Source organism: Papaver somniferum, chromosome 2 (genome assembly GCF_003573695.1).
Source record: "Papaver somniferum cultivar HN1 chromosome 2, ASM357369v1, whole genome shotgun sequence".
Lineage (NCBI taxonomy): Eukaryota > Viridiplantae > Streptophyta > Magnoliopsida > Ranunculales > Papaveraceae > Papaver > Papaver somniferum.
Window position 1 is genome coordinate 40,528,012 of NC_039359.1, and position 72,089 is coordinate 40,600,100.

Sequence of the window (72,089 nt, forward strand, 5' to 3'; positions counted from 1 at the left end):
AATTAATCCAATCGGAATACACAACCAAATTAATCACAAAAAGTGATGATTTTGATTGGTTATGCTCCACATAAGAGAACTTACGGAGCAACAACTAAATTGACCACACAAGTATGATCGATTCAATTGGTCATGCTTAATCTTTAAGGAAAAAACTAAGTTAATCATAAAAATATAAACAACTCAGTCGATAGTGCTCAACATAAGAAAACTTACAGAGCCTCACAGTAATACATAAAATATTATGAATCAGGGAAGATCAATACTGCGGAATACACAAGGATTCATTCTATTTTCCATCACTATTCGCACAATGACATACTATTGACATAATCCTTGTAAACAAAAGATTTTAACCTATCTTCCATCAATAATTGACATAATAGGCTTAACTTTTGTATTTGTCAAAAGTCCATTCATTTTTTTATCAATATGTGAGTATCGACTTACGAAAGACTTTACTTTTGACAAAGTATGGGACAATCATAGTTCACAGACGCAAACACACATATCCCATAACACATTGGAATATATAAAACCATAAAGATTAATACTGCAAAAATCATCTTCCAAATAATTTTTTTAGAATTTAAACAAATAAACATAAAAATAGGAAGATGAAAACGTTGGACATAGCTATGTGTAATCACAATAATGGCTATTCCAGACTCTAGTTATTCTTCTAAATAAAACAAGAATGATAGAAGATTTACTAGGAAATAAGACCTTTGAAGAATTCTTTATCATACCCGAACTCCTTGTCGTCAACAACCATTGAGACATAAGGTTCATTAAGGTAGGAGTTGATATCAATAAACCTTCTTGACTGATGTCGAACCAGGGCCTTCTGAATCTCATGAGTCTTATACACAAAAGCCTTTATTTGCTGAATCTCCTTTCGCATCTCCTTCATCACTTCAAGAACGTCAGAAAACTTCTGAGAATTTGAAGGAATGGCTCTTGGCTTCCTCACATTCCTTCTCTTTATTTTCAAGGTAGGAGATAATGGAGATTTCTCTGTTTCCTTCATGATTGATGGCTTAACAATCATATTTACATCCTTTCCATCAGAAGACATCATGCTTGGAGTATCCATAGTAGTATGGGTTTGTGAGAGGAAATCACAATTTAAACTCAACAAGTAGTCTTGAGATAAAAGGAGGTTACAGAGAAGGAAAAAGGAATGTAGGGTTACGCAACATTTTAACAGATTCGTGCACGCACATCTCTGAACCCTAGAGAGAGTAGAATTATCGAAAATAACCCTTTCTTTTTATTGATAGACAGGGAAGAAAAAAACTAGGAAAAAAAAACTTTTCCTAAAGCCTGAGAGGTACACAACCTTGTCTCTTTTGATCAGGCACATGAGACAAGATTTACAAACAGCACAATCAAGTTGTGTTGCAGTGAACAACAATTTGTCCACCATGTTCCTTTTGAGAGGAATCCCCAGACTTCTGATGTGATTTGTAGATAGTGGTAAAAGTGGTTCGATTCTTAGACTTGTGAAGGATATTAATTAGACTTAAATTCTAATATTAAAATAGAAAACTCACTAAAAATTATAGCAAACTCAATCAAAGATGATATCAATACTAAAAGAAACACTGAGGCTAAGATTCCACTATTTTCCAAGTTCAAAGTGATTAAACCAATACTTATATTTATGCAATTTTCTCGTTTAATTTGATTCTAAAATATTGCAACAAGTAGATTTTCAAAAGTAGTAATTGTAAATACCAAGTATGAAGCATCAAAAGTCTTAAAACTAAGCATACTCCATCAAAATAGATCACAATCACTCAAATAAAAATCATATTCAATAATAGTTCAAGGCAAATAATCATATAATTATTGCAAATAAAAAGATAAAATAGAATATACCACTTTTTGTTGGAAAAATAGCTTCCTCTATCGCCTCAGCAATGGGGTTTAGCTCCTCATATTAATCATGATCTCAAAATATGTGTTTGTTGCTCAAAATATGATTAAAAGAGTGAAAAGTAATAACACAGACTGTTTGCAACAGTTTATTGGTGTTGCAAAACAGCTGTTACAATGGAACTGTTACAGAAAACTGTTATAAGTACTGTTGCTTTGTCGCTGATTTTAAGACCCTAGAATACGACTTCCTTGCACAACTTAATGTTCTTCAGCTGTTAAACAACGACACTGTTAAGCGACTGTTTCCCGTGCGTCAATGTTCTTCGCGTTCTTCCTCTTCAGCAGCAGCAGCAGAAACAAAGTTTGGTAAAGCTCTGATTTCTTCTTCTCTGGCTCTCCTTATGTTCCCAAACTCTCGACACCTCTTCTATATGACCCAATACATCTATTTATATCAAAAATACCGATTAAATCTCTCCCAAATCTTCCAAAATCTCTTTCCTTCTCTTCACGTCCAAGTTGCGGCAATTTCTTGTTTTAGGATTTCTACGCGTTTCTGAGCTTTCCTTTTTATTCTAAACTCTTCCTTAGATAGATACTAATCTTTGGGAAGGTTTACAGCGCTTTAATCTCTCTAAAATTCCCTAAAACAGGTCACACACGTGACTTTTCATATTTTCTGTTGTGAGAAAAATTCGTCGATTGAGCCCAATCTAATCGATTTAAACACCCATATCAGATTCCTAGACCCACAAGGAGTCTATCCTATGAAAATCATAGGTTTAATCGACCTCAAACTCCTCCAAATCACAATTGCCAAAATTGTTCTTCACTGCACTATTTTCCCGTCATAAACCTGGTTTTTGAAATGTTGAAGATGGTTGCCCCTTATCCAGAGTAGGGGTGTGATTAGCAACTGCTTGGAAATGGGATGCCCCTTAGTAATTAGGTTACCCCTTATCCAAAGTGAGAGTTCGAATAACAAATGTCCTCCGGGTGCTTTCCGACAACTTTTCGAGCCAATTTTTGCCAAAAATGTTTATTAGCCAAAAATACCTACAAATAAATAAAACACCATAATAAGTACAAAAATGAGCCCTAACAATATATAGAATCGCGTCAAATCGGACATAAAAATGTGTCTATCAAATACCCCCAAACCTATTATTTGCTAGTCCTCGAGCAAAAATAAAGTAGAAATAAAATACTAACTCACTGTCGCAGGCATCGTCGATTGCATTTAGCGTATGCAATAAGCCTTTAAACCCCTAGGTGTCCCTAGTGGCGGAGTGTTGTCTCCGGAGGGCTTACAAGAGGTATACCCACAAAACCTTTATACTCCAGACCCTAGCTCTCTACACAGAACCTTGGAAGGCACTAAAGAATCTCCTTGGTTGGTATACTTATTGACTACAGGAGGAAGTACCCTGATGCGAAATTCCAATTGTTGTACACGAGTTTGCACTCAAGCATACAAAAGTTCATATGAAGTGACTCTACTCAGATAGTCGCACTATGGACATCAATATCCGGAGTCAAAACTAATCACATGGATAGATCAAGAAGATGGATATAGAAAAACATAGATGGTTTTGATGTTTACTAGGTGAACGGTGTTTCTCATATCTGTCTGAAGGCCTCCGCCAAAATGAACCTATCCTAATGGACTGAGATACCGGTCTGACTAATATCAACACATGGCATATACAAGGGAAAGTGGTTGATAATCCTAACTCTAGGTCAACACAACTGGCATATACAAGGGTTCCAGTGGTCGACTTTATTGAATTTATTCCAGTTGGTCTGATGGTCTGGTCTTTTTTTTTTCTTTTTTTTTTTTTTTGTATCTCAATCACTCTAATTCACCCTAGCATTGGTAACAACTTGAATCGTGAGCCCCACCTAATCACTTAGAGAAACATAGTTTAAAAACAAAATAAAAACAGAAGTGAAAAGGACTCAACAAGATATGGTGAAACTATCATGTTATTTCTAACACCTGAGCTCTGTGCTTTTATGAATAGACTTTTAGATGTTTCCATCTAGTCAGATTGGTTCCTCAACTCCTACAACCAAAATGCTTCCATCTACTTAGATTGGTTAGTGCAATCCTTAATAGGGATAAATTTCTAGGATCTGGAGTTTATTTATTGCAACGAAAAGGTAACAAAAAGTTCTACCCCACCCCCAGACTTAAATCTAACATTGTCCTCAATGTTTCTAATCAAAGAACAGTACCAAAAATATAAGTAACATGAGGAAATAGTAAAAAGAGAAGTCGGAAAGTTAGTACCTGGGTGAAGTGTAACCAAAAACCTACAAAAATATTATACAACATACAAAATCGCCTCGATGGTCAATCAAGGTAAACAGGGTCCTCCAGAGGGACCTCCTCAACATCACCTATAGGAAAAGGCTCTAAAAAAGGCTTCAATCGCTGACCGTTAACCTTCGAAGAACTACTACCGTCTGGTGTCTCAATCTCAACAGCGCCATGAGGAAAAATAGTACGGACCAAAAAAGGACCGGTCCACCGAGAGCGCAACTTCCCGGGGAATAGATGCAAACAAGTGTCATACAGAAGAACTTTTTGACCTGGAGAAAATGAATTTCGTAAAATATTCCTATCATGCACAAGTTTCATTTTGCTCTTATACTCCTTAGCACTATCGTATGCATCTCTACGAATCTCTTCCAACTCATTGAGCTGGAGCTTTCTTTGAGCTCCTGCCTTGTCAAGTGAAAAGTTTAAGTTCTTAATAGCCCAATAGGCTCGATGCTCTAACTCAACAGGCAGGTGACATGCCTTTCCAAACACTAGACGATAAGGTGACATTCCAATGGGTGTCTTAAACGCAGTACGGTAAGCCCATAAGGCATCAGTAAGCCTCGACGACCAGTCTTTCCTATTTGGATTAATTGTTTTCTCTAGAATACGTTTAATTTCCCTATTGGAAACCTCTACCTGACCACTAGTCTGAGGGTGATATGGGGTTGCTACTTTATGGGCAATACCGTATTGTTTTATTAAAAGAGAAACGGTCTATTACAAAAGTGTGAACCTCCATCACTAATTATAGCTCGCGGCGTACCAAAACGTGTAAGTATATTCTCTTTCAAAAACTGGACTACGACCCTGTGGTCATTCGTTCTACACGAAACCGCCTCAACCCACTTAGACACATAGTCTACAACGACAAGTATGTAAAGATAACCAAAATAAATAGGAAATGGACCCATAATATCAATGCCCCACACATCAAAGACCTCAATCACTAAAATAGGGTTCAAAGGCATCATATTTCTACGGGAAATGGTTCCTAACTTCTGGCAACGCTCACAAGAAACACAATGACTATGGGAATCTTTAAACAATGAAGGCCAGTAAAATCCACACTGCAAAATCTTAGCAGCAGTCTTCTTAGCACTAAAATGACCCCCACATGCATGTTCATGACAAAAGGAGATAATACTAGACTGGTCACTCTCAGATACACATCTCCTAATAATCTGGTCCGGACAATACTTAAACAGATAAGGATCGTCCCAAAAGAAATGCTTAACCTAGGCTAAAAACCTAGAACGATCTTGCTTACCCCAATGTTGAGGGGTTCGACCAGTAAAAAGATAATTCACTATATTTGAATACCAAGGTGATTGGGAAACAGAGAACAATTGTTCATCAGGAAAGCTATCCCTTATAGGAAGGGAATCACTAGGGTAACTAACAACTATCCTAGACAAGTGATCTGATACTACATTTTCTGCACCCTTTTTGTCTCTAATGTCTGGGGAAAATTCCTGTAACAATAGGATCTATCTAATCAATCTAGGTTTGGTATCCTTCTTAGATAAAAGGTATTTCAAAGCGGCATGATCTGTATAGATTATGATCTTAGTTACTAATAGGTAGGACCTAAACTTATCCAAGGCAAACACTATGGATAAAAGTTCCTTCTCGGTAGTTGTGTAGTTCATTTGGGCATCATTCAGAGTTTTGCTAGAATAATAAATCACATGAAGTAATTTGTTTTCTCGTTGTCCTAAAACGACGCCTATAGCATAATCTGAAGAATCACACATAATCTCAAAGGGTAGGTTCCAGTTAGGTGCCTGGACTATCGGGGCAGTAGTGAGTAAAGTTTTAATCTTCTCAAAAGCCTCTAAACAAGCATCATCAAAGACAAACTTAACATCTTTTGCAAGAAAAATGCAAAGAGGTCTAGAAATCAAGCTAAATTCCTTAATGAATTGACGGTAAAAACCTGCATGCCCTAGGAATGACCTAATATCTTTTACGGTTTTTGGGACCTGTAAAGTCTTAATAAGTTCAACTTTGGCTTTGTCTGCCTCTATACCCTTTGAAGAGACAATGTTACTTAATACAATTCCTGATTTAACCATGAAATAGCATTTTTCCCAATTAAGCACTAAATTTTTTTCCTTACACCTAGTCAACACTAATGTCAAATGATGCAAGCACTCATCGAAAGATGAACCAAACACTGAAAAATCATCCATAAAGACCTCTAAGAACCGTTCTACCATATCAGAAAATATGCTCATCATACAACGCTGAAAAGTTGCAGGGGCATTACATAGCCCGAAAGGCATGCGTCTATACGCAAAGGTACCAAAGGGGCAGGTAAAAGTGGTTTTCTCTTGGTCTTCTGGGGCAATAACGATCTGATTATAACCGGAGTAGCCATCTAAGACGCAATAGTGACTATGTCCAGCTAATCGCTCTAGCATTTGGTCGATAAAAGGAAGGGGAAAGTGATCCTTCCTTGTGACCTTGTTCAATTTCCTATAGTCAATACACACACGCCATCCCGTGGTCACTCGGGTTGGGATTAATTCATTATTATCATTCTGGACTACAGTGATACCTGATTTCTTGGGGACAACCTGAACAGGGTTGACCCACTTACTGTCTGAAATTGGGTAAATAATACCCTCATCTAACAACTTAAGCACCTCTTTTTGAACTACCTCTTTCATGTTAGGGTTCATGTTATAGTGTTGAAAGTGGTAGTAAAAGTTCGTTGCTCGGACTTGAATAGATTTTTAAAACATAAATATATACAAAATTGTCACAGGATCAAGAGTTACTAGGATTCAGGATTCCACCATAATTATTCATATAATTATTATATTTTTTTCCAAACAGTTATAGTTCAAATAAAAGGACTCTCATTCTTGCCAAGGTAGATTTTTAGAAGATTAACTGTAAATCGAAAGCATGGCATATCAAAAGTACTAAGACCAAGCATAAACCATCAAAAGAAATGACAATCAATTAAGAAAAATCATAAAACATTTAATAAAAGTGCAAGAAGTCATAAAAGAATTAAATATAATTTTTATATGCATAAAGTACGGCTTCCTCCATCATCCCAGTGTTGGGGTTTAGCCTCTCATATTAATCATGTTCTCAAAATACAATTTTATAGCCCAACAAGTTGATAAAATGATGAGAAAATGCTAAACAGAGATTTCGCAACAGTTATAAGCGTTACAATTGCGCTGTTAACTGTTGTGCTGCATAAACTTAAGTGTAGGAAAGAACGATACATACACAGTGCTGTAAACAGCGACACAATAGAACTGCTGCGGGAACTGTTGAAGAACGACGCTTCTGTAGCGTCAATTCTTCATCTTCTTCCTCTCGCCAGCATCAGCAGAAACTTGCACTGTGTGATTTTCTTTCGCTTCTCTTTGCTTCCTAGCCTTCCCCGAACTCTCGACCCCCCTTCCCAATGAACGATACTTGTATTTATAGTGTTTTGGAGCAAGAAATCCTACCATTGATTGCGTATATTTTCTCTTTAATTCGATTATTCTTTGCTGCCCAAAAATGAGAATATTTACCATTTATAGAATTTCCACACGTTAACTCGCTCCCAAAACGCTCCAAATTAGTTTCTTCATGCCTCAGAAGCTTTCCCGCACCTCCACATCACTCCATGCACAGCACAAACACACTTGAGCTCGTGTTCAGTGTGTGTTGCTCTGTTTTGAGTTTGGTGAATCGAACCGAGAATTCCAGCCTAAATTTATCGATTCTGACACCCGTATTGTGTTCCTTAAGCTATATCACATCTTCCTACCAAGTTTGAGCCATTGAATCGCACCACAACACCTTCATTTTGTCAATTGAAATTCTGCCAGTTGATGAACCAATTTTCCCGCCAATTTTATTTTTTCAAATCGTGAAGAAGGTGTCCCCTTAGCAAACTGTGGTGTCCCCTTAGTAATTAGGTTACCCCTTATCCAAAAGCGAGAGTCCGAATAACACTTGTCCTCCGGATGCCAAAATCAACTTTTCGAGCCGAATTTTCCAAAAATGTTTATTTCCTAAAAATACATAAAAACACAATATTAGTACAAAAATAGAGTTCCAACAATACGGACATTGAGGACAAATTAGACACAAAAATGTGTCTATCAGTTCAGTCGACGTTGCATCTCCCTAGAAGGTTTGGAGTCTTCCTCTAAATGAATCTGATGCATACACACAGTAGGACTTATACCCTTAATGTCTGCTATAGTCCACCCTAAAGCTTCCTTATTGTCTTTAAGTACATTTTCTAGCCCACTTTCCTGATCACTATCCAAATTGGAAGCTACAATCACAGGTAAAGTCTCAGATGAGCCTAAAAACACATACTTTAGAGTATCGGGTAGTGGTTTAAGGTCCAACTTTGGGGGCTCTTCTAATGAAGGAATTAGGGTAGTCTCAGAAACTGGTAACGGTTCGAACCTAGCTTTCCATCTATCAGTGTCTAACACAGGGGTAGAATCTAATAGAGCATTCACCTGTTCAATAGTGCTATCGTCGTCAAAATTTAAACCAAAATGGGATAGAAAACTTTCTAATGGGTCTTCAGACAAGATATTTGGTAATGACTCCTGAACTAAGGCTTCTATCATGTTCACCTCCTCAACACATGTGTCATCTAGCTCATGAGGTTGCTTACTGACATTAAAAATGTTCATATCCATAGTCATATTACCAAAAGATAAACTCATCACACCATTTCGACAGTTAATGATCGCATTAGACGTAGCTAAAAATGGGCGACCTAAAATCACAGGTATCTGGTTCTCTGGGTCAGGGACAGGTTGGGTATCTAGGACCACGAAATCCACTGGATAAATAAACTTGTCGACCTCAATAAGAACATCCTCGATAACACCTCGAGGGATTTTAACAGACCTATCAGCTAACTGCAGTGTCATCTGAGTAGGTTTCATTTCACCAAGTCCTAGCTGTAAGTATACATGGAATGGCAGTAAGTTCACACTGGCTCCTAAGTCAAGTAAAGCTTTTTCTACCCGGAAGTTACCTATTGTGCAAGCAATGGTAGGAGAACCTGGGTCTTTGTACTTTGGAGTTGTGGTGTTCTGAATGATTGAACTTACATGACTAGCTAAAAAGGCTTTCTTATGGACGCTAAGTTTTCGCTTTCGCGTACACATATCCTTAAGGAACTTGGCATAAGCATGAATTTGCCTAATTGCATCTAATAAGGGGAGGTTTATGGTAACTTGCTTAAAAACCTCCACTATGCCATTAAAGTTCGATTCCTTCTTTGTTGGTACTAATAGCTGAGGAAATGGGGCTCTATGCCTAAAATCAGACCTTTCAGAAACCGAATTCACATCATCAGAAACTTTATCAGTCTCTTCAGCTACTGGTCCTGAGAGGTGAGATCCTGAGGGGTGAACTACAGTATGTTCACTATCGGGCATGGTTACCTTATTGTATACAACTCTACCACTTCTAAGGGTTCTAACAACATTCAATTGATTCTATGGTTTTGCACCTAATTCATGAACTCCTCTAGGGTTGGGTTGTGTTTGACTAGGAAACTTACATTTTTCTCTCAAAGAATCACTTATCAGACCAACCTGGGGTTTTAACTCGGAAATAACCTGACTAATTTATTGTCCTATCCTGTTACTAGCTTGTAGACTCTGTTCTACGGATAACTGGAATTTTGCAGTTTCTTGAGTTAACAAGGCGAGAGATTCCTCTAAACTTAGGATTTTCTTATCTGACTGATTCTGAAACTGAGCTAGTCCTGAAGGATTCTTAGTATAGCCAAAACCCGGGGGAGCATTAGAATTACTAAACTGACCTTGACTTTGGCCCTTAGACCGCGAAAGGTTCGGATGGTTTCTCCAATCAGGATTATAGGTTTCTGAATATGGGTCAATCTTTTGACGGTTATCAAATCTAGTGTTATTATAAAGAGCATTGGCCTTCTCTTCAATATTCTGGCCTTCCCAAAAAGGCTCCACTCTACCACTAGTCTGGCCCACTTCTAAGGCTTCTAACCTTTTTGCTATAGCAGCAATTTTGGCATCTGATTCATAGCCTCCTTCTACCCTATTAACGTTTCCTCTACTTAAAAGAATTGTTTTCTGGGGTGCCCTACTATTTTCCCATTGCTGGGTTTTTTCGGCGATTTCATTAAAAAATTCCATCGCCGCATCAACAGTTTGGTTTTCAAATCCACCAGTGCATAGAGACTCAACCATGGTCGTTGTGGAATAATCTAAACCCTCATAAAGGATCTGAACTAGCCTAACCTTTTCTAACCCATGATGAGGACACTGGGATAATAAATCATTGAACCTTTCCAAATACCTATATAAAGATTCTCCCTCTTGTTGTGAAAATGTGCATATTTGCTTCCTAATAGACGATGTTTTGTGCCTAGGGAAAAACTTATTGAAAAAGGAAGATGTAAGTTGTTCATATGTCTCAATTGACTCGGAGTCCAAACTATACAGCCACGACTTGGCCTTATCTTTCAGGGAAAATGGGAATAACCTAAGTTTCAAAGCATCATCATCTAAGCCTCTAATTCTTAGAGTACTACAAATTTCCTCAAAATCCATAACATGGTAATAAGGGTTTTCATTTTCTTTCCCTAAAAAGATTGGGAGCATCTGTAGGTCCCAGGTTTCAGTTCATAGGGTGCCTCCGTTTCAGCTAACTTAATACAAGAAGGACGGGTAGTCCTAGTTGGATTCAACAAAGCTTTCAAAGTTGCCATTTCTGGCGCTATCGGAGAAACAGGGATTCTCTCCTCAGTCAAAGAACGTTCAAAAACAGACTCTTCAAAAGACTGACTTTCTAGATTAAGGTAATCGAGACGCTTCAAACTACTAGGTTTCTCTTTAACAAATCTACCTAGTGAGTCTCTTTTACGTTCAGGCATACAATAGAATTTTCTAAATTGGAAGGGTAAGCAAACACAGATCAAGGCCGACTCAACCAAATCAAACCTATTTATTTCTAGCAAACAAAAAGCATGATGGCTCCACTTAGATTGTTTCTAGACCAGCTTCTAATCCTTCGAACGGGAATTCGTTACAATTTAAGCAAACCCCTCTGGAGTCAATCCGAGTTAACGTAAGTTGAATAGAGGCGAGGGAATCTCGGTGGAGCTTTGATACCCAAGGCCTCACCGGTATTACAAGGCGGCACAGTCACGCATTCAACTTACAGAAACCGTCAAGAACTTCGAAGTATGCTTAAAGAGTAACCAATATTTTTCGAATGACTTTCCTGTTAAGCTAGTTACCCAATCGGTCTCGTTCTAGTCAAAATTTTAGGCTTAGGTTCGCGTAGGTTTCGTGTTCCTAAAGCGGGCAAGAAGAGAACAGTGATGAAATCCGAACCCTTATCTTGTATGGCCAGGCCTTGCCCTTTACTAGAAAAATAAATGTTCGTATTCAGTCCTCAACATATATGCATACGAAGGAGTCCAGTAACTCGCTGACAGGGGATTCGCGAGTGTTTGGAATCTTACCTCCCGTTCCAGACAGGGGATGAATCGGTTGTAGTCGACTCGGGCCACTGACTCCGATGTCTAGTGTATGAACCCAAGGTGCAGAGACAATATCATAATTGTCCTCCTTCTCTATAAACAGTTTATATTTAAAGTACCCTTACGTAGGGTAATAAAAATAATAATGTCCCAAAGTCCAATAGTCCAAAAGTGCCCAGAGCAAGGTGAATATCATGGGCCTTTGTTTCACCCAAGAGGATATGTAATGTACAACCCGTCGAGAGTCGTAAGACAATGCGGTTACATACAAAAAATCCCAAAGGCACAAAAGGATTTCAACTTCAATGAGACAAAAACCAAAGCACATGACAGTGATATTGTCATTGTTCACTGGCCTTTACCATCATGTGATTATTGGGATAACAGATCGTTTCACAAATATCCTTTGGTTGGTCCATCTCGAACAGATGACGAGGCAATTCCGCGTTACATGCCATGGTACCTCAATGTTTCGCATACTCGAGTGAGAAGAGTATATGAGAGGCCCATTATAGATGACAAAGATACGGCTCTCGAATACTTGATGCGTATTGTTACTCAATTAAGATTTTGTTAATGGTTTTAGCATTATATATTGAATGTTTGTTATTTGAAATTGAAACAGAGAAGATGAGTCGGACACTTGATAACCCGGGCAAATCTAAAAATCAGGGAAGGGAAAAATATGAAGGCCGATGAAAAGCTAATTGATGAATTAAACGGTCTTGAAGATGTAGAAGCTGGTGCAAAGTTTGGGGAGCAGGATGAGGATGATTCTGAGGAGGAGGAGGAGGAGGAGGAGGAGGAGGAGGAGGAGGAGGAGGATGAGCCAAAGAAGAAGAGAAAGAGAGCCCCTACCAAAAAGATGTATAAAGGTGCATCGAGCAGCGCCTAACCTAGTAAACGAGGACGCGGTGGACGTGGTCGTGGCGGTGGATGTGGTCGTGGTGGGGATGTTCTTGAATGAATAGTTGTATTCATGTTTATGTCTTTAAGTATGGATAATTATGGAGTCAAAACTTATGTCTTGTCTTAAACTTATTGTCGAATCATGTTTGGTTACACTCCTAGTCTATGAATGATTTAATCTGGTTTCTATTTTATGAATGACTTAATGTGTGTGGAAAAAATGGAGGATTCTATCATTTTTTCTGTCAGAATCGGTTTACATATAACTATATGTAATCCGATTCTGACAGTTTCCCAAATGTTCAGCTTTAGAATCGGGTTTCATGTACAAATATGTAATCCGATTGTTATGAAGAAAAGTTCTGTAACTTTTAGAATCGGTTTACATCTATTAATATGTAATCCGATTTTTATGAAGAAAAGTTCTGTAACTTTGAGAATCGGTTTACATGTATAAATATGTAATCCGATTTTCTTGAAGAAAAGTTATGTAACTTTGACAATCGGTTTACATGTGCTTTACAAAAGCCCGATTTGTTAGAGGCAAATTTATATGATTTTGTTAGGAAAAAATCGGTCTATCTGATAATATATAAAATCTGATTGTTTGAATTGAATTAAAAAAAATAGCCGTTGAGACTTCATCTATGTAAGGAAAACCTCTTTGAGCCACTCCCACATCGCACACTTAGCCTAGAAAATAGAATGGGAACCGTTTGAAGATTTTTGTATGGTGAACTCCTTTGCTAATACGTTCCGCGGATGTTCGAATAAAATCTATTCAATGTTTTGGAAGAGAGTTAAAGAGTTCTTTTACTGGCGTACCGCGAACCCTAATAAAACTACATAAAAGGCGCAATGCGAGAGTACGTAATTGTTAGAAATATGGTTTACCACTATTATCCACGAGCTCCTCTTAGGGAAAAAGTGAGTAATGCTATCATTTTTATACACATGTCAACTACACTAGTTCACATACTAACATATAAGAATTCATTGAATTTCAGCTGAAACGTTTCAACGGGTTATGGAGAATTCGTAATGGGGAAAGAAAGTTCATTCACCACAAAGAATATACGACGTTGTACCGACGTGCTCGGAGGTTCATTGATGAGCATTTGATGTGTCAAATTCTAAAATTCCCATACTGAGTCTTATATATATGTAGTGGGCTAATTTCCTAAACTATGTAATGAATATTTTGTTTCTGAAAGTAAGGAATAATCGGTTTACATGTGCATTACAAAAGCCCGATTTTTGGAATCGGTTTATGTGGGTATTGATCAAACTCCGATTCTGGGTTTACATCTTCCTAAGCATAAAACTCAACCCAGAATCGGTTTACAAATGCACTAACATGAACCGATTCTGGATCGAGTAAAAATTAATTTTTTTTACAAATTTTGATTATCGATTAATGAAAGTTAATTTCAGGATTAATTTGATTAAACATTATTTAATAATCCGAATTAGCACTAATTTAATAAGGGTATATTGGGCATCAATATAAATATTGGATAAGGTTTTCTATGAATTTTCTCCCAATGATCCTATTTTATCATGTAGTTATATAGGCCCCAATTAAGTGACATAGACCCCAATTTAGCCAGGCTAATTTCCTTTTTTAAAAAGTGTGCACAAAATTTAATTTCATGACTACATCTATGAATGATGCGCCCAAAGCACGTTGGTCGTAGTTTCTTCGTACTAGTAATATACCATACCAAGTCTCGGTCACTTGTTTGCCGTTTGAAATAGTGACCATTCTATTTGGTCCACCGTACAAAAAGGTTTACACGAAAGGGGACATAAATGACACGGACAAGGTATATGGACTTGCTTACTTGTTCGATTCCTACTAAGAAACTGAAAAAAGGCACATCGAATCGAAGTATCGCTTCGGTTCAGTTTTAAGTTCTTCCTATAAATATACACTCTCTCCCCACAAAAATCCCAAAAAAAACTAAAAAAAGAAGAAAAAAAATCATAGAGAAAACCCTAGGAGAAGAAAACCCTAATTTCTCCTAGTGTCTGCATTGCTCGCTTTTTATTTCGTGGGAGTTTGAGATTCTTGTCTGTCTTTGCCTTGCTCTTCTTTTTTCTCTCAATGGCAAACGTTGTTGCTGCTAATCAAACTCCCCCTGTTGACCAACAACAGCAACAACAAGTAGTGCAGAATCAAGGATTTGGTAATTCGTCATTGTATGTTGGAGATCTTGACCATTCTATTACAGAAGCACAATTGTATGATCTGTTTAACAGTGTTGCTCAAGTTGAATCCATTAGGATTTGTAGGGATCAGGTCAGAAGGTTTTCTCTTGGTTATGCTTATGTTAATTACAGGAATCATCAAGATGGTAAGCCATAACCAAAACTCACTCTCTTTTTCTTTTCTTTTTCGTGTGTTCATTAGTTCGATTCATCATTTGTTTTGCATGTTTGAGTTTTTTATATTGAATATTTTTTTATTCTGATTAATACTTTTTACCATCATTATAATAATATTATAATATATATTGCTCCGTTTTTTTCCTAGCGCGTATCACCCTGATACCATAGAGGCATATATTGTGCTTCCTGTTATTTGTTATTTGATCTGTTCCCTGGTTCTGTTTTACATTGTATCTTTTCGTGTAATTAGAATATGTATTGGTCGTTAGATTCTTATGTGCTATTATATACGTAGATTCATCAAGTAGTGTCACTGTCTCTACTGAGTTTGAGAGCAAGGAGTATTTCAGAAAACATGGTGTCTAGTATTATTTTGGTAACCATCAATAGAATGCATAGTCTGGCTGTCTTTAAAAGAGTATAATTTATTAATTCGGGCAAATATTTATGCCGCCATCTACTTTTTGCATTCATAACATGAGAATCTTTGTGGTAGAGTAATATTACTGCAGCAGTTTTGCGTCACGCTATCGTAGTTGTACTGATAAATCCTCCGCCGACATATATTGTTGCATTTAAAATGGGAACTAGCTAGTACTATCTAATCCATCTTTATGTTACAAAAATCTCGGTGTAAATAGATTCTCTCTGTAGTAAGTAGTACTGGGAATTCGGCATCAGTGTCCTAGGATGAGTCTTTTTCTTTTGGATACGCTAAATTATGGTGCTTAAAATTGAATAGAGTTTCTTAGTTAATGTTTTTGCTGTTCTCAACTGTAATTTTTTTTAATCTCATAACTTTAATTGTAAACTTACAGCTGTGAATGCAATGGAGACCTTGAATTTTACGCCGGTGAATGGAAAACCTATCAGAATTATGTACTCCCACCGAGATCCTAGTATTCGGAAAAGTGGTTTTGCGAACATATATATTAAGAATTTGGATACATCGCTAGACAATAAGGCGTTGCATGATACTTTTGCTACTTTTGGTACCGTACTTTCCTGCAAGGTGGCCACTGATAACAATGGTCAGTCAAAAGGGTACGGTTTTGTGCAGTTCGAAAAGGAGGAAGCTGCTCAGAGAGCTATTGAAAGTCTTAATGGGATGCTTATAAACGACAAAAAAGTTTATGTTGGTCTTTTTGTTCGCAAACATGAAAGAGATCAAGCAAACGGGTCACCAAAATATACTAATGTATTTGTGAAAAATTTATCTGAAACAACTACTGATGAGGACCTTAAGAAGTTTTTTGGAAATTATGGACCCATCACTAGTGCTGTTGTGATGATGGACGCTGATGGGAATTCTAAAGAATTCGGTTTTGTTAACTTTGAGAATCCAGACAATGCAGCTACTGCAGTTGAAAAATTGAATGGAACCACTAAAGATGATAAAGTGTGGTATGTAGGTAGGGCTCAAAGAAAATCTGAAAGAGAGGCTGAGTTGAAAGCCAAATTCGCGCAGGAGCGAAATATCCGGTTGGAAAAACTACAAGTAGCTAATTTATATCTTAAAAATCTTGATGAAACCATTAATGATGAAAAACTCAAGGAGTTGTTCTCCGAATTCGGTTCTATAACATCAAGCAAGGTATGGTTTTCTGAAGCAATTAGGAATTTGACAAGCTAAGTATTTCGCCATTTTTTGTTTCACTTAATTTTGTGTTATTAATAATAGGTGATGCTTGATCCTCGAGGAGTGAGTAAGGGCTCTGGTTTTGTTGCATTCTCCACCCCTGAGGAAGCTGCTAGAGCTGTAAGTTGTTATGGCTCTTTTCTTTCCCTTTTTTTTTCACAATTAAAACAATCCTGGTGAATGATTTAAACCTGTACCTTTTTCTTTTGCGCCTTTGAGATTTCTGTCTGAATGATTAAAACCTGTACACGTGGTGAAACAATCCTATAGGTGACTGAAATGAATGGGAAGATGATAGGTCGGAAACCTCTTTATGTTGCCGTGGCTCAGCGCAAAGAAGAAAGGAGAGCTAGGCTGCAGGTAATCTACTGTTACCTCGAATTATTAATGTGTTAACTAACTGGAGGAGGTATTTTATTTTTAAGAGTTGAGTTTATCTAGATCTGACCCTGATACATGACTCTATTTATATTTCGCAGGCTCATTTTGCTCAAATGCAAGCACCTGGTGCTATGGCACCTCTTCCATCAGGTATGACCGGTTTCCATCCTGGAGGACCTAGGCTTGCCCCCCAGCCGTTGTATGTTGGTCAAGGTGCCCCGGGTCTGATTCCATCCCAGCCTGCTGGATATGGATTTCAGCAGCAACTACTGCCAGGAGTTCGGCCAGGTGTCGGACCAAACTTTATGGTGCCCTACCACCTTCAGAGACAGGGCCAGCCTGGGCAGAGAATGGGTTTAAGAAGAGGAGGAAATCCACATCAGATACAGCAACAGGTCGGTCAATTTATCAACATTTGATAACTTGAAATTAGTTTTACCCTTAGTCTATGATGACATGGAGCTGATCCTGATTAAGAACTCATGTTTGTTTCTCCTCTTTCATGTCAATATCAAATATAGTTAGTGAATGATCTGTAACAATGACATTTGGTCTCTTCAGGTGATGCCAAGGAATTCTAATCAAGGATTCAGATACATACCAAACTCAAGGAATGGGCTTGTAGACCCGTCTGTGGTGCCTCTGACTCCAATTATGACGTTGCCGCTTGATGCTTCTGGTGTACCTATGGCTACAGTAGAAGCACAGCGAAATGGACCAGTACATATTAAAACACTTGCCTCTACTTTGGCCTCAGCAGAGCCTGAGCTTCAACGTCAGGTACGTGAATCTTTTCCCCTAAGGTGACAAGGAAACAACTATGTTTCTTATATACTAATAAAATTCTTTGATGTCCCTTGATTTCAGATGCTAGGAGAACAGCTATTTCCGCTCGTCAAGAGCATCGAGCATGATTATGCAGGCAAGGTTACTGGAATGCTTTTAGAGATGGATAAAACAGAAGTGCTCCATCTGATAGAGTCTCCAGATGCTTTGAAGAAAAGAGTTTCAGAAGCCATGGCCGTTTTGGAGCGAGCTGGTTCTGGATCTGATGCTGCAGACCAACTCGGTTCATTATCACTCAACTGAGTGTTATACGTTTGGTTAGATATTTTATTTTTAGCTTTGGGTGCGTGCAGCCAAATTTTTATGGCTTGATGATTTTGGACGGAAAAGAAGTGCCCGTATGTGCGGAGAGTGTGGGAATTGGAGGGTGTGGATTTTTTTTTTTTTTTTTTAGTTTTACCTTTACTGGCGACTCTTTAGGTTTAAATTTTGTTTTGGATCGCAAGGTTTTGTTGGATAATTTCTAGCTTTGTTATGGAGTATTTCTTTGAATGCGTTAACTTTATAAATTCTTTTCAAACTTGATCTCATCTAGCTGCTAGATATAATAAAGTAAATTTGTGATTTTGGCACTACTTTGATCCAAGGAGAAGAATATAGGCTAAATTTGTGATTTTGGCACTACTTTGATCCAACCAGAAGACGTCATAGTGGGCAATGACGGAAGTAATGCAAAGAAAAGAATTTTTACAGTTTTCTACTCGCTTTTGTATCTTTTTTTTCACATATCTCAACTTTGAACGTTGAGTTGTCTAGTACAAGATCATTACAAAGAAAAGGAAAACTGAGTGTGGTATCTGAAGTTTGATTTACATGAAGGAAAACATAATGAAATATAAAACATGAATGATGACTGGTAGATTATTAGCAATAAGGAGATCTTCACTGTGTCTACACAGTACATAGAATTATTGATGAAGTCATTTAAGCCCCTTTTCTTCTGTGACAACAAACATGAGGAAGAAAATTTACATGGTAATCAAGGACCGACTGATGAAGATAAAGAACTGGCTAACGTCTTAAAACCCTCCCTGAAATGTAAAAGGAAATAATAAAAAACAAAAACAGAAAGAACATCTCAACATTATAAGAAGTTCATGAAAAGACTAGCAGGTAGCAGCTGTTTCTACATTTTGCAGCATACGCCCTTGTCCAGTAACCTAAAGCATCCTCACAGTATAGCGAAGTTCTCATTTAGACAGTTAATTCAATAAAGGAATTTTGAGTCTACAAGCTTTCGGGATCATACATCCTGATAAAATAAAACACTTCCATGGGCTTAAAAGTTCAAACTATGAGAATGGACTATAGCAAGGAGGTTCCATTTGCAAGGAGCCTAAATGCATGGTGGTCGTACTATTTTAGTGGCTATGCGCCTCAACCTGACTAGGGTCTGAGTCAGATTCAGGAATTCGGGTTTGTTTGATTGGATTTCTGACTCGTGTCACTGGGTCAGGTACAAAATGTATATTTTTTCGCTCCAACTTAAAAAAAGCAATACACTATGTTTTTTTCTTTAAAAAAGATACACTACGTTATGTTGTATTATCCTAGGATTTTATTTTTGATCTATTTTGAAATATACAGAATCAACTTGTTAAGAAAATGCAATTTGATCAGGAAACGAAGTGCAATAGGTACACAGTCTCACACTTGCCTGCTGCGACTATTCAATAAAACAAGGTAGAGTGGATCTTGGGATGAGAGCTGAAACAGCTGTATGACGATGTACGTGCAAACAGTAATGCTGCAACACGAAGAGAAAGATTAGAGCCACAGACATCCATGTCAAGTAAATATAAGACCAAAATATGTTGCATATCACAATGGAATCTTTAACAATAAGGTGGATGGAAAGCTATTGACAAACTAATATACCCGTTCTTCTGTATCAGCCTAAAGAGAATTACCTGCCCAAACATATGAAAAGGATAATCCAAATGAATGCGCTTAGTGAACTTGACTCTTTGTAAATGACCCAAACCTGAAATCAATTAATATCCACAGAGATGAAGTAAGATTGCTTGCTTGGTTAAGGACAAATTCGAGCTATGAATTTTATACTGGGAGCACGTAGGAAGAGGAGCTCAAGCGAGTTCAGCACATCTAAGGGTGTTAAGTACTAAAAACCAAATAAAAAGTAGAAAATACATACCGACATAGCCACGATATGAATGTAGAAATCAACTAATAATGCTTTCGTCCAACTGCAAACAGTTTAGCGTCTTTTTAATCCATTTATTATATATGAAGTACTAACAAAAATAGAAAGAATTTTCTTTTAACCCAAATGAACATAAAAAGAGTTCCATAGTTCCGGATGTATGCATATTTTTTGTAAAATAATAAAAAACTTCAACTAATAGAAAATGAAAAACCTAGAAACTGAGAATTTAAATTATAACTTACGGTATCAAAAGCTCTGTGCGAAAAGGACTACCATCAGTTAAGAGAGTGTAGATCAGAGCTCCCAGCATCAAGCAACCCAATGCCGTGAAAGCAATCCTAGCAGCCACCACAGAAGAGAATTTCCTCTTTCTTTCTATATCATCCCTACTAAAATAACTCTTAGCATCAATTAAAAAAGAAAACAATTGACTCTTAGCAACTAGAACAACATTATCCTTACACATATAAATTAACCGAAAACCCAGGAAATAACATAGTTTCCTATGGTTTTAAACAGCTAGCATTCTTGAATGTATTTCATTCCCGCACTAAATCTTCTATGTTCTTCAATTTGAATGAATGAAGAACTAGTTAACTTACTTGCTGTTATAGCGCACCAAAACGTAATACATGGGATCTTGTGAAACCTCTTGAGATGACAACTTGAAAAGTTGCACCACAACATAGGCACATGTAGTTATGCTGAAAATGAAAAATCAAAATATCACCGAGACAAGGACATCAATTACAGAACTGTACGAAATGTCAACTACTTGCATAACAATAAACTGAAGGTTGGCGTGTACAATTTTATCCTAGTAATTTTGAATCATTTGACATTCCACTGTGTTTTTCTGACTGCTACTTTGACAATGAGCTGTCGTTTGACTGCTATTTTTATTAATGAGCTTTTGTTGGACAAAAAAAAACAACTAACTTTTGTTAACAATTCTTTTACGAATACATCTTAGCATCTCTGCAACTGAGTAGTTACTGTTTACCATTATACTATGCGGACAATCGTAAGCTTGTAAAACAGTCTGGTGTAGACACGAGCTGTAATGAACTAGTTTAAAAAGTAAAGGGCAGGCAAACATGAAGGAGTCAAAGTAGTGGCAGGTTCCATTCCAGCACTTAAGTTCCAAATGCACGTTAGCGTAATTCGGAAAAGGCAATGGTTTAATTTCTCATGAGAAAAAGAGAAACAAGAAATACAAAGATGTCCATACCTTCCCAAACATACTAATAGGATTATCCACACTACTGCGCTGATCAAGTTTGATTCCTTGTAGGCAATCCAAGCCTGGTGGTTTTCAAATTGTGCGAGAACTTGTAAGATATGTTGCCAATGGCAAAGGAACAAACAAAATAAACTTAATTAGATATAATAGACATATGAAAGAGTGCAAGCTCATAGTTTCTCTTGGAAATGTTTGTCCTAAAGATCAATGTCCCAGAATCGTTTTATGTTTTTAAAAGAGACTTGCCAACAGTTAAAGTAATTCTGAGAAATTTGCAATTCTCTGCATAATGAAGGAAAAAAGAAGAGAAAGAAGCACAAGTTCATTGTGACATACCGCTATTGCTACAACAATAATATAGAAATCAATCAAGGTTGTTGTCATCCACCTAAAAAACACACAAACACTTTTAAATTTGGCACGGGTGGAGTTTCTCAATAGATTCATAGCTCGGAAGTGGTTTAAATTAAACTTCATGACACTTAGAATTTCTCAATAATCTGAAATTTCATATGGTAATTCTGTTAGAACAAATTAACCTGGAGTTGGGGTTTTACTTGTTACCAACCTAGAACCCAAGTGTAACTAAAGAGTAATAACTACTTAAGCTCTTTGTTCACAGATTCAGAGAATAACTGATATACAAAGTTTAAGAAAGATATTAAAATTAAACACAAAATCAAATGCACAGTTTCAGAAATCCTTGGTGGGTTTTAATTAAATCTTCTTATAGAACAAAAAACAGCTCAAAAAACCAAACAAATTGACAGATGATACCATCGAAATTGTGACACGCATGCATAACCAGTAAGTAGAAAGAATGAACAACTTACGGTATCAAAAGCTCTTTACGGAATGGAAGACCATCAGTGACAATAGTATAGATTAAGGTGGCTGTCATTAAACAACCCAATACACAGAACAGACTTCTTAAGACGTTCACAGACAGCAAAGTAGACGCCATTGCTAGCTACTACTTTTACAGAGAGAAACTACACGAGGTTATGTAGAGAGTCAAGAAATTTGATCTTGGACTAGAAAGTTCTTTTAGTTGTGGGGGTACTTCGTCCACGTCATTATTTAAGAGCGTATAGAGTAGACGAAGTGATTCAAATCTAGACAGATCTCATGCAAACAGATCTCATATTCTTGTCTCAACAGACCGAGCAAAAAACCAAAAAAAAAAAAAAAACTGTCACACATAAATACCTGTGGCTCCGGCTAAATTTCCGAGGGACGGGTCCATTTGAGCCCACAAATTCCCAAAATATGTGAGGAGCAGGTTTTCTTGTTATTTTTCCTCGCGGACCGTCCAGAATAGTTGTTTCAATGTTTACCTAGTTTTGATGGCATTTTCTACGGACTCAAACAAATTAAGAACTTGTTCAATGGACTCAATAAAAGAGAAAAATAATTGAGCAAACGGACAAATTTAATGGTCTGACCACGATCTTTGAGGAGTTCCGCGTCTCTTTATAAACTGCGCGGGCCATCAGCAACCGCCAGCGGCCTGACTTAAACCGTGCGGTTAAAATAAATTTGTCGGCGGCTATTAGTAATCCGCGTGGCCTTTATCATCCCGCCAATGGCTACATCTCATTTTCATCATCCAGTGGTTGTTATTCGTTCCCCTATCAATTCAGACCATTTCAAACTTAAAACTCACACCTTCTACACCTCTACCTCTGTATTTCTCAATATTCATTTTCCCTTCATTTCAACCACAATATTCATACCATCTCAATTTGTTAGAAAAAAATCCAAAAAATCTCATTCTATGACAACCATGGCAACCCCCTCGCAACAATCACAACAACAAACGCAACAACAAAGGAAACCAAGATCCGATAGAGTCCATGGTGTCAAGTTTACGATGGATGAAGATGAATCAATTTGTAGGAATTATGTATTCTTTACGGTAGACCAAATCAATGGTTGCCAGCAACTACAGGCCACGTTTTATGGAAAGATTTTTGAAAAGTCCGTGAAGAAACCGGTAACATCTATAATCGTGATGCCGAAGGGTTGTCTCGTTGTTTTCATACAATTAGCAAAGATGTTACTGAATGTGGAGTGGAGATGTCGAGAAGAGTCGCAAAGAAACCATAAAACTGATTTCCAACACGAAAATTGTTTCAACATTCTGAAAGTACTTAACAAATTTAATCCATACATGTTAGAACGAAATCAAATGCCAACAAGATCACCATGCACATGGTCCAATTTCCCAGGATTTTCAGAATAGTGCATTTATTTCCTTACGTGAAGGAAATGCATATCCACATGCTGGGTCTCCAAGTAGTCAGGAACAACACAACACCAATCTGGATGTTAACACCAATATCAAAAGAATAAGAGAAGGGGGTCAGAAGGCCAGAAAACCATTCTCAAAGTTTTTTTTAGTTTACTTCAAAATGAATCTATTTTGTCTTCTAGTAATAGGCGATAAATTAACTAGGTATATGGCATCTTTTGCTACGTAGTTGCCAACTCCTGGTCCTAGCATAATATGTTTATATTATCAAACTCTGGTCTATCTAATATTACTCCGAAGACCTGAAGAATGTGAAGAAGTAATGAACTACAACGACGATATCATCCTTCCACTTGAGGTTAGTAATATTGACTTGAACCGTTTCATTGCTAATGTATCTTTCAAGTCGTGTTATATTGAAAACATAACTGCGAAGCTGTATATATTGCACATACTGTATAATACTCAAGTGATGTGAAATGATCATAATAGTATGATCATAGTATTAAGGAATTAGAGTACGAAGTTTAATGCTTATCTTTTGAACTTCGTAGATAGGATATGAACATAATCTTGTATATATTGTTATGATTATGTGAATGCGTTATGGTGAATATTTCATCCTAGGAAACAATGTTTTACGTTTGTTTAAAGGAAGTACATTCGTGAACTTGTTTCTTGAATCGAAAGGGAAATCAATAGGATTATTGGTTTGGCTATTCATTGCAAATCTTTGGATGACCAATATGTGTGAGTTAGTAGAACCGATCTTAACACGGGTTATGTATCTTGGTATAACTAATCACAATGCCTACACTTATGATTTGGTATGACTGGTTTTGATAATTGGTGTAACCGATCCTAAGCAATCACCATGTGATGGTATGATCGATCCTTGTAATTGGTGTGACTGATCCTAGTAATTGGTGTGACCGATCTTGTAATTGGTGTAACCGGTCCTAGTAACTGGTGTTACTGATCACAAGTAATACCATATGTAGATGGAACCGATCATTGTAACTGGTGTAACCGATCCTGGTGACTGGTGTGGCCGATCACAAGTGTTTCCATATTTAGGTATAATCAATCCTAGTGATTGGTAGAACCAATTGAACCCATGTACGTGATTTGGTATTTGATCAATCACATAGTAGTATTGGAAAACAGGCGAACCAATTCTAAACTTGTTTGGAAGTGTGGTATAACCTATTCCAAGAATGCAAATGCATGTAAATATGAAATAAGGATTTGTAGTGAAAAGATGTCAACATACTTTGAACACGAGCAGTAACTCTTATCATTTATTGTTCAAAGATATTCCTTAGAGCTTATCCAATGGAATGTGTGTGAGGATAAATATCTAAATCCACATAGGATACACATCAATTTTCTCTAAAACCCTTCTCGAACCATAAATTCTTAAATGAATGTGGAGTGACGTGGCTTAATTTTGGGAAGACATTGTCAAGGTGAATGTCTAAAACTAGATATTCACCTTGACAATGTCTTCCTATCCTAATCATTTTTATGTAGTGAAATAAGTTATCAAATAAAAATGGAATGATTGTTAACCAATTATTAAATGACACTTAAGAAACAAAAGATTAAAATTGATTTCGGTTGGAGATGAGTTTTTTTAGTTCCCTATATTTAGGAATTTATATATAAGGGAATTTTTACCAAGAGAAAGTCAAGACAATATCAACACATATGAAATAAGCACATCAGCCATTGGATAAGCTCTTAGTACTCAAGGTGATCCTGTACCAAAATAAATTAAGAATTTTTTAGTTAAGGTTTTTGGTTTTATATGCTTCAATCACCAGCAATTAATGCATATCTCTAGAGAATAAAAATTAGTAATGTGCATTTACTAATTGGAGATTTTCTATTGAGAGATTTCAGAAATATTGGACAAGCATTTATTGGAATAGGAAAACCGAATCTTGAGAATACTTTCGGTTTTGGAAATTCGTTGGTGTCCAAACATCCTTGGTCTGTGAATACCTAGTTTGCATTTCTAGCAAACTATCCTAAGAGCCGGACAAACTTCATTTCTTGTTGTTTCTAGTGGAACCGTCTATTCAGAGAGGAAAATATCATAATTAGGTGAAATCTCTTAAGACCGCTCGTTTAAAAACTACTGTGGGATCAAGAAGCTCTACGAGTACCGTTGGTGGGAAATTAGATAATTGCAGTGTTATTAGTTTTCGATTGATTTGATTGACTAACGGTTGTTGAAACTTTGATTGCACCTAGTTTGTTTATGCTTGAGAATCTTCTCTTCTGATATAAGATTCACTCAAACTAGATCATAGTATTGACAGGATCTTTAGAACCGTTGTTAGATCTAAAGACATCTTGTGATAATCCATTATTAACAGACTCCGTCATGTGCATGATTGATCATAAGAGATTCAAGTGGTGTTGTGCAGGTTATTGAAGATAAAAGAAGATTTGAAGACGAAGAAGATTTATTATTAGTTTTCGTATCTTGTGAATTATGTGCACAAACCTTGATCGGCTGAGATCCAACTAGAATCAGTTCATATTTGATATATTTGATTGATTAGTTGCGTTAGATCGGAATTCTCTATATTTCTTTTTGAGATTTATATTGATTTAGTGCGAATCTATACTTGACTATTTATGTAGTTAAAGTTATATTGATCTAACCAGACAAAGAAGTTTGTTAGATTAAACATAAGATCCTTTGTCAATGACTCATCTAAATCTTGTAGCAAGATTGATTAGAGTGGTTACCAAACAGATTCTTCCTTTGCTGTTTGGAATACGATCCAAAGGACTTGGTATTCACGTGTGTGACTCTAGAAGTCGAAGGCACAGGGATACTGAGGGAACTAAGTAGTTAGGGGTAGTCTTCTTGGTCTCAACTATACGAAGTTAGTATTAAATTTTGTATAGCGGCTTAATTATGAGAGTATTCAAAACTGGACTAGGTCCCGGTATTTTTCTGCATTTGCAGTTTCCTCGTTAACAAAATCTTGATGTGTCTTTCACTTTGATTTATGCATTATAATTGTTTATTATAATAAAATAAAATACACATACACGTTAACTCCGTATTACTTGGTTATTACCGAACTTATTATCAAGCAACACACATTGTTGTAGTACTGTCTCGAGCATGTACCCATAGTCAATCACACAAGTATTTTTTTTGTTGTATTGTCTCGATCTCGTATCCATAGACAATCACACGTGTGAACCGAATTGTCGTATTGTCTCGACTCTGTCCATAGACGATCACATTCGGTAGAGGACTTATAGGTTGAAACAAAAAAATTGTGGTGTATTTGGGTACCCTCGTCTTTTCAATTGGTATCAGAGCAGGAAAACACGAAAAGATCTAACAATTTGTATTTGGTGCGATCCAACCTATAAGAAATGAACTCGAGTTCTCATGAGTCGATTTCATTTAACATACCGCCAAGATTCGACGGAACAAACTATCATTGGTGGAAATATGCTATGAGATCTTTTCTTCAATCACGCGATTTTAATACTTGGCTATTATTCGTTGACGGGTATAATCTCCCGAAAATTGAAAATTCGGAAACTGAGTTTATACACTTAGTAGATTATACATGGGAAGAAAAGGCATCTGCTAAATAGAATTCAGACGGTTTGAATGCTATTATACATGTTGTAAGCCGTTATCTACAACATCATGTATCCACATTCCAAACTTCAAAGGAAGCTTGGGATAACCTTCAGATCGTATTCGAAGGTATCACATCAGAAAATGAAGCTAGACTTCAAACTCTCACCTATGATTGGGAATACCTTCGAATGGATGACAGTGATACTTTTGAATATTTTCATATTAAACTCTCTGAGATAATAAGTGCTTATTTCTCTCTTGGAAAGACTATTTCTGAAAAAGATATGTGCAAAATTCTCAGATCATTGCCATCTAGATACGAATCTAAGAAGCATGCAATCATAAATACAAATGATCTTTCAAATCTCTCACGAAGCACACTTGTTGGGAAGTTAAAGATCTTTGATCATGAATCACAATCTATTCAAGCTAAAGGAATCGCTTTCAAAGATGAAAAAATTCCAAAAGCTCTTGTGAAGAAAAATAGATTGTTAAGTGATTTTGATAAATTGATTGCAGAAGATTTTGATAATGATGTAAAAAACACTTTATCACTGATTACAAGACAATTTTGAGATCTCTTAAAGAAAAGGAATACGATATTTGTAAAAGATGTTCATCGATCTTCTCGCCCTCATGATCGAGTTCCAGTCAAGAACAAAAAGGATCAAAAAGAAGATGATGAATATCATCCTTAGTGCTTCAAGTGTAAAGGTTTTGGTCATCTGGCTAAAGACTGTCCTAATCTAAGGAAATACACTAGAAGAAGGGCATTAGTTGTAACTCTAGACGATACATGTTAGAGCATAGCTCGGTTGAACCCACCAAGCGTTGGTATGTCGAGTTTGGTTGTCATATTTTAGTGAACCAAAACTCATTTAAAGAGTCGTTTAATTATGTACTAGATTCAACTTCGTATAGGTTAGCTTGAAAGTATTAGGATAGGAGACGTTACAAGTATTGCGAAGACTTGAGAAGTAAAGAATTAAGGATCTACAACGAAAACATCATCCTTCTACTTGAAATTAGTGATATTTGACTTGAACTGTTTCATTCCCTAACGTATCTTTCAAGTCGTGCTTATTGAAAACATAACTGCGAAGCATGAATGATTACACTCTAGTTAGACGTAGTATTAAGGAATACAATACGAAGTATAATGCTTATCTTTTGAACTTCTTATATAAGACATCGACATAATTGTTTGAATGCTATTGTGATTATGTATGGGTATGAGGTGAAGATTTCATCCTAGGAAACAATGTTTTACATTAGTTTAAAGGAAGTAAATTCATGAACTTGTTTCGTGAATCGAAAGGGAAATCGTTAGGCTTATTGGTATTGTTATTCATTGCATATCTTTTGAACTACCAATATGTGTGATTAGTATAACCGCTCATGACTTGTTTATGTTCTTGGTAAAACTATTCACAAGGCCTGACTTTTGTATTGGTATGACTTTTATTAGTGAAACCGATCTTAAGTAATCACCTGAGATGGTATGATCGATTTAGTGTTATTGGTATGACCAACTCTAGGCAAAGGGGAACCGATCCTATGAAGGGTGAAAGTGATCACAAGAGGGGAATCGATCCTTGTAAGAGGTGCAACACGTTTTTAGTAGATGGGGGAACCTATCCTATGAACATGTGCAACAAGTTTTTGTGAAAGGGGAACCGATCCTATGGACATGTGCAACAAATAAAAGTAGTTACCATAAGTATGTGAGGAACCGATCCTAGTACCTTGTCAACCGAATTTTTGGAAAGCTAGTGTGACTATGCACAATACTCACATGGAGGTAGAACCTAAACTTGTCTTGGTAGAACCGTGAAACCCATGATTTGTGATTGAGTGTTCTTAATCAATCACATAGTTCTTGAAAGTCAGATGAACCAATTCTAAACTCGTTTGGAAGTGTGGAAAATCAGTTTCAAGATTGTAAGTATGAAAGAGGACTTACAAAGTAAAGATGTCGACATACTTTGAACATGTGCAATAACGCTTATCTTTTATTGTTCAAAAATGATCCTTAATAGCTAAAGGAAAATCCCGGATCGAGAAATAAGTTGAGAATCTTTTAATTAAGGTTTTTAATTTTATTTTTGGAAAATGAAAATTGGTAATGTACATTTACTAATTGGAGATTTTCTAAGAGATTTTCGGTCAATATTTGGACAAAGCATTTCCAGGAATTATGGAAACCGAATCTGGGAATATTTCCGGTTTTGGAAATTCCTTGGTGTCCAAACTTCCTTGGTCCATAAATATCAAAGTTTGCATTTCTAGCAAACTAATCCTCAAAGCCAGCAAAACTACCTAGTTGTGTTGTTACTGGTGGAGCCGCCTATTCGGAGAGGAAAGTAACCTAATTAGGCGAAATATCTTACGGCTGCTCAGTTTAAAGAATTCTTTGGGATTGAGAAGCTATATTAGTATCGTTGGTGGTAAACTAGATAATTGCGGTTTATTATTAGTTTTTGATTGATTTGATTGACTAACGATTTTTGAACTTTGATTGCACCTAGATTGTTTATGCTTGAGAATCTTCTCTTCTGATATAAGATTCACTCAAACTAGATCGAAGTTTCGACGGGGATCTTTAGACTGTTTGTAGTTCTGAAGACGTCTTGTGATAATCCATTGTTAACAGACTATGTTCTGTGCGTGATTGATCACATGAGATTCAAGTTGATTGTGCGCTAGTGTTTATTGAAGATCTAAGAAGATTTGAAGACAAATAAGACTTTGAAGATTTCTGATTTGCGTTCATAATCTTTGGTGTGCACAGTACTTGTTTTGGTTAAAGAGGATCCAATTATAATCAGTTTATCCTTGTGGTAGATTAGATTGATTAGTTGAGTAGATCGACATCAATACGTTTCTTTGTGATTCAAAGTATTGATTGTAAAATCTAGACGATTACTTCGGTAATTATTAGTAGATAGATCTAAGGACCTGACAAATGAGTTTATTGAGATAAACGGAAGATCCTTTTGTCGAACTCACATCACTTGGTTGAAAAGAGTTGATACCAAACAGATTTGTTGTTCCTTTACTGTTTGGAATACGAACCAAAGGAATTGTTCCGAGTACTGGACTTATTACAAGTTGGAGTCGTGGGAATACAGACGGAACTAGGTGAACTATAGGTTTAGTTGCTTGGTCTCAACTATACGAAGTTGGTTTGATTTTGTATAGCGGCTTAATCCTGAGAGTATTCAATTCTGGACAAGGTTTCGGGGTTTTTCTGCATTTGCGGTTTCCTCGTTAACAAAATCTTACCGTGTCTTTTACTTTTCTATTTATTTCCGCAATTATAATTGTTTTATTATAATTAGAAGTAAAATACACAAACGTTAATTTATATTTACTTGATAGTAATCCTATTGTGTTTTGTTAAGTCCGAACCTCTTATCAAGTAAACATACTTCGTTGTTGTATTGCCTCGATATTGTATCCATAGACGATCACACGAAGTATGAACCGATTAGTTTTATTGTCTCGACTCAGTCCATAGACAATCACTTTCGGAGAAAGGACTTATAGGTGGAAAAGTTTTAGATTGAGGTATATTTGGATACCCTCATCTTTTCAATTGGTATCAGAGCAAGTAAACACGAAAAGATCTAACAATCTGTGTTTGGTGCGATCCAACCTCTAAGAAATTGAATCCATGTCTGATTCAGTTAACGTTATGCAAGAGTATGAATACTCAAAAGTTGAAGATGTTACTACTTCTTTGACTCATGATACAAGGGTTGCAAAAACATCTATGTCTATCTCTGATGAAAGAGAAGATGCTAATAAAGAGTTGTTAAAACTCCTAAAGCCTATAAAATCTCTGTCTTCTAAAGTTTGATATTAACGACAGAGTCAAATCTTCTTAAACAGGAGATCAGAGATAAAGACATTCAACTGAATAGTCTGGCCAAAGAGAATATGGATCTCACTGTCAAACTAGGAGCACTTGGCAAATCTCTTACTTTTGATAAAGAGACACGTCATATGACTCTGACTAATGATATTGTTGTGATTTCTTCTGATAATGAGGAAACTAAAAGTCCTTGATCGACTTTTACAGATTGTGACAAAACCAGTTTAGTCACGTCTGAAACAGATCAAGATGATGGTAGTTTGCCTAACTACATCAAGTTAGAAGAGGATGAGAAACTATCTTCTAGATCTACTGATGATCAAACGAAATCTTGTGCAAAGTAAAATTTGAACCGATTCCGTGCTTGTGATCTTAAGGAATACAACTTTCAGTCACTTGAAAGGAAAAATATACTTCTTCAACATACTGTGGTAAAAATATTGAAAGAAGTTTCTTGTCTTAAAAAACTGAAAGATCATTCCTCAGTAGAAAGACAGATTATACCACTACCCGATAAGATCAACTTAAAAGAATCACAGGAAAGAGTTGATAATCGCTTCTGGAAAAAGGTTCCTCCTCACCCATATCGAAACAATTCTTGTTTTGATGAAGAACGACTCTAGAAGAAAGGGAAAGAGAGAATCTCTGCCAAAAGAAACAATCAGGAATTTTCGATAATTGTTTCAGATAATCACACTAATGTGGATCATAAGGAAGTCCTTAGAATAAGAAAATCATATGAAAATCTCATTGAAATAATTAAGAAAGATTTATCTATCTCTGAAAGTTCTCACGTCAGTACAGCTTCTCCATATGATCATATCTCTAGCGTTAGAAAATATCATCATCTTGGGAGTAAATATTTTGGGCAGAAATTCCCTAAGAGAAACATGAACTATGTTTCTGATACTCACTGTAAGCTAGAAAAAGGCTACTCCGATGCAACCTAGTTTTATCAAAATTGTGCACTCTCATTATTTTTCGTTCTCTTATTCATGTATGGGAAAGGCACAATAAAACTGGAGCACATTTGTTTGTGCAGCTGTTTATCAGAAAAGTTGTGACACTTTATGGATAACTGCGAATCCATGGTTGTCTGAAAAATATTCATGATTAACATGATCTTCCAAAAATATGTTTTATTTAGAATTTTCGAAGTTTTAATAAACCTTCCAGCTTGAGAAGTTCAGACAAAGGAAACAAAATATATTCTTTAATATTTTCGGATTCTCCTGAATCTTTCGGTCCGAAAGTTGTCTCTTATTAAAGGGAAATAATCTCTTGCATGTATTATGATAACCTGATCAATCCTTTTTATATATATAACCGAGCATGCCTCCAATAACTCGCAGTATCTCAAAGGCTAATAAGGAGGAAGCTCAAAAGGTTAAAGATTGTCAAGGAATCAATACAGAGAGGAAGAAGAAAAACATATCAAATATCATGTCTGATTATGATTCTGATAGTTCATTTGGATCACAAGATGAGTCATGTCTGTTGGCTTACAACCTACAAGATCCAACCAAAACCAAGTGGATTCGTTCTGATAGTATGACTCACTATATCCAAGGTTTTGAAGAACTAGAAACCAATATCGTTATTATTGTTCGACATCAAGATTGGGTAAAAGAAAAGATTGAAGGAACAAGAGGAGTTCTTGCTGAACTCAAGTTTCTAATTGAATAACTTGAGAAACAAGAAGTGGTTGCAGATAAGTCTCTTGAGACATGCTTCAAAAGTTTGAACACTGAAGAAACCTCAGTGAACAACAAGAGCACCACTAGAGATTATGTTATATGATGTAATACTTAATCCAGGAAAATAGACATCAATTTTTGATTTCTTTCAATGATTGTATTAGATCTATTATGAATAAAACTATCTCTTATTATTAATAAAATGATTTGAGTTATAATTTTTCTTGTGATAGTTTATGTTTATGTAGCTTGTGCTTGAATGCTTTATCTTATTGCTATTTATGTGTATGGGATGTTTGATTTTGGTTTTCTAACCTTAATATTCGATCTGATATGTTGTGAACCCTTATGGTTTGAGTGACTTTTTGGTTTAGCAGGATTAAGTTCTATCCCATGTTGGTAGGCTTTATCAAAGGATCATGAGGGATTCTGATTGAAACAATATATGAAAAAGTCACAATATGTTGAATCGTTTGGTTTAGCATAAAAGCATATGTGCTTCGGGGTTTTCAACTTTTACTTGCAACAGTTAAAAACCAGTTTTCAACCTTTCTCTGGTAAAGGTTGGTTGTTGTTATTCTTTTGTTTTGCATAAGTATGACAACATAATGGTATTTCGATATCAATTCTCCCTGGAAGAAGGTGCAAACATATTGGATAAGAGGATGTGAAATTTGAGGTAACGACTTTGTTAGTTAATTGTTTTTCTGTTTAAGTATATGTATTGCTTTTGCTTAACAAAATTTCGGTACAATTGATGTTTTATTCCATTATTTGTGTATGGATGTGTGTGTGATTCAATTGTTTCCGGTTAAGAAAAACTATTGTTATCTTGCTTTATTGTTTGGTATCAATCGTTTAGGCTTAAAAAAATTCGATACGATTGCGGTGCTTTAATGTCTATGTTGTTTTAATTGCTTCCGGTTGAGGTGAATAATTATGCAAGTTGATTTATTTGGTTTGTATGAATTGTTTATGGCTTAACGAAAGAAAAGGTTTACGGGATGAATTGTTTAGTCCAATTAAATTCCGGATAAGAAAAACTAAGTTAATTATGATCTTAGTTAGACTTATCAAAGTGGAGGTTTCAGTTATTCAAGTCTAATCGAATGCCTTAACAAGGAATGCTAGTTAACTAACCTAGTACTTGTCTTGTTTAAAAGTTAAAGGTCTAAGTTATATGGATAATTAGAACTTGATGAGAAAAATAGAGTTATCTTTATTTTGGTCTTATCGAACAAGCGATTGTATTTGTACAATCGGTTTAACAAAGGAACTAAGGTGCTTAGTCGATTTTTGGTTTGCTAAACTATTAAGGAAAATTGCTTCGGGCAATTGTTTCGTTGGTAACATATCAAAACAAAATTACTTTGTAGTTTCGGTTTTGATATTGGTTATCAAAAATGGTGTGTGGAACCTCGTGCTTAACTCTTATAGGTTTGCAAGTATACTTTGAGATTTGTATGATCCTTTAGGTTTGTCCTTTATTTGCTCGTACCTTTGTCATTTTGTGACAAAAAGGGGAAGAAATATATGGAGTAAACAAGTGATACTGGTATTGATTTATATTGATTGGTATCACTAAGGGAAAGGACATTTGTGCTTAAACTTTTATCTAACGAAAGAGTAAAGCATATATAATATGGGGGAGTAGCATATCATATGATACTTGTAGTTATATGGACGACAAAGGAATAACAAAGACGTGTGTATTGATAAAATCTACCTATCTTACCTTTATGGGGAGTATTAGATTTGTTATTATAACGTCAACAACGGAATTTATGGATTGAATGTATACAGGTTATTGTGTTGTTGAATTTGGGAATCAAATGTATGTGTAATGAATTCTTGTAATTTGTTTATCCATATGATGTAAGATTTTTGTCACTAAAATTGACAAAGGGGGATTGTTAGAGCATAGCTCGGTTGGACCCACCAAGCATTGGTATATCAAGTTTGGTTGTCATATTTTAGTGAACTAAAACTCATTTAAAGAGTCGCTTGATCATGTATTAGAATCAACTTCGTATAGGTTAGCTTGAAAGTATTAGGATATGAGACATTACAAGTATTGCGAAGACTTGAAGAAGTGAAGAAGTAAGGAGCTACAACGACAACATCATCCTTCCACTTGAGGTTAGTGATATTTGACTTGAACTGTTTCATTCCCTAACGTATCATTCCAGTGGTGTATGTTGAAAACGTAACTGCGAAGCATGAATGATTGTACTCTAGTTAGACGTAGTATTAAGGAATACAATACGAAGTATAATGCTTATGTTTTGAACTTCGTATATAAGACATCGACATAATCGTTTGAATGATATTGTGATTATATATGGGTATGAGGTGAAGATTTCATCATAGGAAACAATGTTTTACATTAGTTTAAAGGAAGTAAATTCATGAACTTGTTTCATGAATCGAAAGGGAAATCACTAGGATTATTGGTATTGTTATTCGTTGCATATATTTTGAACTACCAATATGTGTAATTAGTATAACCGCTCATGACTTATTTATGTTCTTGGTAAAACTATTCACAAGGCCTGACTTTTGTATTGGTATGACTTTTATTAGTGAAGCCGATCTTAAGTAATCACCTGAGATGGTATGATCAATTCAGTGTTATTGGTATGACCAACTCTAGGCAAAGGGGAACCGATCCTATGAGGAGGTGAAACCAATCACAAGAGGGGAATCGATCCTTGTAAGAGGTGCAACACGTTTTTAGTAGATGGAGGAACCGATCATATGAACATGTGCAACAAGTTTTTAGTGAAAGGGGACATGTGCAACAAATACAAGTAGTTACCATAAGTATATGGGGAACCGATCCTAGTACCTAGTCAACCGAATTTTTGGAAAGCTAGTGTGACTATGCACAATACTCACATGGAGGTAGAACCGAATTTTTTTTTGGTAGAACCGTGAAACCCATGATTTGTGATTGAGTATTCTTAATCAATCACATAGTTCTTGAAAGTCAGATGATCCAATTCTAAACTCGTTTGGAAGTGTGGAAAATCGGTTTCAAGATTGTAAGTATGAAATAGGACTTACAAATTAAAGATGTCGACATACTTTGAACATGTGCAGTGACGCTTATCTTTTATTGTTCAAAGTTGATCCTTAATAGCTAAAGGAAAATCCCGGATCGAATAATAAGAACACGCGATTGGGGGATACTAAAACTAATTGGGGATATAAATTACTTCCACCAACCAATAGTCTTTGTTAAGGGGTGGTTTTTTGTGGCGTAAATACGAAACTACCCTTTGAAAACAATAAAAGCTAAATAAAACATAAAAATACCTTACTCCCTTTTAAATTCGAAACATTTCTCACTCCCTTTCAAATTCCCTTCTCCTTATCTTCTGGCTCCTCACTTTGATTTTTTTTACTTTTTTTACAGTCGGTAGGGATGAAGACCATGCCGGTACTGAGTGCCGGCATAATTATTTAGGATGAAGACCATGTCGATACTGAGTGCCGGCATGGTTATTTAGGATGAAGACCATGTCGATACTGAGTTCCGGCATGGTTATTCAGGATGAATACCATGCCGATACTTGCTATTTCGGACAAATTTTTTCTGTATGTTTTTGTCCTCAAACCGGCATGGTTCATTTGGGAATCGACCATGCCGGCAGTTTTACCATGCCGGCACTGAGTTTTTCAGGCGTAACAATGGCGGATTCAATGAAAAAAAATCAAATTTCAATATATTAATACCTATACATGGGTAATTGAAGTACTTGTATGTTCAGCTTGTTTACTTTCCTGGGTTGGTTCTTCACCCAAAGCTTCATGATCATAAATATCTTGATTTAATATTGTTGCATCAACGAATTCAACGTTAATGATTTATACTAATCATTATCAAACGAACCTATTAATTTAACTAATTATAATTAACCATTAAACATGATTAGTGAGGGGCAGATTAGGAATTAGTTAAAATACATGGATAGGGGGTGACCTTGCTTTACTATTTAAATCCCGTTTTTGTCTTTTTCCTCGATCCCCCAATTAGTTTTAGTATCCCCCAATCGTGCGTTCAATAATAAGCTGATAATATTTTAATTAAGGTTTTTAATTTTATTTTTGGAAAATGAAAATTGGTAATGTGCATTTACTAATTGGAAATTTTCTAAGAGATTTTCGGTCAATGTTTGGACAAAGTATTTTCAGGAATTATGGAAACCGAATCTGGAATATATTCCATATCTTGAGAATATTTTCGGTTTTGGAAATTCCTTGGTTGGTCTATAAATATCAAAGTTTGCATTTCTAGCAAACAAATCCTCAAAGCCAATAAAACTACCTAGTTGTGTTGTTACTGGTGGAGCCGCCTATTCAGAGAGGAAAGTAACCTAATTAGGCGAAATCTAATACGACCGCTCAGTTTAAAGACTTCTTTAGGATTGAGAAGCTCTATTAGTACCGTTGGTGGGAAACTAGATAATTGCGGTTTATTATTAGTTTTTGATTTATTTGATTGACTAACGGTTGTTGAACTTTTATTTCACCTAGTTTTTTTATGCTTGATAATCTTCTCTTCTGATATAAGATTCACTCAAACTAGATCGAAGTTTCGACGGGTATCTTTAGACTGTTTGTAGTTCTAAAGACGTCTTGTGATAATCCATTGTTAGCAGACTCTGTTTTGTGCGTGATTGATCACAACAGATTCAAGTTGTTGCGTGCAGGTGTTTGTTGAAGATCTAAGAAGATTTGAAGACAAAGAAGACTTTGAAGATTTATGATTTGGGTTCATAATCTTTGGTGTGCACAATACTTGTTTCAGTTAAAGAGGATCCAACTATAATCAGTTTATTCTTATGGTAGATTGGATTGACTAGTTGAGTAGATCGGCATCAATACGTTTCTTTGTGATTCAAAGTATTTATTGCAAAATCTAGACAATTACTTCGGTAATTGTTAGTAGATAGATCTAAGGACTTGACAAAGGGGTTTATTGAGATAAACGGAAGAGCCTTTTGTCGAACTCACATCACTTGGTTGAAAAGAGTTGATGCCAAAAAAATTTGTTGTTCCGTTACTGTTTGGAATAAGAACCCAAGGAATTGTTCCAAGTACTTGACTTATTACAAGTTGGAGGCGTGGGAATACAGATGGAACTATGTGAACTATACGTTTAGTTGCTTGGTCTCAACTATACGAAGTTGGTTTGATTTTGTATAGCGGCTTAATTATGAGAGTATTCAATTCTGGACAAGGTACCGGGGTTTTTCTGCATTTGCAGTTTCCTCGTTAACAAAATCTTACTGTGTCTTTTACTTTTCTATTTCCGCAATTGTAATTGTTTTTATTATAATTAGAAGTAAAATACACAAACATTAATTCATATTTACTTGATAGTAATCCTATTGTGTTTGATTAAGTCCAAACCTCTTATCAGGTAAACATACTTCGTTGTTGTATTGTCTCGATCTCATATCCATAGAAGAACACACGAAGTGTGAACCGATTAGATGTATTGTCTCGACTCAGTCCATAGACAATCACTTTAGTAGATAGGACTTATAGGTGGAAAAGTTTTAGATTGAGGTATATTTGGGTACCCTCGTCTTTTCAATACCTCCGATTCATATAACTCCGAGGAATAGGAAACAACTAATATTGCACTAGTAGTTAATTTAACTCCCTCCTGTTCCATTAGTGATTTAACCATTGTAAAAATGGGCATGACTTCCGATGCTGAAAAATCATCTAATAGTGAAAGGAAAAATAAGACAAAGTGCAAAACTGTCTCAAATACAAGGATTGCAAAGAAGTGCATATGCAATTCCAATCAATCTCCGGAAACTTCGTTAATTCAAGGTAACAAGAGAAAAGATTTGAATCATACTTTACTAGATCAAGAACACCTTGTTTGTTCTAAATCCTATTATTGATGGTGGATTTTTGACATAGGATAAAATCGTAAAGTCATAACCTTGTATATTCGTGATCCAGTAATCAGACAAGTATTAAGACTCATGTCTCTCGTTTAAGCATGAAAACTCATGCCACGATTATCTCTGACTGAGTGTATTGCCTCTCAGATCATCCATAGGAACCTCTGACTGAGTGTATTTCCTCTCAGAGCATACATGAGTATGCAGCCTCTCAATTGAGACCACATAATATTTCATCAATATTGAACAATTTCAGTAATGAGTTTTATATAGAATCGAACGATTGGACGGCTCCTAGACATCTTGCTTTCTAGTATAGAGGAATAACGTCTTCAGAATGTAATAATGTTTTCCCTGACTATATAATAGACATATGTATAAAATCTTAATTATTGGACGGCTCTTAGACAGATTGCCTGCTAGTATAGAGCGATGACGTCTTCAGGATGTAACAATGTTTTCCCTGACTGTACAAAATAAATATGACGCTTCAATTAGCTCATATCACTCAATTCTCGAATAATTGTAATGTTCCTAGACAACGTGCTAATATATAACCATCAATTAATTATTTTTAGTCGCTAAATTCATCAATTGAATTCCTAGAAAACATTCTACGTTCTTCATAATATTTCATTACTTCAATTCATGGCTCTTCCCAGAAGAATTCCATGGGTTAGTAATAAATATTCAACATACGGGCATCTGAGCCACCACCGAGTAAGCCTCGAGAAAATGGTGCAAGTGTACTTAGCAATAATGCACGAACGAGCACCAGAATGCATGAACGAGTATTCAAAAATACGAATGAACGAGGAAACCTATGCAAAATAGGGATAAAAATAATAACAATAAAATATTAAAAAGCGCTTCTAGGGGACCGGGCCCACAGGCCGGCCTGTCCCACACCTCTTCCTTCATTTTATTTAATTTTATTATTTTTTCCTGATCTCATGAAAACTCCTTCATTCGAGCAAACTTCCTCGATTCGAGCAAAACTCTTATTTCCTCACACGGTGAAAACAACATAAAATAAAGAAAAGTGTTACAGGACCGGGTTTACTGGTCGGCCATGTCCTAGACGTGGCCGGTCCTACAACCTCTATGATTCCTTATTTTATTATTATTCCTTCTCTTGTCTCATGAAAACTCCTTCATTTGAGCAAATTCCCTCGTTTGAGCAAAACATCCAGTTTCATCATATTTCCTTCACATGATGAAAATAATATAAAATAGGGAAAGGTGTCACGGGACCGGACCTACTAGCCGTACGTCCATGCCCTAGCCGTTTTCGGTCCCACACCTTATAATTCCTTATTTTATTATTATTATTATTATTATTGTTATTTTCTTCATCTCACGAAACTCCTCCGTTTGAGCAAAACACTGGTTTCTCCATATTTTCTCAAATATTGCTCAAACGCGCGTCATAAAATATCAAAACTCTCAGAACTGAAACACAGACACTATGGTGACATGAGCAAGTTACCTTGACCGACCAGGGTCGACCCTTTGTCTTGCAAGAAGCCGATCCCACACATCTTCATGATTTGACCTAATTTGTTCATATTGGGTTCAAACTATTCCCAAATCACTTAGAATTTCATCAAACGACTGTCAGTTGGTCCCATGACCACCAAGACCGGTTCCATGACTTCTTGGTCGGTCCCTCACTTCTCCATAATTAGGTTTTATTACCTAATGCTCAGACGAGCACTATTTTCAGTAAATGATTAAACCGGCATCTAATCATCCTTTCACCAACTGGTCTCAAAGGACTTTGGTATTTGCTCATTCGAGCATTTGGGAACTATGGTCGGCCCATCATCCCATGTAGCCGGTCTCTCTCTCACTCAATGGTTGGTTTTCAATAAATCATCAATTGATCAACAATTGATCAAAATTAGGGTTTCGAATCCAATGCTCCTCAAAGCGTAATTTTGAGCAGGTTCAAACACTAATAATTTTATGTTGATCCCTCAATCAACATTTTAATCGATTATACTCGATCCAGTTACCAGTATTGTGACATTATGTATTTTATGTCGGGTTTAAGTGAATGCATTTGTCATAGTCCATATTTTTATTCGGGTTTAACCGAACCCACTAATCCAAATTCTGAAAATTCTGCACTTAGTGCATAATTGATGCTTATTATTTTGCTGTGCAAGCATTATTTCTATTTTTCCTTTGGTTTAAGGTAGCTACTAGCTAGACAGAAGTGATAAATCCATTATGTGACACCTTAGTGCCCACGTGTTAAAAATGCATGATCAAATGGGACATGTTAGGGACTGGTAGTTTTCTTTTCTCAAGGACATCTTTGGTATGAACGATGGGGGTGGTTATTCTTCTTCTTCTGATTTATTTCCTCCTCTTTCGTTTATCTGTTTTAGTGGAGATTTACGCATGAATTAGCAGTAAGAAAAGAAAGGAAAATAAAAAAGGGATCAGGGGTGGTATCTTCTTTCTTCCATTTGTTCTTTTTCTCTTCGGTCCGCGAGTTATAACTCCAAAGGTGTCATTATCCATCCACAAAAAACTCGCCAAAACAAAAGTAACCCAAAAACCTAAAAAAACAAAATTTTGATGAAACCAATTTTGAAATTTGGAATTTTTGTATCAAGTTTTAAAAATTTGGGGTTTTTGTATCAATTTAGTTTAAGATGAAATTTTAATAAATCCCAACATTTGAATGGGGTTTTTGTACCACAAGTTTGGTCACCTTGGGTTTTTACGACTAGTTTTGTTTTCTCTTTGCAAATTTACCTCTCTTTCAAAATCTAGAAATTTGTTGTTAAATGTTGAGAAGTGAAGGGTGCAAGAGTTGGAAAATCATAGTGTTGATGTTAATCATCATGGAGCCCTTGTTGGATGAAGATGCACTTGAGGTAAGAGATTAGGTAGAATCAATCATGTTCTGAATTGATTGGTTGTTGTTGATCAATTCTTTTGTTAAATCAACTCATCTATTAAATGATTATGTTATCTATTTCAGAACATGGGTTGGTGGAAATATCTTTCAACTTCATGCTTAACTACTAAACTTTTGCCAAATTGTGAATTAGGGTTCATGACGAAAAATTGGGGATTTTTGTTATAATTTGTGTTCTTGTAAAAAAAATAATGAAATGGGTATTCTTCAATTGTTTTTATTTGCTATAATATTGGTTTGATTTTTATAAATTGATCTAATGATCAATTCTTGCTACAAAATCCCGTATGCACACTATGAACCTTAGTTGGTATGTTTTTGTTTTGCTGGTATATTCAGTTTCAGCCGTTGGAATGTGATGAAATTTTAACATGATATACCTCATTAAGTCATAGAGATTCTGTAAAAATTTTAGGTTGATCGGACATAGGAAAGAACTGATAATCTAGAAAATATTCGCGACTGCAATGTGCTGAATTCAGTCTCTGCACAACCAACGTTTTACCATGTTTCTCATTATCTATCTATCGGAAAAAAACTACAATTTTAGTATGATGTTTATATCTATATGGGTAAGCGGATGTAAATTTTTCATAAAGTTATGATCACTTTAGGTACTTCAAAGTATGAGAGAAACATGGCTGAATTCTGTGTGCACGCATTGAAAGTAGTCGGTTTCTGATGAATGTATCTTTTTAATGAACTGTTGGAATGCATGCTTTTTGATTTTTGAGTATGTCGTGGAATATTGAGTTATAAGTGTTCCATAAAAATATCAAGAGGACCAGGTAAGTATAAGTATTGTGTATGTACACCTTTCATCATCCACCACGTGTACAGAAAGAGACACGTGGAAGGCATGCAAAACAAGATATCAAAACATGATAGCAAGCATCTCATCAGAAGATGCCACCGGTCAGCAGATCTGACGGTCAGGGACAGAGGATCACAGAGGTATGATGGCTCAGAGGAGCACCAGATAATACCCCTTGGGTGTTATCACACCCGATCCCGAGGAAGATCCCAGATCAACGGCCGAGAGGAAGTTTGGCTGACACATATGTGACCAGACAAAGAGACACTTGTCTGACACGAGCAGACACCCATCTACCCGCATTAAATACCAAAGAGATGTACACGTGTCAATCGGCTCGTGGAAGAGGCGAGGATAATCCTTCGTATTCAAGCTCAGGACGAAGCATATGCCGAAGACCTCTGCGTAATAGGCACAAAGCACAATAAGATAAGATTACAACGACGCCTCAGAAACGGGACCCACGTTCCAACCCTATAAATACCCCTCTACACTAAGAGAGAAGGGGTCGACCAATTTAGAGCAATTATAGGAGAATATAGGAGAGAGAAATAGGAAGAGTAAGTAATCCCCCTACTTCCGCAGACCTATGTATACTCTAAAGTCATTCGACTATCTTTGTAACCATTCAATACATAGTGAAACACCAGCCCCGTGGATGTAGGCCTTAGTTCCGAACCACGTAAATCTGTCTTATTTACATTTCAGCACCTTACATTCAGCGTTAAACTTCATATGCTTTACATTTATACTTGACTCTTGGTTTATTCCTTTATACGAACATTATTTATGATAATATTCGACTAGACAATGAAAAGCCCGAAGGCTTCGAGTCGATGAATCGATATAATCATCCCCTTTACGCATACGACGTACAATTATAGAATTAGGATGTATGCGAATATTGTTTGTGAACACGTGGATGGCTTCGTGATTTATGTGTTCACAATCTGGCGCTAGAAACAGGGACTTTTTCCCGGTAAAAGATTTATCTTATCCTGTGATTTCACCTTAAACGCGCATTATGGTTGTGCCCTATTCTGGGTTCAGCGTGCTTTCAAAACCTTTTTTATTCTGGGTTCATGGTCTTCATTTTCACAAACACCATTTCAAAGTAGACAAATCCACGGCTATCTATCAAAGATTTGCACGTAAGGCGTTTTTCTTTTAAAACTAAGACTTAATAATCCAGATTCATGAGTTCTCGCGACGGATCTGCCTTTTCAAGAGTTTTCTTTTTCAAAAGTAGTCTGAAAACAAGGTCCATGATTGTTTATTAGAGGATTTGTATTGCAAAAACTAGACCGATGGAGTCTTTACATTTTTCTTTTATTAAGGCCCTTGGGCAGCTCATTTCCTTCTATTCCAATAATCTTGCGGATACGAATGACACTAACCCGATCCTCGTGGATATCTTTGGTTCTCTTTATTTATTCCCCTATGCAGAAAAAGATTAAAAATGGAAAAGATACTAGAGGCAGGAAAAACCAAAGCCTCATCAAAGGAGACACCGAGGATTACCCCAGTCATGACCAATTTCAAGAAGAAAGGAGACAAAGCTAAAACAGCTACTCAGAGGCGGGATGCTGCGGAAATCACCTCACCTATGAACACTAACTCCACTGCAGCCGCGGCTCTCAAAGCAGCATCCACAAAGAACAACGCAACTGTTGCGGCCCTCCAGGCTACAGAAGCTAACAAGACTTTGGTTTCAAACCAAATCCATCAACAAAAAGAAGGGGTGGCAGAATCTATGACACATAAGCCCGCACATCCACCAGTCTTCGGAATGCCGTCAACCAACGGTCAGAATCAAACCATACCATTGGTTTTAGTACCGCGGGTGAAGCTCAACCGAGGGGACCAAACTTGGAGATACCAACAATTGAAGCTGATCCTCGGCCACCCTTAATACACACAGTAGACGAAGGGGGAACTATGGCCGTAGGGGTACAAGACGGAACTCCCAATCAGGGATCAAACCGGTCCCACCGACTGATGGTAGATCTCGAAGAATTGAAAAAGAGACAGCAGGTCTACGCAGATGTCGTAGCTATTCTGGCCAGGGAGAACCAAGACTTGAAAGATAGGATTGCCCAAAGCACGAAGACTAGCCAACAAATGGAAGAAACAAATTCGAAAGCACCAGAGCCTAATCGAGACCGAAGAATCATCCTAGCAAACGCCGCCAGGGGAAGCAGTGCATCCGATCCAGAATATGCCGTCGAAGACTTAGACTATTATGACAGTGAAGTTCGAAGAAAGAAACGCTCAACTGAGCATGAGAACGTGGGATATTACCGTGCAATGGAGGAGCTGCATGATGAGATGATGGCTGAGATCAGGCAGTTAAAAGCCAGACAAGGCGGAGGAAGGCTTGAATAGGTGATGAAAGAAGCTAACTCCACGCCCCTAACTCATCGCTGGAAAATACCCCCATTCCGTTAAAGTGCCCTGTCCCAACCTTTGAATGCTATGACGGATCCAGTGATCCCGCGGCACATATCCGGTATTATAATCGTATCTTAGCCCGATGGAGTCAAAACGACGTCGTCCTCTGTAGATATTTCCCATCAAGTCTGAAGGGATCGGCTTTGTCTTGTTTTGACAACCTGCCACCTGATTTCATCAACTCCTACGATCAACTCGCAGAGAAATTCTTGAGAACCTACATGTACAACAAAGCTGTCAACACCGGAATGGATAAACTTTTTTCTTTGGCAATTGGTTACAAGGAGAACACGAGGGAATACACCAACAGATGGCACAAGATCTGCCAAGCCATAGGGAGTGTGGATTCCGTAGTAAGCATCAACTTCTACAAGTGGGGATTAGACCGAATGAGTCCACTATTTGTTGAGATCCACGGAAGCGTACCTAAGACAGAAGGAGATCTTCGAATAATTATTGAGAAGTACGCTCGTCTTGAAGAAATACAGCGTGAGAACCCGAGGGCACAAACACAGAGGTCTCACCATACCAATTTCGCAGAACAAACCAGTGGGGCCAAAAGAAATAGCTCAGTGGAACGGCCTCACGAAGATAGGAAGGAACGAATATATGAACGACGAAAAGACGATCGAAAATTCAAAGATCAGGTTTACACGAAGCTCAATGCTAGCTACGCTCGGATCTTGCGAGAGATCAAAGGAAGGGAAAATTTGGAGTGGCCGTGGTCTAAGGGAAAACAGCCCCCAAGAACCGAGAAGTCTAAATATTACTGTGAGTATCATTGCTTCAATGGACACCAGACCGAGAAATGCAAAAACCTCAAAATAATGATCCAAAAATTGATTGATGCTGGCGAACTCAAGCAATACATACGAAAGGAGGTCACCGAGGACAGATCCAAACGAACCAAGCAAGTCCAACTTCCAGAGGGAAACCGCACAATCAACACCATCTCGTGTTCCGAAGCCGCAGGGCCCTCACTTACAGCGCAGATAGGAAAGAGGCTACGGAAGCAATTCGAAGACCACTGCGAATTATATAAGATTGATGGCGTAGAGGTGGACGAGCACGAAGAGTGGATGGACGCACCTATCATCTTCGATACTGAAGATATCGAAGAAGATATGGAAGACCATAACGATCCCTTGGTCCTCACACTACCAGTGGCCGGATGTAACCTCAAAAAGATCCTCATCGACGGGGGAAGCTCAGTGAACGTTCTATTCTACGACGCCTTCAAACGGATGAAGCTCCATGATGAACAGCTAATGACCTCTTATTACACCATCTACGGGTTCAACGGAGCGCCCACAAAGCCATTGGGAGACATCGTGTTGCAGGTGAACGCCGGGCCCATGAAAGTAGAAACACGATTCAGCGTGGTTGACGCCCCATCCCCCTATAACGCCATTATTGGACGAAAGTGGGTACATAAACTCAAGGGAGTGGCAGCAACTTACTACCAATATCTCAGGTTCCCTACACCCGAGGGAGTGATGGAAATCAAGGGAGATCGGGTCTCTGCAAAAGAGTGCCAGACCACTCAGGATCGTATCAACAACGAACAGGAAGAGCAGCGAAAAACCCAAGGATCAAAAATAAAGAAGCTGCGAAAGAAAAGGCCATAGACCTGTTCCTCAAGGAAACCACAGGAAGGGCTTGACAAAGATGATAATGTCCTTAACACAGAGGCAAGTACTTCAGCAGCCAACGAAGGACAGAAACATACCAAATAGCAATTAAAGAACGTCCCAGTCCTTGGGGACCCGAAGCCGGTGTTCACACCAGTGGAGCCCGTAAAAGAAATCAACATAGGAACGGAAGAAAACCCGAAGATGATCAAAGTAGGGACCATAATGGACGAAAAAAGAGAAGATTCCTTAACCAAATTACTTAAAGAATACGCGGATGTATTCGCCTGGAAGTTAGGAGACATGCCGGGGATTGATCCGAAAATAATCCAACACGAGCTGCGCATCAAACCAGGCACGCCACCTTTCAGGCAGAAAATAAGAAAAGTTGCACCAGAGTATCATAAGGCAGTAGAAAAAGAACTTCGGAAACTACTAGAAGCAGGCTTCATCAAGGAAGTCAAATACCCTACATGGATCTCCAACATGGTCGTCGTTCCTAAGAAAAATGGAGGGGTTAGGATATGCATCGACTTTACTAACCTCAACAAGGCATGTCCAAAGGACAGCTATCCCCTGCCGAGCATAGATCAACTGGTTGAAGCAGTGGAAGGATACGAAGAGCTGTCATTCATGGACGGATATTCTGGTTACAACCAAGTAGCCCTGGCAGAAGAAGATCAACTACACACAGCATTCTACACCCCGCATGGCCTTTATTGCTACACTAGAATGCCCTTTGGACTTCGAAACGCAGGGGAACGTACCAAAGAATGGTCGATGCTATCTTCAGGCCATGGATTGGTAGTACCCTAGAAGTCTACGTTGATGACATGCTCGTCAAAAGTAGGCTGCGCAAAGATCACCACCAGGACCTGAGAGATATTTTCGAAGCAATGAGGAAACATCACATGAAAGTAAATCCAGAAAAATGCACTTTCGGTGTCACCTCAGGGAAATTCCTCGGATATCTGGTAACAAAAAGGGGTATTGAGGTAGACCCCGAAGATTCAGGCCATAGTGGAAATGCCATCTCCGAAGAATTTAAAAGAAGTGCAAAAGCTCAATGGGTCCTTAGCAGCCTTGGGCAGATTTATTGCCCGATCCTCGGACAAATGCAAACATTTTTTCAATATTCTCAAAAAAGGGAGTAAGTTTGAATGGACCGCAGAATGCGAAGAAGCCTTCCAAAGAATCAAGGAACACCTGGCTTCAATTCCAATCCTGCAGAAGCCTGATCCTGATGAGGTTTTGGCATTGTACATAGCAGCGACAGAAGACGCAGTTAGCGCAGTGTTGGTCAAAACCAATACGAAGATAGAACAACCTATCTATTATGTCAGTAAGACCCTCAATTCTGCGGAAAGGAATTACACGAAGATCGAACAACTCATCCTGGCATTGGTATGGGCTACTCAAAAGCTGAGAACCTATTTCCTAACTCACTTCATCCGCGTCCCATGCAAAGCACCACTGGAAGCAGTCCTCAAAAGCGCGGGAAAAGTAGGTAGAATAGCCAAGTGGAACACCCACCTGGACCAATTCAACATCATTCATGAAATTCAACATTCCCAAAAATCCCAAGTTTTGGCGATTTCTTAACAGACCTCCCCCTGGACAACGATGAAGAGATTAGGGGAATACCAGAAGCCGACGAGGAAAGCAAGGATCCAGTTGATGTCCTCGAACCCGCGAGTCAAAGACAATGGGAAGTCTTCGTTGATGGTTCCAAAAATAAGGAAGGGGCAGGAATAGGCATTGTCATCACCACCCCAACTGGAGAAAGGATCGTACAGGCACTCAGGTTAGAATTCAAAGAGCATACTAACAACATCGTCGAATACGAGGCAGTCGTACATGCCCTCCGCTTAATAATAGAGATGGGGGTAACTGATGTAAGACTGACAAGTGATTCGCAGCTTGTCATACGGCAAATAGGGCTCGAATACAATGTGTACGACGACACCCTCTCAGCTTACATGGCCTTGGTCCAAACATTGGCATCACAAATTCCGAACATCAAGTTCCACTTATGCAGAAGGGATCTCAGGCACGCGGATGCCCTAGCATATATATCATCCATGCTGAAGGACAAGAGTATCGAAGCTATCAAAATAACAAGGGTATACGAGCCTTCGATTGCATCACAATTTTCCTTTGCTACAAATCAAGATACAGTGGAAGAAAATATCGAAGATCAGGTGGGAGAAGACATCCGTGACGATTTTGACGAAGAAGATATCCTGTCAAGAGCAAATCAAGACGAAGATTTCAACAACGAAGATGATTGGAGAATGATGATCCATGCGTTTCTCAAGGATGGAACCTTACCCGCGGATCACAAACAAACAGGAAAATACTCTCCAAAGTAGGAAGATATGATCTTCGGGATGGGATCCTGTACAGAAATCTTTCCTCGGACCGTTACTACGTTGCTTATCCAGGAAAGAGGGGCATCGAATTCTAAACGACATCCATTATGGTGACGCAGGGAATCATAGCGGCATGAGATCACTAGCCGACAAAGCAAAAATGCAAGGATATTACTGGCCCACAATGATACAAGATGCTGCAAGAATGTCCCGACGATGTGAAGAATGTCAGCGTTTCGCCAAAAAGATACACGCACCAGCAACAACGTTGAATTCTGTGGATAGTCCGTGGCCATTTGCAAAATGGGGCATAGATATCGTTGGGCCTTTCATCGAAGGATCAGGGAAAAGACGATTTTTGATAGTAGCCACGGACTACTTCAGTAAATGGGTGGAAGCCAAAGCCTTAGCCAGGATCAGAGACGTGGACGTGTTTACTTTCATATTCCAAAACATTATTTGCAGGTTCGGCATACCAGCGGAAATCGTGTCCGATAATGGTAAACAATTACAGGGGAAAAACATAGACATGCTCTTCGACACTTTCAAAATAAGGAAAAACAAGTCCACCCCCATATACCCTCAAAGCAACGGACAAGCGGAAGCTACTAACAAGACCCTCGCCCTTATCCTCAAAAAGCAATTAGACGAACACAAGGGGCGATGGTGTGAACAGCTACACAATGTATTATGGGCATACAGGACAACACGAAGATCTGCCACTGGGGAGTCCCCATTTCTCCTCACTTATGGAGCTGAAGCAGTCATCCCAACAGAGATCCTCATGCCAACCACAAAGACCGAAGCATGGGAGAAAAATCTCACAACAGACATGATGTTAGAGAGACTGGACGACCTGGAAGAAGGAGGGAAGCAGCATTGCAAAAGATGGAAAATTATCAACGGAGACTAGCGAGAGAGTACAACAAAAAGGTTAAGCTTCGAAATTTTGTAGAAGGGCAGTATGTGCTAAGAACAATCCCGCAGTATCAACGAGAGAAGAAATGGGGAAAGTTAGCACCTACATGGGGAGGACCTTTTATAATACACGACATTGCGGGAAACGGTTCCTACTATCTTCGCAATCTGAAAGGCGAGGTCCTCCGGCACCCTTGGAATGCTAAATGGCTCAAACCGTACTACCCATAGGAGCAGCGCAGCTTTGCATCTGCGTGAAGAATACCAGAAGAAGAAGGCAGCGTAACCGCTTTACATGTTTCTATCTCTGGACGAGGAGTAGCAGGCCTCAACCTATCAATCAAACAAACTTTTTGGGAAATCTTCAAGCAAACGAAATGGTCAAAAGGCCCGCTGGTGAACGCATGTACATTACATAATAAATTAACAATATTGGGGAAAGTAGTTAATCTACAATCTCTCAGGGCTCCCCTATCAGTGTCTATGAGTGTAAGACCAGGGGGAAGGCACCCAGCAGAAAGAGATACCCAACCAATTTTAAGGCAGCGGGTCGACGGAATGGGTGCATGTAAATATTTCAAATAAGCATTCCATATCCTAGAACGCTGCCTCGGCCCCCACCGTTTGGGAATCCTCTGGCCCAGGATTCGCCAGGGGGTGACAGGTCTCAAGACGATCACGAAGGTATTTACCTTCGGTGTCGCACCCAAACACTCTCAACTTTTTACAAAGCAAGTTATTTCTAGTTTAACACTTCACAATACTTAAAATAAAAAGATGAATTGATAACGCAGGTATGCCAAAAGGATGATCCATTTCATAAAGAGTTGATTACAAGTTCAGCAAATAAGATAAAGCAGGAAACACATCAAAAAATGATCCGAAATTATTAATCAACAAGGATCAACTTTCTATGACTAATAAAAGAAATCTACTTGGACGATACAGCTCCATCAACAGGGTTGTCTCTGCGAGATGAAGGTACGCTACCACCTGAAGAGGCCCAGAAGAACCAGGCAAGGGCGGGAAGGGGACGCGCGGATAATTCTTGACAAGACCATGTTCGACTTTAAGATCAAGTTCAATCTTATCTAGGACTTTGTTGGTCTCTTCAGCCAACTGACATCGAGCTTTATAAGTGATAACAGCGGTCCGCTGGTTGGCCTGAGACAGCAATGCAGATAGGCGTTCCGCCTCTTTGGAGGCAATCTCCGCTGCTTCCTCACGAGAGCCAACCCTTTGAAATAGTTGGCTTGTCCTTCCTGCTGCACTAAGGCAGATTGAGTTTTTTAAGCTCATCATTTGCTGTGAAGCTGTCCCTCGAGTGCTGAAAACAAGAAATACCAAGGGGTTAAAACGAAGAAATAACAGAATCACACTCGATAAAACGAGGTTATACCTTCGACATTAGCCGAAGCCTCTTCATACTCATTAACAACTGCGTCCCGAGCCTCATCAAGAAAGTCATATTCGTGGATAGTTTCTTATAATCCGTTTGAAGGTTCGTAAGAAAATTGACTCGCGTCTAAGTCTACCTGCTTCATTGAATCCAAGTGACGAAGATGGTTGACTTCGTCATTCATCTCCCCCATCCTTTTATGGAGTCGATACACATTCACTTCAAGATCTCTTTCAGACTCCACTTGGCGAGCAACATCAGCTCGAGACGCTGCTAGGGCTTTACTAAGAGCACCAACCTCGGCCCTAGCATTATCTCTTTCCTCGGAAAGACGCAGCATACTATCCCTAACCCCGGGGCCTAAGAAAGAACGAGCCTGTTGTAACTCTCCTTCCAAAAAGCGCACTCTAGCCTCTAAGTCCGAAGCATGTTCTCGAGCATCACGCAGGTTGTCACGCGTCCATAGCAGCGTACCATTAAACAGACAACGGTCATGATTGTACTTATTTTGCATATCAACCATCAGTGTTCGCTTTTCACGCCACTCAGCTGTTAAGGCGTTGTGCTCATCAGCACGAGCATTCCACTTTACGGCTTCGCTTTTCAACTTACCCACCAACTCTGCAATACGGGATTTCTGTCGTTCCCTTTCTTTCCGAAGCCATATCAGCTCGGGGACTCCACCCACTGAAGATAGGGTGGGGAGACTCAGACAGAACACCAAAATACAATAGGGAATCACGAGGAGTGAAAGATCCGTAAAATACGAACCTGTGAAGGACGAGACATTTCTACGAGTCTGCTCCAATTCGTTGCGGACTATAGCAAGTTCTGAACGAAGACTCTCCTCAGCGTTACCCAGCTGTTCTTTTTCCTTCAGACGGCCCCTCAGTTCATTTATTTCCACTTCAGCCGCAGACAGTTCCTCTTCTCTATGACGAAGCTTGGCCTCCAACTTTAAAGACTTTGCTTTGAAGAATTATAGAACATGGTTACAATGTTCGCTCCTCATCTATGTCACAAACAACAAACATTATTATACCAAAGGGATCAGATATCACGAAGAATACAATGTTCGGATATCATGAGAAAAAAAGTACAAGGATTACCTCTAAGACACGCTGCTGGGGAAAACCGTATTGGTACCCATCAGCTATGGCCATCATATCAGCAACAGAGGAGGGAGGGTCAACCACTAGGTTAGCTTCCGAAGCTCTCAGATTCTTCTCCCACATCTCAGCAACGGGCTTCAGAAGACAATTGCATCATCCGACGAGTATAAGCGTCGAATTCTTCTCACCAGTGACCACTGGGGCAGGGTTAGGGACGAACATCAGGTTCTTCTTAAGCCAAGCCAAAATGGCATCTTCACCTTCAGGCATTAGCGAGTAAGGGAAATCCTCTGAAGGAGACTCAACCGCAGACTTCCCCTTGGCGGTTATCTCCTCACCCGCGCAAGTCTCGACATTACCACCTCAGCATGACCACCTGCGTTCTCATCTTGCTGATCAGTGGCACCTTCTTTGCCAAGATTCCCAAGCACATCCCAATCATCATTTGGGGAAAGCAATGAGAAGTCTTCGGCAAGACCCATGGCAGCATTCACATCAAAGGATTCCCCCGCGGAATATATCCTACCGAAAGAAAATTCAGGGGAAATAACGGGAAGAGTACCCACACCAACAATATCATCGCCAACAGGGGCAGATCCACCCCGCCAGTACCACCAACGGTAATATTACCCTCAGACTCACCATCACCACCCGCGACAACTTCTTCTTCACCATTACCACCTTCGTCATCAGGGTGAGAAGTGTCGGTACGCTCTTCTCCATCGGACATTTCTTCATCCTCACCATACCCTTCGTTTACGGGACTCGTAACCTCCTCATAAACCTCAGCCTCACCGGTAACCGCAGTAGAAGATTGTTTGGGTCCAAGTTTCTTCTTCTTCGACACCTACAAACCAGTATACATCCCACAAAGGCTCATTTTTTCCCTCACTTCAAAAATGAAAATTATTTCAAGCAAGGAAAAAGGGGCAAATAGAATAGAGAATATAAGAAGAAACTATACCTTGGCAGCAGCAGCACTCTTCGTTGGATGGGTAGCACCAGAACCCTCCTCCTCATCTCCATCAACGACATCAAGAGCATAAGGAAAATTCATGCCCGCGAAATTCGGACGCCAAGGACAGAAATCTCCATAACGAGCAGGAGGAGTTTCACGAGGCTTGCTATTTTCAGAAGGACGCCAACCGCGTGGACCCGGAATCCATCCATAAGCCCAAGGACCAACTACCTCAATAACAGTAGCATGCCATTCATAATCATGGTCACGCTTAATCCTTTCACGAGCAGGAAAGAGTTTCCGTTTAGCAGATCCCTCAGTACCAGGAACATACTTCAGCTTGGCATCACTCACCTCACTCAAAAGACGAATTTCACCACGGGGAGCAGCAATATTACGAAGACTAACACTCCACGGCTTACGGTTTCTGCTGTTGACATAATCCCCAAAAGAACTGTTAAAATTCTGAGGAGTGTACCACTCTCTCTCAGCAGGATTTGGAACATAGCAGGTCATCATAGTCTCTCCCTTGCTTCGCAGGTAACATTCCTTCAGTGAACGAAGATAATTCCCAGATAGTTGTGACACGGAACGATTATGAGTGTTCGTGGAAGAGCCTTCGCGACTAGCCAACACGTCATAATAAAAGGAGTCACCCGACTTATATAGGGGCAACATGAGACCCGCCTCGAAGGCTCCAACCGTAGTCAACAGATGAAACTCGTCAAACTGATACTTAGCAAGGAGCTCGTAAGTGATATCATCGTCAGGGGCATAGAAGCGAACCTCAAAAGCTTGAAGTTCATGTTTTTCCTTGAACATCTCAAGATCAATATGCTTGAAAGTGACCTTCTTCTTACCAACTGAAATGTTGCGTATCACGGGGACAGTTTCTTCTTCGTCTGCGGAATCAGAAGTAGGACTCAATTCCGAAGCTTTCCTTTTAGAAGGAAGATTTTTAGACGGATCAGCTCTCGACATAGTACCCTTGGAGTACTTCCCTTTGAAAGAAACCGCGGGAGGAGGCGGCAAAGATTTCTGCGGAGGCACTGAAGGAGGAGCCATTGAACGAAGGGGCGGAACATCCACTATTTCAGTACGAGGAGGAGGAGCCCGCGTACTCCTAGAGTCATCACGAGGAGGAGCCTGCGTACTCCTAGAATCTTCACGAGGACGAGAAGGGGCGGTTAACAGCATACCTAGATCCAGAAGGACCCTTCGGCACATCCCCTTTCTTAGTAGGCACAACCTTCGCACCGAGGAAGATGAAACCCTATGACCCCGAGGATCCGATTGCGAAGACTTGTAAGGACCTTCCCCAAGTGGAGATCTGTCAGAATCTCGACGCGGAGGGGATCTTGGCGGACTAGACGGCGGGGTTTGGTAAGGAGCCCGCGGACGATCAGACATATCTACAAGGAAACACAAAAACAGTTTAGAGAAGAATACGAGGAGATCACTAAAGATCAAAAAACCCATAATTGATGGTTCATCCGGATAAACATTAAAAACCCTAAGAACTAAAAAATACTCCATCCAACTCCAGGGATAATACTTAGATACGGACTCACAGACGTTGTAACAAAGAACAGGGGCAAGCATATATGCTTCGACATGTATGTTCTTCATCACAAAACCAAGAATACAGCAGCAGGAGACAAACGGGTAGATACATAGATAAATCAATGATGAACAGCTAATGAAAAACCCCATACCTGTATAGAAGAGGACGACAAGCACCAACCACAGTCGAAGAAGAAAGGATCGGAGATATCAAAAGATACAGGGGCAACAACAATCGAGAGCGAAAGAAACAGAAAATTGAATGTGTTATCTTCCTCACAAGAATGATGATAATAAATGACTAAAGAACAAGAATAGAAAACAAGAAGAGGATGAACACTGACAAGAAGAGGATAAAAGTTTTTTTTCACATTCTCTTTCCTATTTATGAAGCTAGAGAAGACAATAACTGCTCCTCGTACCAAGGAGCAGTTACGGGGAAAGTTAATGCAAAGTGGGAAACGTGTAGGACGACCTTTCTTCTTCAAAATTGCAAAATACGCCCAAGTCAGAAGAAGAGGGGCAAATTGTATGTACACCTTTCATCATCCACCACGTGTACAGAAAGAGACACGTGGAAGGCATGCAAAACAAGATATCAAAACATGATAGCAAGCATCTCATCAGAAGATGCCACCGGTCAGCAGATCTGACGGTCAGGGACAGAGGATCACAGAGGTATGATGGCTCAGAGGAGCACCAGATAATACCCCTTGGGTGTTATCACACCCAATCCCGAGGAAGATCCCAGATCAACGGCCGAGAGGAAGTTTGGCTGACACAGATGTGACCAGACAAAGAGACACTTGTCTGACACGAGCAGACACCCATCTACCCGCATTAAATACCAAAGAAATATACACGTGTCAATCGGCTCGTGGAAGAGGCGAGGATAATCCTTCGTATTCAAGCTCAGGCCGCAGCATATGCCGAAGACCTCTGCGTAATAGGCACAAAGCACAAGAAGATAAGATTACAACGACGCCTCAGAAACGGGACCCACGTTCCAACCCTATAAATACCCCTCTACACTAAGAGAGAAGGGGTCGACCAATTTAGAGCAATTATAGGAGAATATAGGAGAGAGAAATAGGAAGAGTAAGTAATCCCCCTACTTCCGCAGACCTATGTATACTCTAAAGTCATTCGACTATCTTTGTAACCATTCAATACATAGTGAAACACCAGCCCCGTGGATGTAGGCCTTAGTTCCGAACCACGTAAATCTGTCTTATTTACATTTCAGCACCTTACATTCAGCGTTAAACTTCATATGCTTTACATTTATACTTGACTCTTGGTTTATTCCTTTATACGAACATAATTTATGATAATATTCGACTAGACAATGACAAGCCCGATGGCTTCGAGTCGATGAATCGATATAATCATCCCTTTTACGCATACGACGTACAATTCTAGAATTAGGATGTATGCGAATATTGTTTGTGAACACGTGGGTGGATTCGTGCTTTATGTGTTCACATACTGCAAAGATTGGACAATCTGAAACTGTGTTTTGGTGAAACAGAATTCCTATACAGCTATCTTCATAATTTGTTATGTCATCATGCATTAATTGGTTTGCTACTTTATATGGGTGTCGTTGAGAATCCAAAGAATAGTCCGTGAATTTATTGACAAGAGTATTTAGTGTTGCTTTTGTTGGCTAACTGCTTTATGGTATTTGATGTATTCTCTTTGGATATTTACTGGATGCTATTCAACTCCGTGTCAGATGCTTTACCGTATTTTTTTAAAGCATGCAGCAATAGTTTAGGCTTTTGAATGAGGAAAGTAGTAAATTTATACCTATAAGAGGTTTGTTAAAATGTTCATGTAGTCATTAGTCGGTCAAACTCCCAAAGGGTACGACGTGGTTAATGGACATAAAAATGTACACAGTAGTCAATCTGCATTTAGATTTGCAAGTCTGCATAACAAGCCACCATTTGTGGAGTGTAATCAGGTTCACTGCCCTTCATTTCGTCGTGGTATGCTATGTGTCACTTAATGTAGTATGGATAGTATGTGCTAAGACATTATTGCCAGAGTAATTCTTGCCTTATTGCATTTCGTCTTTTGAGATATCTAGTTTTGCAGGCGTATTAGCGCAAGTTGGTATCCTAGTTCTGTGATTAGGCTTTAGAATGGTATAATTTTCTTTACAACTTTGTTTATGGTTTCACTTTACCATTATGGTTTCTATAAATGGTTAGCTTAATTATTGTTCACTTTACTGGTAAATTTGACTTTCCTGGTATTGCAATGAGTTAGAGTTGGTGAGTGGTAATTCATTCAAAGGTACTGTTGGAGTTGTGTGGTTTAATACACACATGTGAATCATACATGGGGTAGCTAAAGATAGTCTTACATGGAGGAAGACAAGTTACATATGGTGATATATAAGCAAGGCATTTTCCCTACATAGCACCAAGATCTTTTGGATAAAACCCCACATCTAACCTCAAGGTGGTCAAGTGGGGACAATATCGGTGTTATGTGGCCGTGCCCAAAGTGGGTACGGTGGTCCGTAGAGGTCCTACAAAATGGTATCAGAGCAAGGTGGAGCTGCCGGTAGTCGGGCTGAAGAGTGGTTATAGAATGTCACCCGGTTAAGGGCGCAGGTGGAGCCGGGAAGCTCAGGTGTTGAGTAGTGTTCCAAGGGCGTGCGGTGGTAGTAATCATTGTCTGATTGGTAGCAGACGGTGGTGGCGAGGTGGTGTGTATTCTCGCCAAGGTGGAGATTGTTGGAGTTGTGTGTCTCAATACACACATGTGAGTCACACATGGGGTATCTAAAGATAGTCCCACATGGAGGAAGACAAGTTCCATATGGTGATATATAAGCAAGGCATTCTCCCTACATAGCACCGAGGCCTTTTGGATAAAACCCCACATCTAACCTCAAGGTGGTCAAGTGGGGACATTATCGGTGCTATGTGGCCGTGCCCGGAGTGGGTGCGGCGGTCCCCACTTGACCACCTTGAGGTTAGGTGTGGGGTTTTATCCAAAAGGCCTCGGTTCTATGTAGGGAGAATGTCTTGCTTATATATAACCATATGGAACTTGTCTTCCTCCATGTGGGACTATCTTTAGCTACCCCATGTGTGACTCACATGTGTGTATTGAGCCACACAACTCCAACGGGTACAAATATGATTTTGGTTTAAATGTAATCAGTGCCTTCTACCTTGTGTTTTCAAACCATTGTTGTAATGTTAGAAGATATGGGTCTGGAATGATCAGTATTTACTCTTAACATGGTCTTATATGTTTACGAGCTTATTCTCAATTCCTTTAAATTTTATTGACGTTTCTCTTCTGGTATTGAATGGTGATTGATTTATTAGGAGTAGTGCTTGATCACAATTCATTGTGTACACTGCAAGCTGAATACGTTTACTTGATATGTAATAAGAGATAATTACTACTATTAAGAGTAGTTCATATTATCTAAATAAATGACGAACTACGATCGTGCTCGATCCCTTCGAATAACAGAGAGGGTACGTAGGCAGCCGCTATGCGGTTCAACACATCTCTACGAGGTTGTTCATATCGTCTGGGAAGGATTGGTTGCAGCTTGATTGGTTGCTGCTTGACAGTTCATACCATCCACTCGGAGATGATTGAAATCCGGGCAATATATATCTTGTTGGTAGAGGTTGTTGCAGCACTAACTGTTCATGCTACCTGGTGAAGAGATGATAGTTGTCTCTTTGAGATGATTCATACTATTTGATAATTGTACAACCCATAAGACAAGAGATGATTGTTACTGTTCGAGGTAATTCATATCATCTATCTAGGCTTGTGAGTTAACAATGGGTTATTATCATGAGAGGTAACTTACATGATATGAGAGGGATGGCTGCTGCAGATAATGGAAGTTCATACCATCTACCAAGAGATGACTGCTAGCTCTTTGAGCAATTCATATCATCTGAGGAAAGATAGTCGGTTGAACTTGAAAGAGTACTATGAATTGCCAGGCCAGAAATGGCACTCCACCTATAGGTGGCAACCCTAAAGATCGTTTGTTTGATGACGGTGGCTGGTATCAGACTAACCTGGAATTGAATTACCATTTCTTTGATAACGGTGCATTCTGTCAGGTCTTAATTGGCACCCCACCTACGGGTGGCAACCCGGAAGATTGTTTGTTTGATAAGGTGGCTGATATCGGACTACTCTGGTAAGAGACATTATGTCTTCACAGTAAAGACGATGGAAATCAATTGTCGGCTTGAATAACCCTTCGAAAACTTGGTTTCTCAAGTGGCGTATCAGGAAGTCGGAGTTTTCCAAGTGGGTCGTAACCCGGCCCACTGGAAGCGAAAATTTTATGATCTGTCACAAATATCTTAAATTAATATTTTATTTGGTCCCGCTACCAATAATTCATCAAACGAGCAATTTTCTCAGACGAGCAATATTTTCTCAAACTAGGAATATTAATTCAATTATCAATATTTAATTAATCAGACGAGCAATATTTGCTAAGACCATAAATATTGGTTCAACTATCAATATTCAACAATTCATCAAAAGAGCAATGTTTGCTCATACGAGTAATATTTGCTCACTTTAACTATTAACATTAATTCGACAATTATACATATGTCTCAACATACATGTTCAATTCATGAATCCTAGAGCATTCGTAAACATGCTCGACTCAGCAATACAAGGACTCATCGTCCAATCAAGTCAAAAACTGACTAATTAAATACACGTCTACCTTGCAGACTCCACAATCACGAGACATCAATCGTGTCACATGGGGTGATATTAACTAGGGTTTTGGTCTGACAGTCTACGGCACTTGTGTTCATCCACGATGAGAATGTGATTAAGTCATGCAAGCGGTTAGAGGAGTTAGCAAAGTAGTGCGTAGACAATCAACCAAGTCTCTGCACGATGAGTAACTGGTTTTAACACGATTTCCCATTTTCCCACTCTTTCCCTCCAGCAATCGTCAACTTACTGGGATCAATATGTCTACTATTTTTGCAATATAAATAAGTCTCTGAATCCATGATTGAAAGGACAAGGAACGCTCGTCTGAACAAATAATTCTCATCACACAGGAATCCTCATCGTCTGAGCAATCACTTTCGAAATTCAATCAATCAGAACTTATTCACGCAGAATACATAACACATCTGCAATCCTTGATCATCATTGATCTCACACATTTCTCATCCTCCCTCCTACGGATCGATGATAGACGCATTTATGTGTCTAATATATCTCATTTGTATATACTGTTAGTGCCCGTTTTTGTACTTATTATAGTGTTTTATTTATCTATAGGTGTTTTTGGAAAAATAAGGTTTTGCGGCGAAATTGGTTAAAAATGCGGCGTTTGGAGCTCCGTTGACCGTATACCGGAAGCGCCCCAGAAGTGTGCCGGAAGTACCCGGAAATGTCCCGGAGGAACCCCGAAAAAGTGCGGAAAATATCCCAGAAGAATTGCTAAAGGCACCCCTTGGTTGGATAAGGGCACCCCAAAAAGGATGTTTCCACCCCCAGTTGCTAAGGGGGACACCCTTCTTCACGATTTGAAAATTCAAAATGGCGGGAAACATGCATGCAGACGTTGTTGAATTTTCGATTTGATTTTGGAAGATTTCTAAAGAGATTCAATACCAAGAATCAGTTGGGCTTAACTTGATAGAGCTAAACAGGGCTATTGTAAGCAATTTGATCGATCAAAATGGGCCAGATAAGCCGTGGGAGGAAATCAAAGTTAAACAGGGAAAGATATTATCGGGTGCACTGTGAGCTAAATTTGGAAAGTTTGTGGACAAACAGGGGAAGATATCTTCTCTTATAAAGTTTGTATGTGGCTTATGGAAGTATTACAACTCATTTGCGCAGGCAGAAGAGGTGGAAAAGATCGTATCTTGGCTGACAGTGAAGAAAATGAAAAAAAAAATATTTTCCCGAGTAAACGAGAATTATGTGGAGTTATTGTGAGTGATTCGTTGCTCCTGTTATGTATAAATAGCATCCTAGGGTCTCATAGGAGCTGGGTCGAGAGTTTTGGGAGCTATGGAGAGCTAGAGAAGACGAAATCAGAGTTTAACAAAACTCTGTTTCTGCTGCTGCATGAAGATGAACACGAAGAACAATAGACTGTAAGAGACTGTCGTTCTTCAACAGTGACAGCGACACTGGAGTGTGGGTCGTAGTTTCCCAAAGACTACAACATTTCATATGTATCGTTCTTGTGTGACGCTTCCTGTGGGTCGCACATTAGCTGTTTACACCATTTTCTCTTCTTCTCATCATTTGTAAACCATTTTTGAGCCATAATAAATTATTTTGAGAGCATTTATACTATGATGAGCTAATTCCCTCGTAACCAAGGCAATGGAGGAAGCTATTCACGCAACATAAATGGGTAACTATTTCATTTAATTATATAATTCACCTAATCGTTGCTTTTGCAGAGTTTTAAATTGTTTGAATGATTGTCTTAATTATTTGTTATTCAGTTTGATAGGTTATGCTTGGTTTAATATCTTGATAATCTATGCTTAAGGTTTTACAAATAATGTTTGAGAATCTTTATGATTGATAGTGAATTAAAGATAAAAGAGGACATAAGAATTGAATAGAGTTTTGAAATATTTATCATTCAATTTTGCATAATAGTGGAATCTAGTGTCTTGGCTACCTCTCGCACCCATTGTTAATAATTTTGTATATAATTTTATTAAATCTTTAAATTTAATCTTCACAAGTCCGAGAGTTTGAACCTCATTACTACAACATCAACATCAACAAAAACATAATCATTTTGGCGCCGCCGACGCGGATTTGTGCTTATGTAGAATTTTTAGGTTTTTATTATTCCATTTTTTCTTTTTACGTCTCTTTGGTTGTGTCTTTGTATTACAGGTTTGAAGTTGGATACTAAAGACCTTGGAATCAAAGCTTAAAGCTAAAAGAGAAGGAAAAAAGACAAAGCAAAAAAATAAAGAAAAAAGAGAGAAAAAAAAAAGAGAGAGATTTTTTTTATTTTTTTTTAAAGAGACTTTCCATTTTATTTTATTTTTGTAAATATTATTATTATTTTTTGTATTTCTTTTCATTGGACTGGACTTTGGACAATTTATTTTAATTTTAAACCCCACGGAAGGGTTATATATAAAAAAAATAAATTATATATAAACTGTGTGCAGGGAAGGACGACGATTACTATATCGTCTCGGTCTCTCGGGTTCGTACATGACATAGGATTCGTGGCCCGAGTCGACTTCAACGGTTCATCCCCCGTCTGGTACGGGAGGTAAGTCCATCGAAACACTCGCGAATCTCCTGTAAGCGAGTTACTGTATTCCTTAAGGTGATTCATTGATTGAGGACGAATTTGGACTGTTTTTAAATTCCTAGTAAAGGGCAAGGCCTGGCCAATACAAGATAAGGGTTCGGATTTCATCACCGCTCCCTTCTTGCTCGCCTTAGGAAAATGAAACCTAACGCGAACCCAACCTTAAAACTTGATTAGAACGAGACCGATAGGGTAACGATCTTGGTAGGAAAATCTTTCGAAAAATATTGGTTACTCTTTTAAGTATACTTCAAAGTTCTTGATGGTTTCTGTAAGTTGAATGTGTGACTGCGCCGCCTTGTGATAGCGATGGGGCCTTGGGTATCAAAGCTCCACTGAGCTTCCCTCGCCTCGATTCAACTTACATTAGCTCAGATTGATTCCAGAGGGGTGTGCTCAAATTGTAACGAATTCCTTTTCGAAGGAATAGAAGCTGGTCTAGAAAACAATCTAAGTGGAGCCATCATGCTTGTTGTTTGCTAGATTTTATAGGTTTGATTTGGTCAAGTCAGCCTTGTTTGTGATTGTGTAGAATTCCCTTGCAATTAAGAATGTCGAACTGGTACGATAGAAGCCAATACAATGATTATCGACCTGAATTTGAATATGGACATCATCCTTTCTATGACCATGGTGGGAATAGTAGTTGGGAACGCCAACCTTTTCAAGGTTATGGTTCATACCATGGTGAGCCCAATTACTATCCACACGCGAATTGGTCTTACGAGCAAGAAAATCAGGAACACTGTAGTACTGGTTACTCGTTTTTGGAAACTAGTCCTGATTATGATATTTTTGAACCTGTTCCATCTCTAGAAGAGACCCAACAACGGATTGAAAGGACGTATAAACGTTTAGTTGCAATGAATAGTTCAAAAGAAGAGTGTACACGATATTCTGAGATGATAAACGAGAGTGGTGAACGTATAAGTGTTATGCTCAGTGAAATTCAGGCACGTCTAGAGGAAGAAAATGAACAGTTGGCTAATGCTGCTCGAAATAATCTAAATTTCCAAAATAGGGCCCTTGATATCAATAGTGAATATTTTCCTAATTTAGAGGACGAGGCTAGAATAAAAGACACTACTTATTTAGATAAGGTTCAATCATCTTTATGTTATTATAGTGATGATTATGATGAGGATAGTATTGATGAAGAACATGAAATATGTAGGCATAGTGATCAGGAATTTGTTACTCCGATTGAGCTTTATAATGATAGTGTTGTTTCTAATACAAATCCAAATAATTTTAATAATTATTCACCTATTCAAAAGGATGTCGATTTGACTAGAGATACCACCGTTTTAGACGATGTAGTTCATGATCCTTTAGCCTGCAGTATGTTGGATAATCCATTATTTGATGTGCCTATCAGTGAATCGGAGGAGGTAACTATGATTAAAACCTTAGTTGATGAGACTTTATATGAAACTTTATCTGATAATCCTTTATATGATTGTGATGATGGTTTAGAGGAAAGAGTTTACCCTGAGAATACTGTTTTAGAATCTAGCGATTTAGAAACACTAGTCTTAGAAGATGATAAACTCGTAGAAATGAGTGAGGATGAACCCAACTTAGAAGAATCTTCGACCATTTCCAGAAATATGATGACCTAGAAATTAGGAAAGTTGTGACTAGTCTTTCTAGAGACACAGAAAACTCTAAGTTTGGGGGTGATTATCATTCTCCGTGTGCTTTAACTCTTAAGTACCCTCCTGTAGGACTTGACATTTGTGCCTCAACCATATTACAATATTATCTTCATACACGTTTTCCCGAACCTAATGATGTCCAGAAAGAAGCTCAGTTGTTAGAAACCCATCCTCTGATTGATGTGGTTAACCCAGGCTATGATACCAAGATTGACTTTGTTTTCCCACCAAAAACTTTTCAACCAATTGTGGGAACTTTTGATTTTAAGATGTGTCGGTTATTAAGTTTTGAGACTAAACCTAATCACTTTAGGATATTAGGGTCGACACATTTTCTTAAGGAAGACCACCTCTTTCATTGTGGTCAGCTGTGTGAGTCAAATCTGATTAACTTAGAGGATCCCCAGTTATTCAGGTTGTTGTTATGTGCTTATAAGTTCTTAGTTGAGTTTTTCCAGACTCTAATACCTGACCCGGATCTTAGCTTTGAGGAAATCCAACCGATGAAAACCTGTTATCTAGACCCAGTTATAGAACCTGAACCTGAGCCACAACTAGATGTAGTTGTCTTAAACAAGGGTATGTTCGACATCTTTTTGGTTTGTTGCAGTTTCCTCTTCTTGTGGGTAATACTTTTTGATCCAGATGACCCACAGTTATTCCGACTACTTCTATATGATTCTATGAGGTGAATAAACCTTTCCTAAGTCTGGCTGAAGACTTTAAACTTAGCACTTCTTGGGAGGTAACCCAATATTCATGCGACACGGTAATATATTTCCTTATCTCTTTTGCTTCATTGGTAACAGTTTCTCCTTGTTCATGTTTTTAATTTTATCTTTAGAACATTGAGGACAATGTTAGGTTTAAGTTTGGGGGTATGGGAGAAACTTTTTAGTTGCATAATAAATAAACTCCAGAGCCTAGAAATTTATGCTTATTTAGGATGGAACTAACCAATCTAAGTGGATGGAAGCATTTTGGTTTTAGGAGTTGAAGGACCAATATGACTAGATGGAAACATCTAAAGAGTCTATTCATAAAAGCACAGAGCTCAGGTGTTAGAAATAACATGATAGTTTCGCCATATCTCGTTGAGTCCTTTTCATTTCTGTTTTTATTTTTATTTTTAAACTATGTTTCTCTAGGTGATTAGGTGGGGCTCACGATTCAAGTTGTTACCACTGCTAGGGTAAAATAGAGTGACTGAGTATTGAAAAAAAAAAGTTTTAGACCAGACCATTTGACCAAACGGAATAAAATTCAATAAAATCGGCCACTAGAACCCTTGTATATGCCAGTTGTGTTGACCTAGAGTTAGGATTATCGAACACTGGTTCCCTTCTATATGCCAGTGATTTGATATTAGTCAGACTATCTCAGTCATTTAGGATAGGTTTATTTTGGCAGTGGCCTTCAAACAGATATGAGAAACATCGTTCACCTAGTTAACATCAAAACCATCTATATTTTTTCTATATCCATCTCTTAATCTATCCATATGATTAGTCTGACTCCGAGTATGATGTCCATCGTGAAACTATCTGAGTAGAGCTCTGTCACTTATATATGAATTTTAGTATGCTTGAGTGCAAACTCGTGTACATCAATTGGAATTTCGCATCAGGGTACTTCCTCTTGTAGTCAATAAGTATGCCAACCAAGGAGATTCTTTAGTGCCTTCCAAGGTTCGTTGTAGATAGCTAGGGTCTGGAGTATTAAAGTTTTGTGCGTATATCTCTAGTAAGCCCTCCCGAGACTATAACTCGGCCACTAGGGACACCTAGGGGTTTAAAGGCTTATTGCATATGCTAAATGCAATCGACGATACCTGCGAAAGTGAGTTAGGATTTTATTTTGTAGTTTTGATTTGCTCGGGACTAGCAAATAATAAGTTTGGGGGTATTTGATAGACGCATTTACGTGTTTAATATATATCATTTGTATATACTGTTAGTGCCCGTTTTTGTACTTATTATGGTGTTTTATTAATTTATAGGTGTTTTTGGAAAAATAAGGTTTTGCGGCGAAATTGGTTAAAAATGCGGCGTTTGGAGCTCCGTTGACGGTATACCGAAAGCGCCCCAGAAGTGTGTCGGAAGTACCCCGGAAATGTCCCGGAGGAACCCCAAAAAAGTGCGGAAAATATCCCATAAGAATTGCTAAAGGCACCCCTTGGTTGGATAAGGGCACCCCAAAAAGGATGTTTCCACCCCAGTTGCTAAGGGGACACCCAACAGTGGTTAGGGGGACACCCTTCTTCACGATTTGAAAATTCAAAATGGCGGGAAACATGCATGCAGACGTTGTTGAATTTTCGATTTGATTTTGGAAGATTTCCAAAGAGATTCAATACCAAGAATCAGTTGGGCTTAACTTGATAGAGCTAAACAGGGCTATTATAAGCAATTTGATCGATCAAAATGGGCCAGATAAGCCGTGGGAGGAAATCAAAGTTAAACAGGGAAAGATATTATCGGTGCACTGTGAGCTAAATTTGGAAAGTTGTGGACAAACAGGGGAAGATATCTTCTCTTATAAAGTTTGTATGTGGCTTATGGAAGTATTACAACTCATTTGCGCAGGCAGAAGAGGTGAAAAAGATCGTATCTTGGCTGACAGTGAAGAAAATGAAAAAAAAAATATTTTCCCGAGTAAATGAGAATTATGTGGAGTTATTGTGAGTGATTCGTTGCTCCTGTTATGTATAAATAGCATCCTAGGGTCTCATAGGAGCTGGGTCGAGAGTTTTGGGAGCTATGGAGAGCTAGAGAAGACGAAATCAGAGTTTAACAAAACTCTGTTTCTGCTGCTGCATAAAGATGAACACGAAGAACAATAGACTGTAAGAGACTGTCGTTCTTCAACAGTGACAACGACAGTGGAGTGTGGGTCGTAGTTTCCCAAAGACTAAGCATTTCATATGTATCGTTTTTGTGACGCTTCATGTGGGTCGCATATTAGCTATTTACACCATTTTCTCTTCTTCTCATCATTTGTAAACCATTTTTGAGCCATAATAAATTATTTTGAGAGCATTTGTACTATGATGAGCTAATTCCCTCGTAACCAAGGCAATGGAGGAAGCTATTCACGCAACATAAATGGGTAACTATTTCATTTAATTATATAATTCACCTAATCGCTGCTTTTGCAGAGTTTTAAATTGTTTGAATGATTGTCTTAATTATTTGTTATTCAGTTTGATAGGTTATGCTTGGTTTAATCTCTTGATAATCTATGCTTAAGGTTTTACAAATAATGTTTGAGAATCTGTATAATTGATAGTGAATTAAAGATAAAAGAGGACTTAATAATTGAATAGAGTTTTGAAATATTTATCATTCAATTTTGCATAATAGTGGAATCTAGTGTCTTGGTTACCTCTCGCACCCATTGTTAATAATTTTGTATATAATTTTATTAAATCTTTAAATTTAATCTTCACAAGTCGAGAGTTTGAACCTCATTACTACAACCCACGAAAAATCATTAATCAATCGACCCATCCTATCTTGTGACCGAATTGACTCTGGAATGGCCATTGTCTTGGTTTAGGCCGGAGTCCTACAGATTGATCTCTCGAACTCAAAGCACTCTCGTGCAGTGCATCTGTTTGCAAAAGGTAAAAGCAATTTGTTCGGTCGAGAGTCTCCTCCATATGGTCGTCTCTCCACTTTCCTTAAAAACCAGCAAATCGTTTTCTCCCATCAACACCTATGGTGAGAGAAAATCTCATACTAATACCCCCTAATCAGTATTAGATTGTATCCTCACCTTGTTAGTCGATTATGTATGTGAGGAAGCAAAAATCAAGGCACATATGTGTTGATTATGGGAATAAAATCTAGTAATTGAAAATATATTTTAAGCTATTCGTATTTACAAGAATATTATATTTTCGGTAGTATGAAAAATATAAAAGATTTCTCTCATTCTCTGGTCATTCCTTGTCCGAATTATGAGTCAGGATCTGATGCCTTCTCTTGCAAAGGTGCTTGATCTAAAAGAATTCTTTAAGAATAAGTCTGCACCATCTCTTGATGCTAAAAAACCTAAGAGGAAGATCAAAAAGAGAGACTGGATTAGCAATAAGGAAAGAGAGAATATACTGAAGAAAGATCTGTGTATTGAGATATTGACACATCAATCAAAAACAAAACTACATGTGCTTGCAGAGTCCTTCACGAAAACATCACAACTGCAAGAAATTCTGGTCAAGCAACAAGGTTATCTTCTTGAAGAAATTCACAAGCTCAAGACTTATAGTAATAACCTGCCTTCCTCTAGTACTGATATAAAGGATTAAGTTGCTCATGAAATAAAAATAAGATTAGATGCTTATTTAGAGAAAATAGACATCAATGTTTTGATTTACTTCAAGAATTGTATAAGGTCTATTTTTGAATAAAACTATCAATTATTTATGAATAAAATTATTATTTTATAATTTTTGTGTGGTAGTTACCGATTACATGGCCTGTGAATGAATGTTTATATTTTTACTATGTGTATTCGGATTATGAGATGTCTGATTTCGGTTTTTACTAACTTTAATATTCTATCTCATATGATGTAATCCTTATGATTTCTGTAGCTTTTTGATTTAGCGGAATTTTTAATTCTAGCCCATGTTGGTAGGTTTATCAAAGGATCATAAGGTGTTCCGATTGAAACTCCTATGTGAAAAGTCACAGTATGTTGAATCAATTTGAGTTGTGTTTAGCATAACTTATGTGTTTCAGGTTTTCCACTTTTGCTATTGGCACGCATTAGTTAAAACCGATTCAACCTTTCTCTAGTAAAGGTTGCTTTTTTTGTTGTTCTTTTGTTCTTGCGACAGGATGAAAATATACTTGGGAAGAGTTCTTATTTGAATTTGTGTTTAATGATATATCTTTCTGGGGAGAGTGGCTGCGGAAATTAAAGTAACGAATTTGTTAGTTAATCGTTTTCTTGTTTAAGAATGGCCTGTTTATATTGCATGTATTTTTGTTTTACTTAAAAAAAATTCGTACAATTGATATGTTCCATCATATTGTGTATGGATGTATGTGTGACTCAATTGTTTCCGGCTAAGAAAAATTGTGTCAATTTATTTGGTTATTATTTGGTATCTTCTTTATTGTTGGGCATCAAGTTTTTTTTGCTTAACGGAATTTGGTGCAATTGCGGTGCTATAATGTGCGTGTTTGTTTCATCTGCTTCCGGTTAAGAAAATAATTGTGCAAGTCAATTTATTTTGTTTATATGTATTGTTTAAGGCTTAACAAAATACGATATCGTGTGTTCAGTCCAATTGATTCCGGATAAGAGAAACTAAGTTAATTCTGATCTTAGTTAGATTTATCAAATTGGAGGATTCGGTTATTCAAGTCTAATTGTATGCCTTACAAGAAAAGCTAGATAACTAACCTAGTGGTTGTCTTGTCTAAAGGGAAAGATCTAAGTTATTGTCTGATAATTAGAGCATGATGAGAGAAATAAAATTAATTCTGATCTTTATTTTGGTCTTATTGAAATAAGCGATCGTGCATATACAATCGGTCTAACAAGGGAATTAAGTTTCTTATTCGATTTGTTAGACTATTAGGGAAAATTAATCTGGGAAATTGTTTCCTTGATAACATATTGAAACTAAATTACTTTGTAGTTTCGGTTTTCATATTGGTTATCTAAAGTGGTATGTGAAACCTTTGTGCTTAACTCTTATAGATTTGTAAGATACTTTCGGTTTTTCCTTTATTTGCTCGAACCTTTGTCATTTTGTGACAAAAAGGGGGAGAAATATATGGAGTAAACAAGTGATTTTTAATCACTAGGAAAGGAAAATTGTGCTTAAACATAATATCTAACAAAAGAGTAAATCATTGACTAACAAGGAGAAACATATCATATTGTTGTGTAGTAATTCTTACTACAAAAGGGGAATAAGAAAGATGTTCAGATTGAATATTTACCTAACTTACCTTTAGGGGGAGTAAAAGCTTTTGTTATTCAAATGTCAACAGTGTCATTTATTGATTGAATATATGCAGGTTATTGTGATGTTGAAACTTGGAATCAAGCGTATGAAGAATGAGTTATTTTGTAATTCGTTTAGCTCCATATGTAATAAGAGTTTTGTCACTAAAGTTGACAAAAGGGGGGATTGTTAGAGCATAGCTCGGTTGAACTCACCAAGCGTTTTGGTATGTCAAGTTTGGTTGTCATATTTTAGTATCAAAACTCATCTAGAGTCGATTGATTAAATACTAGAGTCAACTTCGTTTAGGTTAGACTAGAAAGTCTAGAAATGTTGAGACATACAAGTATTACTCCGAAGACCTGAAGAATGTGAAGAAGCAATGAACTACAACGACGATATCATCCTTCCACTTGGGATTAGTAATATTGACTTGAACTGTTTTATTCCTAATGTATCTTTCAAGTCGTGCTTGTTGGTGGTGGATTTTTGACGAATGTCATATTCGTAAAATCACACGGAAAATTATGTATCTCTGATCGGTATCATAATCATAAGAAATTTGTATCTTCACAAAGAGAAACGCAGTTTGATAACACCATGGCGATAATAACGTGTAATAGCAATATTAGGGTTTCTGAGGTAGAACTTCTAATACCATTGTATTTCATGATTAAAGCCGAAAGACTCAACACATTTTTATTTGAATTCGAAATTCATCCCTGGTCACATCATATTTAAATTCTCCTAGACATATTACATGCTAGTATAGAGCAACAAATTAATTAAATCTAGTCGCAGTATTCATTGGGTTGAATTCCTAGAAATTATACGCTAATTAAACCCTAAATATTCACCTACTCAGGATCCATGGCTTTTCTCGGTCGAATTCCATGAAAAGTAATGGATGTTTGCCTTTCGGGCATTTGGGCACTCCCAGTAAGCCCCCAGCAAGAGGCACATGTGTATTTAGTAATAATGCTCAAAGGAGCATCCATGGAAGAACTATGATTCAAAGTCTGCTCAAAGAAGGAAAGGGAAGAGATAAAATAATAAAGGAACCGTGAGGGTTGGCCCACACGGTTAGCTGGCCGACCCTCCCCTCTTTTCCTTATTTTATTATTATCATATTCGGTTAATATTCTTATTTATTATTTTGTTTGGTTTTACTACCAATTATTCATGGATCTAGCAGTATTTACTCTGACTAGCAATACTTACTCTAATCATCAATGCTCTATCTGGCAATACCCTAATTGTGTCAGCTAGCAATGGATCACGGCCAACATGGTTCATAACCGCCAATATTGATTCAACCATCAATATTTAATTGCTCGGAGAAATATTGTGACGGACCGGAAAATTACGCCTTTGGCGCGTTGCCCCGCAGGCCATAATCTCCCTGATGTGCCATGATGAAGCTACAATATGGGCCTTAAATCTAGGCAAATGCACGTTGATTCTCCTTTGCAAGCATGCTCGTGGAGCATGATGCAACCAATTTAGCTTCCACACCGTTCCAACTCACCCTTGATCCGCAAAGGGTTTATTAAGAAAACAAAAACTTTCCTAAAACGGCAAAAACCTCCTTTTGAGGCCCTAAACGATGGAATTTGGATAAATTCTGGTGACCATGTAGATCTATAGATCAACATGTCTTGATCTTTCGGCCGTTTCCCTTCAAAATGGACTCCTATTGAGATAAATTACGACACTCGGGCTTTTAGCCTATGTCGAACGCCTTGATAGGAAGTATGAGCATCCAGTGAATGGAATGCAACTTGCCTCATCAAGTTTGGCCAAAATCATCTCTTGCGTTGAGCTACCGAGCCAGATGATATGAGAGGCCAGAATGTCGCAATCATCTCACAATTAGATGATATGAGTGACAAAGTGCTGGACCGACAATGCTGCAACTCATTGTGGCTGCCTACGTACCGTTTCCTACTCTAAAGGGATCAAGCACATACTGTAGTTCATCCCCGAAGGGACAAAAACTTATTCCAACTCGTTTTCAAGGTTGTTGACAAGCAATAATGGTAATGTCCTGGTCCGTACAGGTCGTTCCGTCAAGATGCACAAGGATTATACATCATCAGGTCCATGATTTGGCATGGTGATTCCCAAGCATCAAATGCCATCTTTGCAAGGCTAGACAACTATAAATGAGCCTTAGGCATCATTTATACTCTTACGGCTAATCTATGAAGCTTACTTCGTACATAGTCCGCATATACACCTTCAACCAAGTACCCCTCCTTATATATGTCTTAATAGAATTTC

General features: G+C 38.0%; 2 protein-coding genes across 4 annotated transcripts; one reads left to right on the forward strand and one right to left on the reverse strand.

Annotated features, from left to right (window-relative positions):
* Positions 1-14,610: 14,610 nt before the first annotated feature.
* On the forward strand, positions 14,611-18,365 carry LOC113347438 (polyadenylate-binding protein 3-like). The gene is made up of 7 exons (XM_026591089.1): positions 14,611-14,995; positions 15,848-16,623; positions 16,711-16,788; positions 16,939-17,028; positions 17,148-17,444; positions 17,611-17,829; positions 17,917-18,365. The coding sequence occupies exons 1-7, from the start codon at positions 14,746-14,748 to the stop codon at positions 18,136-18,138; spliced, it is 1,932 nt and encodes a 643-aa protein (XP_026446874.1). The 5' UTR covers positions 14,611-14,745; the 3' UTR covers positions 18,139-18,365.
* Positions 18,366-18,562: 197 nt separating this feature from the next.
* On the reverse strand, positions 18,563-22,451 carry LOC113347439. Of its 3 annotated transcripts, none has more exons than XM_026591090.1 (9): positions 22,139-22,451; positions 21,642-21,693; positions 21,294-21,367; positions 20,665-20,766; positions 20,305-20,460; positions 20,051-20,102; positions 19,806-19,879; positions 19,553-19,642; positions 18,563-18,926 (listed from the first exon to the last, which is right to left on the reverse strand). In XM_026591090.1, the coding sequence occupies exons 1-9, from the start codon at positions 22,267-22,269 to the stop codon at positions 18,875-18,877; spliced, it is 783 nt and encodes a 260-aa protein (XP_026446875.1). In that variant the 5' UTR covers positions 22,270-22,451; the 3' UTR covers positions 18,563-18,874. The 3 variants fall into 3 exon arrangements, with proteins under 3 accessions (XP_026446875.1, XP_026446876.1, XP_026446877.1); XM_026591091.1 differs by having other exon boundaries at positions 20,305-20,451; positions 22,139-22,449; XM_026591092.1 differs by having other exon boundaries at positions 20,305-20,448; positions 22,139-22,447.
* Positions 22,452-72,089: the final 49,638 nt, after the last annotated feature.

Excerpts from the sequence above, each read along its gene's own strand:
- LOC113347439 (XM_026591090.1), bottom strand. The coding sequence starts at position 22,269 with ATGGCGTCTACTTTGCTGTCTGTGAACGTCTTAAGAAGTCTGTTCTGT. Across the intron at positions 19,880-20,050 it reads TTCATATCGTGGCTATGTCG|GTTTGGGTCATTTACAAAGA; the intron begins GTATGTATTTTC and ends AATTGATTTCAG. Across the intron at positions 18,927-19,552 it reads TTATTGAATAGTCGCAGCAG|GGAGGGTTTTAAGACGTTAG; the intron begins GCAAGTGTGAGA and ends TTTACATTTCAG.
- LOC113347438 (XM_026591089.1), top strand. The coding sequence starts at position 14,746 with ATGGCAAACGTTGTTGCTGCTAATCAAACTCCCCCTGTTGACCAACAA. Across the intron at positions 17,029-17,147 it reads AAAGGAGAGCTAGGCTGCAG|GCTCATTTTGCTCAAATGCA; the intron begins GTAATCTACTGT and ends TATATTTCGCAG. Across the intron at positions 17,445-17,610 it reads CACATCAGATACAGCAACAG|GTGATGCCAAGGAATTCTAA; the intron begins GTCGGTCAATTT and ends TGGTCTCTTCAG.